The sequence below is a fragment of the Lissotriton helveticus genome, chromosome 3_1 (genome assembly GCF_964261635.1).
Source record: "Lissotriton helveticus chromosome 3_1, aLisHel1.1, whole genome shotgun sequence".
Classification (NCBI taxonomy): domain Eukaryota; kingdom Metazoa; phylum Chordata; class Amphibia; order Caudata; family Salamandridae; genus Lissotriton; species Lissotriton helveticus.
Genome location: NC_136061.1, coordinates 1,571,851,730 through 1,571,923,818, shown reverse-complemented (window position 1 = coordinate 1,571,923,818; position 72,089 = coordinate 1,571,851,730).

Genomic DNA, 72,089 nt, shown 5'->3' with positions numbered 1-72,089 from the left:
TAAATGTGAATGCCAAAATCCATCTGTTGCATACATACAAATACTCCTCACGTTAACTATGGGATTCTAGCCCTTCATGGAAGAGCGGAGTGGGGGAGCCTTGTAGTCACACACTGAAATCGGGCACAAAGAGATAAAGCAGTAATTAAGTCAGGGCCCCGGAGACAGCTTAGAGTCTCTAGCCGGAACTGCAAAAACAACTTACTTCCTCAAAGGTTAGCCCCACGCTGGATCACCTATCTCATTGTTTCACTCTCCTCCCTATGCTGCCACAACCACTGGCAGCCTGGATTTTTTAAGACGTACGCCAATAGTGGCGCTCATTGGTTGCAACCGCGGCATGGCTGATGGGAAATGCAGTTAAAGATACTATTGTCACAACTCAGATGATGGCACATACTTGAGTGTCATTCACTTGAGAGTGCAAACTTGTGAAGCAAACGCCCCCTTCATCTATATGTGGGTGGGGTGTGTCTTTTGTGTTTCCATTAGAAAAGTAATATCGCTTGAAAAAACTGGCACTGCGGTAGCGACAGGTGCACTCATTGGTTGCTCCTGTGGCATGGCTGAGAGAAAATGTAGTTAAAGATACTATTGCCACAACTCAAAGGATGACACAGTTATTCAAGTGTTGTTCACTTGAGAGTGCAAACCACAGCTTGTGAAGCTAGCATACCCCACATTTCTACATGGGTGGGGACGAGTCTATTGTAATTCCATGAGAAAATAAATCTTGTTTTGAAAGCCCAAAACAGCGGCATTGGTGAGGATCACTGGGAGCCCCTGTGGCGCGCATGATGGGAACTGTGGTTTCATACTACTGCCACATCTCAATGGGGGACATGTGTATTCGAGTGCCAGTCACTGGAAAGTAGCCAAAACAAAAGCTGAGATGTAAACCAACACCATATCTCTATGTGAGTGAGGCCAGGCCAGATACACATCCAGGGAAAATGTGTGTCTCAGTGAAAACTGATCACTGAAAAGATAAAGGCTGTACACCCAATAATTATTTCTTAACGACCCATGGTTGGCAAACCTACCCCACAGATAGTTCTTGCTAATGTATCAGTATCCTTGTACGGTTTATTAACATATGATGTAGCCCTGCGGATGTCTACGGATTTGGTCAATAACATTCAATAAATTAAGGTGCATACATGTGTTAGTTGAAGGGTACAACAAACCAGGGTGGTATCCGAGAATGATCCTGTTCCAGTGGTGTGGATAAGTACAATCCCTAATTTACCTAAAACCTCATTGTCAGCCAGGGGATTTTGATCATTAAGAGTGTGTATATGGGTTTTTAAACAGTAGACCCAACGTTGTTCTTTTTCCAACAGCACTTGTCCTGTATTACTGCAGGGGCTGAGAACAACGGCCTCCAATATGACCCAAGTAAGGTCCTTGTCAGGGTGCTTTTGATCTAAATAGGGTTTGATCCTACAGGTGACACTCTTCCTACACTGGATTGAGCTTCGATGTACACTGATTCCATATCTGATTTTTTGGGTTGTCATTCCAATGTATCTTTTGCTACACGGTCACATGATCATGCACACCATGTTCTCGGTATTGCAATTGGTATGTTGTTTTATGATCCAGGGGCAGTCTGTGCTGATGTTAATTTCTTTTAAATGTTTACTAAAAGTACACGCCGAACAGTTGCCACGTGGAAGTGTCTCACAACCAGAAGTAAACCTCATAAAGTGCCGGAAGCCTTAGTGGTGCTGTTATCACGTGTGGTTCGGATGTGTATCAACTTATCTCTCAGACTCATACTCCGCATGAAAGGGAATAGCAGAAGCGGCCTGAGTTCCCCTCTGTTTCCCAATAAAAAGGATACCTCACTTGTGTGGGTGGGCCTAGTACCTCTAGCAGCGAAAGACCAAGAATGTGTAGAGATTGCCCTTTTGGGCCCGCTTTGGTTTCCCCTCAGTTTTTCATTTTATAAATTTTTAGGCTGACTCTGTTTTGGGCACCCACACAAGTGAGAGGTCATTTTTATCAGGAGACCAAGGGGAATGCTCGGTGGTAGGAAATTTGTGCCTGCCCAGTGAACCTACACAGAAATGTGAGAAAAATGTTACTTTTAGCTAAATTTGAGGTCTGCAGGGGATTCTGGGTAAGAAAACATTGGGGGATCAACCCGAGCTACACCTCCCTGGGCTCCCACACATATCTAGTTTTCAGAAATGTCTGGGGTTGGACCAAAATGCAGGTGCCACCCTTGCAAAAAATGGGCGTTTTGTGATAGATAATGTGTCCACAATACATTTGGGCCCTTCCCTGTCACATGCACTTGGCCTATCCACACAACTGCGGCAGCATATTTGTCCGGAGACTTAGAGACATGCTGGGTGGATGGAAGCTTCCCTAGATGAGCACTGAACCCAGGATCAAAAATGCAGGCGCACCCTTTGGAAACACAGGTAAGTTTGTGATAGATAGGGGGCACCTATACTTTTCGTCCTGGGCTCAGAAGCCATCTAGGAAAAATGGTACCTCAGTTTTTCATTTTATAGTTTCTAGGCTAACTCTGCTTTGGGCACCCAAACAAGTGAGAAGTCATTTTTATTGGGAGACCGAGAATAATGCTGGGTGGTAGGAAAGGTGACTTTTTAGCTAAATATGAGGTTTGCAGGGGATTATGGGTAAGAACACTATGGGGATCCATACAAGCCACACCCCTCTGGGGTCCCCAGCATATGTAGTTTTCAGAAATGTCTGGGTTTGGTAGGTTTCCCTAGATGTCTGCCTTGCCAGGGACCAAAAACGTGGGTGCCCCCCTAGCAAACACAGGTCGTTTTGTGATAGATCATTTTGATGTGTTCACATTACAATTTGGGCACTTCTCGGTAACAGGCACTTGGCCCACCCACCAAGTGTGGTAGAATCTTTATCTGGAGACTTTGGGGGATGCCGGGTGGGTGGAGGATTGTGGCTCCCTAAAGATTCTAGAACTTTCAGTCCCAGAAATGTGAAGAAAAAGTGTTTTTGTGCGAATTGTTGTTGGTATTTGTATTTTTGTCCCCCTGTTCCTGTCTGCCTGGTTTTCCCTGGTTGCCCCCATCTCATCCCTCCCCGCTCCCCGCTTCCCGCCAACGCCGATAACCCCGCCCCTTTTTTCATTCTGTACCCTCCCCGCTCCCGCCTCCCAGCTGCTCCGCCCTCCCTCGCACTTCGCCATATATGGCGACCGTGCGAACGCGCAGCGGGCGCGCCGATTGTGCGCCGAAGGCGCGCCAAAGGTAAGCCCATCTGCGCCCGTCCGCGCCTGGACCGCGCCCAGCGCCGGAACCCCTGGCCCTCGCAGACCCCAGCCCACCCGCCGGACGTACGACGCCGCCACCCTCAAAGCACTCAACGCCGGCCGAACCCCTGGATGCTACCGAGCCACCCCGAGACGCACCCACGGACCCTTCAGCTGCCACTCCTGCAAGTTCACCTGCATCCCGACCTGCACCACTCCAGCAGTGCCCAAGACCTCGACGAGCAACAACAGCAGCCACCTGAAGTGCATCCTGCTCAACACCCGCTCCGTCCACAGACACGCCGTCGAGCTCTGGAACCTGCTCGACACCACAGACCCAGACGTCGCCTTCCTCACGGAAACCTGGATGAACGCCTCCTCAGCGCCCGACATCGCCATAGCCATCCCGGACGGCTGCAAGATCATCCGGAGAGACCGCGTCAACCAGACAGGAGGAGGCATCGCCATCATTCACAGGAACACCATCCGCATCACCACCAACACCGACTACACCATCGCACCCGCCGAACACCTGCACTTGCAGATCCACGTCAACCCCAAGACCACCCTCAGAGGCACCCTCATCTACAGACCCCCGGGACCACGCACACAATTCAGCGAGGACATCGCCGACTTCATCAGCCCGCTCGCCCTCCCCTCAGCCGACTACATCCTCCTCGGGGACCTCAACTTCCACCTGGAGAACAACGACGACCGCAGCACCACCACCCTGCTGAAAAACCTCACAAACCTGGGACTCAAGCAGATGGTGACCACCCCCACCCACCTCGCCTGACACACACTCGACGCCGTCTTCTCATCCAGCAAAGACATCGCCTTCAGTCACGCCACAAGACTCCACTGGACGGACCACAGCTGCGTCCACTTCACCTTCAGAAGAACGACGACCCACCACCACCAGCAACAGGTTGCCCGAAGAAGCTGGAACAAGATCACAGCCGACCAGCTCGCCGCTTCCCTGAGTCAGCACCCTCCCGCCAGCTCAGCGAACCCCAGCCAGGCCGCCGACAACCTCACGAAGTGGATCAGCAACTGCGCGGACGAACTCGCCCCTTTGAGGACCCCGCCCAGCAGACCCGGCAGCAAGAAAACCCCATGGTTCACCGACGAACTCAAGAGCTCCAAGAAGAACTGCCGAGCCCTCGAGAAAGTCTGGAGAAGGGAACCAACACCGGACAACATGACCACCCTCAAGCTTGCCACCCGGAAGCACCACCAACTGATCCGCGCCACCAAGAGAACTGCATTCAAGGACCGGCTGGACAACAACGCGCACAACTGCAAGGAACTCTTCAACATCGTGAAAGAGCTCTCCAACCCCAATGCCGGAAACAACGACATCACCCCATCGCAAGACCTCTGCAACTCCCTCGCCTCCTACTTCCACAACAAGATCACGGACATACACAACAGCTTCAGCATTCAACCATCGCACACAACGACCGCAGCAACGCCACCCACCACCACCCTCCGCGCCTGGACGCCAATCAGCACCGATGACACCATCCGCACGATGAACTCCATCCACTCCGGATCTCCGACCGACCCCTGCCCTCACCATGTCTTCAACAAGGCCGACGCTGTCATCGCACCCCACCTGCGGGACATCATCAACACCTCCTTCGACACCGCCACCTTCCCGGAGGGCTGGAAGCACGCCGAACTCAGCGCTCTTCTAAAGAAACCAACAGCGGACCCCACCGAACTCAAGAATTACCGCCCCATCTCGCTCCTCCCGTTTCCAGCCAAAGTCATCGAGAAGACCGTCAACAAACAGCTGGCCGCCTTCCTCGAGACGAATGGATCCCTCGACCCCTCACAGTCTGGCTTCCGAGCCAACCACAGCACCGAGACCGCCCTCATCGCTGCCACCGATGACATCCGAGCCCTGATGGACAACGGAGAAACAGCGGCCCTCATCCTCCTAGACCTCTCCGCGGCATTCGACACTGTCTGCCACCGCACCCTAGTGCAGCGCCTCAGCAACGTCGGAATTCAGGAGAAGGCACTGGAATGGATCGTCTCCTTCCTCGACGGAAGAACACAGAGAGTCCGCCTACCACTGTACAAGTCAGAGGCCACCGAAGTCATCTGCGGCGTCCCTCAAGGATCCTCGCTGAGCCCCACCCTCTTCAACGTCTACATGAGCCCCCTCGCACCCATCGCACGCCAACACAACCTGAACATCATCTCCTACGCCGATGACACCCAGCTGATCCTCTCCCTGACCAACGACCCCGCCGCGGCCAGAGCCAACCTTCACGAAGGGATGAAAGATGTAGCCGAGTGGATGACGACCAGCCGCCTGAAACTGAACTCAGACAAGACGGAAGTCCTCATCCTGGGCTCCTCGCCCTCCGCCTGGGACGACTCCTGGTGGCCCCCCGCCCTGGGCACCGCACCCACAACGACAGACCACGCACGCAACCTGGGCTTCATCCTGGACTCCTCCCTCTCCATGACCAGACAAGTCAACGTCGTCTCCTCGTCATGCTTCAACATCCTGCGCATGCTATGGAAGATCTTCCGGTGGATCCCCACCGAGACCAGGAAGACGGTCACCCAGGCCCTCGTCACCAGCCGACTGGACTACGGCAACGCCCTCTACGCCGGAACCACCGCCAAGCTCCAGAAGAGACTCCAGCGGATCCAGAACGCCTCAGCCAGACTCATCCTCGACATCCCCCGACGCAGCCACATCTCCGGACATCTGAGAGACCTGCACTGGCTCCCCGTCAACAAGAGAATCACCTTCCGTCTCCTCACCCACGCACACAAAGCCCTGCACGATCAAGGCCCGAGCTACCTCAACAACCGCATCAACTTCTCCGCTCCCAAACGCCACCTCCGATCAGCCAGTCACGCCCTCGCCGCCGTCCCCCGCATCCGAAGAACGACAACAGGAGGAAGGTCCTTCTCCTACCTGGCCGCCAAGACCTGGAACTCCCTCCCGACCGACCTGCGCCTGACCCAAGACCACCTCTCCTTCAGGAAGAAGCTCAAGACCTGGCTGTTCGAGCAGTAGCAGCACCCCCCCCCCCCAAGCGCCTTGAGACCCTCCGGGTGAGTAGTGCGCTCTATAAATGTCCGTGATTGATTGATTGATTGATTGATTGATTGTGTCAAACGTTGAGGTTTTCAAGAGATACTAGGTACAAAAACATGGTGAGAGCCATGCAAGTCAGCCCACCCTGGATAGGCCTAGGTGCCTGGTATTAAAACATGTACAGGTTGGCTAGGGTTCCTTGAATGCCAACTAAGCTAGGGTCCACAATCTACCCTGAGTGGGAAAAAGGGTCTCTTTTTGGTGGAAAAATGTGCTGTGTCCATGTTGCGTTTTGGGCCGTTTCCTGCCGCTGGCACTGGTTCTACCCACACAAGTGTGGTACCGTTTTTATCACGAGACCAGGGTAGATGCTGGGTGAAGTACATTTGTGGCTCCTCACAGATTCCAGAACTTTTCATCACAGAAATGTGAGGAAAATGTGTTTTTTTAGCCAAAGTTTGAGATTTGCAAGGGATTCTGGATAATAAAACATGGTGAGAGTAATGCAAGCCAACCCACCTTGGATAGCCCCAGGCATCTAATTTTCAAAAATGCAAAGGTTAGCTAGGTTTCCCTTGGTGCGGGCTGAGCTAGGGTCCAAACTCTAGAGTCCCCTACATTGAAAAAAAGGGTTAGTTTTTGGTTGAAAAATGCACTGAGTCCATGTTATGTTTTGGGTAATTTCCTGTCGCGGACACTAGGTCCACCCCCACAAGTGAGGTACCATTTTTATTGGGAGACTTGGGGGAATGCTGGGTAAAAGGAAATGAGTAACTCCCAACAGATTTCAGAATTTCCATCACAGAAATGTGAGGAAAATGTGTTTTTAGTCAAAAGTTTGAGTTTTACAAAGGATTCTGGGTAATAAAAATATGAAGGAAACCATGCATGTCAGAAGAGCCTGGATAGTCCCAGGTGTCTAGTTAAAAGAAATGTTGGCTAGGTTTTCTTAGGCTCTGGCCAAGCAAGGTTCCAAAACCTAGAGCTAACTGCATTGTAAAACATGGGTCAGTTTCGGTAAACATTATGATGTGTCCATGTTGCGTTTAGGGCCCTATTCTGTCGCGGGCACTAGGCCTACCTACACAAGTGAGGTACCAATTCTATTGGGAGGGTTGTTGGAGCACAGAATAGTAGAACATTTGTTATCACAAGTTGAATATCACTACATTTGTGCGTAAATCAGTGTGTAAGAAAGATGACATTTTGAAAAATACCCTCCAAATTATAGGATCGAACGGATACCTACAATTTCAGAAATGTAGAAATACCCACTGCTTCTAAAGTCTATATCTTGTGCCCATTTCAGAAATACTTACGTTTTCTTGATACCCATTTTTCACTGTGCCTATTTAACTATAAAAATTGGTCTATAATCGGTATTCAAACAAAAACCATTGTACGGTGCAGCTCAGTTGATTGCTCTTGCTTGGTACCGTGGGTCCCTGGAGAACCTACAAACCCTTCATGATTCCACAACCGGAAGGGGCTTGCGGACGTAATATTATATTGTTTTTGCCAATCGGCCAGTGCGACAAAAAGTTACAGGAGAAGACCTTGTCACAATTGCCCCTTTTTTCCTACTCATGTTCACTATTTCTTTATTTTAACAATATTCTCCCTAAAAAGACATCGAGGGATCTACACATATGACCCCTTGCTGAATTCAGAATTGTGTCTGCTTTTCAGAAATCTGTCGTTTTTTGGGATTGCCAATAGGGTTCACACTGATTTCCACCACAAACTGGAAGTAGGTTGAGAGTGTAAAAATTAGGGAAAATAGGCTACGTCTTAGAAAAATGCAAAAACTGTGGTAGACAATTAGATTTTTTTTTATTCAGCACTGCATGTTCATGAAAGCTGGGAAGATGGTGACTTTATTGCATACACTGTTTGTGGATGCCATTTTTAGACACTTTTACCTGGACACTTTCCCCTATTTTTTATTTAAATACTCAACATTTTACTATATTTTACCAATTTTACTCAGTCCGCTCCATGGGAATTCACAAAGCATGGGCTCCTTTAGAATATCCAGAATGTTGTTTAAAAAGGACACAACTTTGGCATGGATATTTTATCTACAAAAAAGGTTTTGGATCCCTAAGTGCAAACTACCCCAAATAGCCAAAAAAGGGCTCAGTACTGAGGTGAAAAGACCCAGCAGCCAAGGGGGTTAAGATTTTACAAAATTTATGTTAGAATTTGTTTTAACAATTTCCATTGTTTTATGTTTTTGGTATATATGTGTTTTGAATGAATGAGTTGTTAGTGTTTCAATTTAAAGCCGTGAAATTATATTTACACAAATAATTTTTTTATCACAACGGAAGTCATTATTTTTCTTTAAAAATGTTATGCTATGCTAGGGAGAGGTTTCGAAATACTGTTTATTTGTGATTATTGTTTATTAAGAAATATGAAAATAATGTCCATTTCTGATATATTTGTTTATATTTATTTACATTTATTTAAATATTTTTATTTAATAGATTGTTTTAATTATTCATATGCACATATGACATGCTTTTAATGTTTATTTATTTTATCTATGTGTGTTGTTCTTGGACTCCACAGTTCATGCGTTTTTTCCAGTGTTTCTTAGACTGGAGCTTGCATAGGAAATCCTCTGCACCCCACAAAATGTATGCAGTTTCTCGAATGGCTGGTAGATTGGAGTTAGAATTGTAAGGGGCATATTTACAAAGAAATGACACAGTCAATACTGGAAGCAGTTTAGCAAACGCAGGGATGCGTCATATTCACAAGAATACGGCGCACCCCTGTCCTTTCCCTTGCACCAGAGCTAAAAAAGCTGCCTAGTGCATGCAGACAACCTTGCGCCCTAGTGCAAGTGTGCCTGCAGTGCAGGGATGATTGTTTATCTGCAAGAAGGGACACCTTACTGCACATAAACAATCATCAAAGGCAATTTGCTCCTTCTATGTGTGCTGCAGAATGCAGCACACATAGAAAGAGCAATAAACGAGATCTAAAAGTATTTCCCCACATTGCGCCACTCTAACTCCTGCTTTTCAGTGGCATCACAAATCCTTGTAAATCTGGGGCAGCGTCAAAAAGCAAAGGGTGTTGCTGTGGAACTGCCCACATCAACACCCATTGCATGCCGTTTTCACACAGATACCAGCGTGAAAGGCTACGGTATTTACAAAGCAGCGTTAAGCCACGCAAAGTTGCTTAGCTCCGCTTTGTAAATATGGAGCAGGGCTTTGCACCAGCGAAGTGTCAGAAAAAGTGAATCTCCGGTGGTGCAATGCCCCTGTGGATGTGCCCGAACATTTGAAATCACAGTGCATGCACTTTTTTGCAGGGTTGTAAGACTGCAGTTAGAATAGTAAATCTGACACCTAGTTTTTACATTTTCCACATTGTTTGTCAGACTGATGGTAGAAAATAAATCTGACCCCTCTCCATGCAGCCTCCAAATAATAGTAATGATATGGGAATAAGACTAAATAGATAAGGGATTAATGGCAGGGGAATAAGACTATGAGTGCAAGGACTTATGGTTTTGTGGGATTTGGAAAAAGGTAATGTAATTTACAAATAAGATTAACAAGCGTCTTTGCCTCTACGCCTGTATCTATCATACAGCAGAGGCAAAGAGAATCCCTAATTTATATGGGGACACACCCTCATGCAAAAGAGGGAAAGCCTTCTTGAGGTGCGCCAGCGCTATCTGTATTATAGAAGGGCCGCATAAGTGTCTGCGGACCCCTTCTGCAATACCAAAGGGCCTTGGGGGTTCACAAAGTGGGCGCAAATGCCTTTTGTGCCTAGGGCACATTCTACAATACAACCCCAGGCTCAGTGAGTTGAGCATATAGAAAATTATAAATAAATTACACAAAACTATGTGAAATACAAATTCATCATTTAGCACTATATTTTGGAGGGAAATATGTTCTTGCATCAGTTTTTAACCCAAGGACGCATTTCAAGCTAAAAAAAAATTAGAAAAACGCTAGTGCCAGGGACAAGAGCCACTTGTACTCTCATCATTAGCATTGTTTATGGGCTACAATTTTGCTACTACAGTGCAATTACGTGACTGGTAGCATCATTTCTGGAATTCTGTGTAACAAGTGTAACTTGAAACTCACAAAATATATGAATTAGTGCAGCATAATTAACATTTTGCCCCAGCATAGTCACGAGTATGACTTCCTGTAGGTCTGACAGACTTTCCTTCTTCCACTGGTGTGTGAACTGAGAATCATTAATTGGGTGATAGCAACATCTGCTAAAGTAGGTGCAGTATGAAGATCTACATAAAAACCAAGGTATTATTGTAGCCAGGGAGTCTTCAATGCATGTGGTGCATGGTGCTTCCCTTTCCCTGTGGTGCTTCCAGTGGCCCGGTGCGATGTACTCTGTCTCTAATCTCTATATAGAAGAGCACAGAGATATTACTTAACAACAGTTTGCATAATGTAAGTGAATGGGCATCCACTGAACTTTTTCTTGGGGGGGGGCCAACTTTTAACATTAACCATCCACGACAAGATGTGTGCCAGGTGAGCCACAATAAACACTGGGGCAAAGGAGGAGTCATGGGGTGCAGGAAGCAGCCTGCATATGTTCCCTTACACCATAGGTTTGTTGTGCCACAACCATCTCTTTCTTTGGTGGCCTTTGGTAGATATCACACCTTCTAGCAGTTGGCAAGAAAAAGCAGAGCTGGAGGCAGGAGTGGCTCCTGGTCAAAGGTGAAAAATGGCAGGCATGCAAAGGGTTGAGAAACCTGATGCAAAAGCTTACTGGAAGGATCAAGCTGCTATTGTCTGATTAGTAATTTCTAATCACCACTATTCAATACACCACATTATTCATACACACATCGAGGCAGTTAAGGCACTATAACTGAATTATAAAAGAAATATGTAGAATCTACACTTGGTGCTAACGTGCACAAACAAATGACAATCAAAATACATGACAAATGTATTTATTTTGGAAATGTATTAACTTAAATATATTAAAATAAATAAAATCAAATATATTAACTTAAATAAAATAACAAATAATCTCACCTAAATTGGAAAATAAAACATGTAAACCTAACCTGGATAACTGCAAACATCTACACTTTTGCTGAAATGTAACAGTCACATTTTTCAATGAGTAGTTTTATACAGTTTTTGTTCACTGGTTAGTGATCTCGAAAAAGAAACTGTAAATGTCTGTAGTCTAGTGCACATTTACCAATTACTTTTTCAATCAGCTTTTATTTATTTTAATCAATTTTTGTTCCATGTATGCTCATCATGTACAAACCCGAAATAAACGTTCATCTACCATTGTCAACCTTAGCCAGGTTTTGCCCTTCTCATTGTGCTGAAAGATCTTTCCACTGTGTAAGTGGTCACTGGTAATGTGGGAGCAATGAGAATTGCTTGATGGACTGATGGAAATAAATTTGTGTGGTTTAACGAACCCAGAAATCCATTGTCATACTGCTCATCCTTCATTGACCAGATCTGATTCCATATGGCTGCAATCCGCTTCCAGGTTTTCTATGTTGTAAATTTCTCTGATGTTTGCAATATGGCATTTGTATTGCTCGAGTGCTATTTTTGCCTTGTGTTTGGGTAAAGTGAGAACAAACTCAATGTTTCTTGTTTTCATTGCCAAACCGTCTTTCTAGTGATGCGATGATAGAGTCCAATTATGGCACATAGATAGACTGGCGATAGTATTCTTTCACAGAAGAGAAACCAAAATTAGAACAAAATACTTCTACACTGTCTGGGAACACAAAGTTCGATGTTCAGATTTTTTGCCATCGTTGGAGTGTTCGTAAAAATGGCCTTCAATTGCTCTTCTGCTTTTTGTCTGTGATCACGGAACACAGTCATAAGGTCTTGCACATGATTACACACCTTGAGGATACCAAGTTGAGCCTGGTTTACAGATTCCAATCTTGATGAGTAATCTGAAATGATGGACAAGCAAAAGAGAAAGCTCACTGTGCGGGAGGAACACTGCAATTGATATGCGTCCTGATGTGTTTTCCCTGATGCTGTTGTGACCAGTAAGCTTAATTGCTTAAAAATCTCTTCAAAGTGTGTGTTAAAAATGTAAATGCTCTTGTATTTTACTGTCCATCTTGTTTCACTTAGAAATGGCACATTGGGAATAGGAGATCTTCTTTTTGGACTCTCATGGAAAAAGTACTTGATGATGGCTTTCACTGTGCCAAAAGAATTCAGTATATCAGGAACCAAATTCAAGTAATTAAAGTCATTAACAACCAAATTAAGTTTACGTGCAACACAGTGAGCAAAAGCAGCTTCAGGATATTTTCTCTTTAATATGGCTTGAAAGCCACCTTCCTTTCCTGCCTTTGTAGTGCATCCATCATATCCTTGGACATGGAGTTTTTCTAAATTTAATCCAAATTTAGAACATGTTTCCATAATCATATTTGCAATTGAGAAAGCATCCATTTACTTTAAGCTTGCAAATCTAAGGAATCCTTCTCTGAGGACAGCTACGGTACTACTTGTGTCAACAAAACATACTGCAAATGACATCTGTTCTTTTCCGGATATGTCAGCACTTTCATCATCAATGATTGAAAATCCTTTTGACATATTGACTAAGAATACTAGGTCTTCTCTTAATGTTTCTTCACATAATGTAATAAATTCATGTTTAATTCGAACTGATGTATAACGTGCATAAAAGGGTGCATTTTCCAGATGGGTCTTTAGGATCACAACTCCTGCTTCAATGAGAAATTGGTACAGACTTTGCACATTTGTGGTTGTACTTTTTCCCTCACATAAAGCAATGTAATGTGGGCTACAAAATAAGATAGTGGACAAAATTAGAAATAACTTTTACCGATTATCTTCAACATGCCTTTTCACAGTCCTGTCTATTTAGCAAACAATATTTGCTTGTGTGCACTTTCATGGAAGTCTTTATATTTAGTGAAAGGCATAGTTATGAATGCTCCTTGTGTCCCACAATGAACTGGCTGTGTAAAAATTGTGCAAAACTTACAAATCACACCTTTCAGTTGTGGAGAGTAGCTAAGCCATGGTGAATATTGATTAATCCACACATAAGAGAAACAGCGTGTGCCACCTGAATCCTTCTTGAAGTCATACTTTTCTGGTGGAGTATACATATTTATTAGCAGATTCTATTTGACATCATCTGTTAGTTTTTTGATGAATTGAAATACAATCCAATATCATTTACAGGATCATCAACATCACAGCTAGATTCTATTTGAGCTGAAACTGGATCTGCAGAACTGCTTGTGCTTGGGTCTTCTGCCTCTGGTTCACTGTGTCTAGAATCTTTTCTTGTGTCCTTAATATCAGATTCTAAATCATCTAATTTTCGTTTTGAAAAAGATTTGCGGTTGTCCATTTCTTAAAAGAAATGGGGATCATTAAATACTTGGCTCATCACCAGACTGGCTGTATTGAATAAACTAAGCTGTAGATGAGCTTGCAGGGAGTTGAAATTTCGCTTTAAATTTCCCTTCAAAGGAGAACCAAGCTTTCCTTGCAAAAAATGCATAGTTATATTGGTAAGATGAGATTTGTAAACGTTAAATAACTCACCTACAATGCACTGTTTATTTAATACACACAGCCCTGTATGCAGTAATATATATATACACTAGTGTATACATATCTATATCTGTGGGTTTATAGCTGCTGTTGCAAGTGTTTTGTATGCAATCTGGGGCTGTTGGTGCAATGTGCAATGTAGTGCTGCTGTGGTAACTGCTGTCTGGTGCTGTTGCAAGTGAAATCTGGTACTACACTAGTGTGTGTATATAGATAGATAGATATATAGATAGATAGATAGATAGATAGATAGATAGATAGATAGATAGATAGATAGATAGATAGATAGATAGATAGATAGATAGATAGATGTGTATATATATGTATATATATATTACCTACTGGCGGTCACCAGTAGGTAGTTATAGTTAGGACCTATTTTCAATAGGAAATCCGTAACATTCTATTTGGATTAACTTTGGCGCCGGTTGACGAATCTTCGCTAAATTTGCAAAACTCGTGGGGTGCTCCGGTCCGCTTCAATCCTGAATGTTTGGGGGTGATTCGTCAAGCGGGGGCCGAGAAAAAAGGGTGTTCCCAAAATGTGTTTTTTCCATGCAATTTCCCATATGACCTTTAGCCACAGCTACAGCCTGAACTGCTGAACGGAATTACGCCAAATTTGGCAGAAATGTAGTCATTAGTTTAGACTTGTGCCTTTTTCTTAAATGGTGTCAATCTGTCTCCGGGATCCTGCTGTTTGCTATGGGAGGGCAGGAGCCGAGTCTCGGGGTGCCCATCCCTAGGATACTGTTGTTTGCTATGGGAGGGCGGGAGCCGAGGCTCCCGCGATCTGATTGCGAAGTTGGTTTGGATTTTGAAAGAGAGAGCAGGGAAATCTGTTCTTTCTTTCAAAATGTAAACCAGATGGGTTTTCCACAAGGCGGAGCTCCATGTTAGTAGCTCCCCATGTTGAAAAGTAATGCCGGCTCCGAAACACGTAGAAGTTGTGCACCAAAGGCGCTGGAGTCGGGCACCCTACAGATCATGAGTCGTGCATTCAGCGTGCGCCCACCAGGGGGCCGCACTGAGCGCCGCGCTGGGTGCGCGACTTTAAATTTTACCGTAAAAAAATAGCCCCTATCAGTAATTTCTAATATCCCCGGAGACCCCATCCCCCGGGTCTTTTAAAAAATGTTGCGGACCGTGGGGGGAGCCACAATGCCCCCACGGTCCTGCCGGCTCCCCGCGTCCTTCGGGAGCTGGCATTGCTTTTCCACATGGGGAGCTGCTAACTTGCATGTGGAAAAGCAATCTGGTTTGGATTTTGAAAGAGAGAACAGATTTCACTGCGCTCTGTTTCAAAATCCAAACCAAGTTTGCTATGGGAGGGCGGGAGCCACGAGACTCCCGCCCTCTCATAGCAAACAGCAGTGTCCCGGGGGTTGGCACCCCAGGATACTACAGTAGCCGGCCCTGGGGAGTGAAGGTCCCCAGGGCTCTCGAGGGCTCCAGGTGGGGGGCCACGCAGCCCCCCTCCCATAATACACAAAGCCCTGGGGGGGGGTGGTTCCCAGAGCTTGGGGGGGTCGTTGAGGACCCCCGCTACTAATTTTGCAGGGGGGGGTCTTAGAGCGCCCCCTAACCATTTATTTTATAGCCCCGGGGGGTGGCTCGCACTCTTGCATAGCAAACAGCAATGTTGAGAAAATCTTCCGGTAAGATAACAAAGGATTTTAAAGTCAATTTTCGGCGTTTTTGTTGTACTTTGCTGCCGTTTAAGCGGCGACAATTTTAACGCCATCCTTGTAAATATGCCCCTAAGTTTTGAAAAGCCGACAATCACGTCTCCCATTTAAATAGGCATGAAGTATTTATTGAAGTGCATTGTGAATCGTGAATCAAAACTGTCCAATTGTGATCGATAAAGAATTGAAAGAGCTGTGTACTTCTTTTGCTCATAATGTGCAAAGGGGCAGATTTACAAGTTCATTGCGTTACTATTGCATCAATTTTAGGATGGGAAAAGTGACGCAAAAGTGGCACAAGGGGGCTGTAAATCTGGTACACAGTGTTATGTCTTACTTTGCTTTCCTTTCTGTCATGTAGAGGATCCTCGGTAAATATAAAGGTTTCTGTACAGCCAGAACCTTTTAATCGTACCCCCAAACTGCTTACTGCCTGTTACCATAGTAACAGTTCATGGAACACTTAAGTGAGCACAGACAGAGGTTAGAAGTTCACCACACTATGGGCCCTATTAGGTGGAGGGACCGTCCGCTGGGGCAGCGGCGGTCCCTCCGTGTAAATTAGGATGTGACCGCCACCCTGGCGTCACATCCTCTATTTTTAACATTGCGGCGGGTGCTGCTTGAAGCAGCACCCGCCGGAAGGTTAAAAATGAATGCAGTGCATTTGCATGCACAAAGCGGCAGGCACCGCGCGGTGCCTGCCGCTTCGTGCACGCAAAGGCAGGGGGGTACCATAGGTACCCCCCATGTGCACCCCCCACCCCCCCTGCACCCCTGGGGGCCCGCAGCGGGCCCCCAATGAAAAGACCGTATGCCTTTCCACGGCGGACATGCCGCCGTGGAAAGGCATAGGACCGCCGGCATCCTGATATGCCTGGCGGTGTCTGATAGACACCGCCAGCCATGTTAGAGCTTTTCTGCCGCGGTCGGAAGGCGACCGCGGCGGAAAAGCTGCGGACGTAAAAAATATCCCCCAGCCATCCTAATCTGGCAGGGGGGGTCTTTTCCCAGTCCGCAGCGGATAATCCGCACCCTCCGGGCCGGCGGTGGCTTCCGCTGGCCCGGAAGATGCGGATTATCCGCTATCATAATCGGCCCCTATGTTGCTAATCGAAACAGTTACTGTGCTGGAGTTTTAAAAGTTTTCCATATGAATCGTTATTTGTAGCTACAGACTCTGGTAAAGAGCTGGTAAAGAGTTAGCCTCAGTATTATACTTCTACTTATAAATATAATTTCTATTTTTAAATGTTTTTTAAGTGTATTATTATCACACTAAATAATAGTGAAATATTGTCAGAAAAAAAGACGTACATAATTTTTTTAATTAATTTTTATTGAAACAACAATAAAGAACTGCAAACATAACTTAAAGATAACAATATAATAAATAATTAGAAACATAACTTTAACAAAACAATATAATAAACAAAATGTGATATGGACTCCAATAGAAGTAGGGTAGGTAATCTGCAAAACAAAAATGAAAATAAGTGTTCAAAATTAGATCGGTATGACTAAAAGTGGTCAAACATTACAAGTTAAGGTAATACTTGCCAATATTTTTTGATTTGCTCGTCTGCAGTGTGCCTGATAGATTCCTCTGCTCTTATAGGCCCGCGTTCAAGAGGTGTCTGTACGGAAGTGCCTACCGCGTCAGATTTACAGTATGGACCAACATGTCTTTAAAATGATTCAGAGATGAGGTAAAATTAGGTGAGAGATCAAGTCATTATACAGGACAATATTCTTTGGGGCTTAGTTACAAATCCCTTGCGCCACTTTTGCGTTACTTTTCCCATGTCAAAAGTGACGCAAGGGACTTGTATATAAGCCCCTTTATTTCTAACGCAATTATTCGGAGGCATTGTGTATCTAGGCCGCTCTGCTTTCCTTGTGTAAACACTGTGACCAACAGAGTTCACAGCTTGAACTCAGCTTTGGTTGTAGAGGGCAGAGTGGACAGCAGCGTCCATAACTTTAAAAAAGAAAGAGAAACGATATGAGAAAGAGTGAGAGAGGGAAAGAGAGAAAAACAACATTAAAACTGTGAGAGAGAGAAAGTTCTAGATGGAGCAGTTAATACTGGAGAAAATCTTCGTAGCTCACCTTTTGTTACAGTTGTGTGTCCAAGCACGTGGTGGTTCATAGTGCACCCTCTAGTTTAGTGATCTGAAAGATAATATATAGAGTTAGTAATAGCATAGTACATACAACTGCCCAAGTATATTTTTGGTTTATTTCTTTGTACACTCAGGATAATGTATTTCATCAACTTCCACTGTAAGGTGGTCTCTGTGCGCTGTTTTCTTCTAAAATAGTATATCCATGCACTCCCATTGCAAAGCGGTGAGTTCTCAATACTGCGTACCTAGACTGTTGCACCCCATTGACTCGCAGAGTCTGGAGGTGAGTGCTTTTTCTTGCAAACTCAGAGGCAGTTTTACAAGCTCCTTGCGTCACTTTTCCCATGTTAAAAGTGACACAAAAGTGGCGCAAGGGGCTTGTAAATCTGCCCCTCAGACTGTTGTAACCTAACTATTCTCACTGCCCGGAGGTAATTGTACATTCCTACGCAGTTAAGCTGCTGCACACTACCCACTCTCTCCGCCCACAGATGACTTGTCGTTGCTTCGGAAACAAGCTTCTTTACTCACCTTGTGCCATTGGCGTGATTCAAAAAGGGTGCACCACGTGTCAAAGCAGCCTTCTCAGACGTTGTTACGATGGCCACGCAACATCGCAGAATGCACAAACATAGAGCTTTGGAGGTGTTTGGAGTAGGGGGGACGCCAATTTGTGAAACACAACCTGTAAGATAAAAAGGAAGTTAACATTGTGTGTCATTTCTTTATCAAAGGAGAGAGGAAGTGAGAGAGTGACTGAATAGAATATTTGCAGCTCACCTTTCTGTCACCGGTGTGTTTTTCACCACGTGCCAGGACATAATGCACCCTGAAGCTCTACATCTAAAAGATAGTAAAAGAAAGATGTAATGATTTGTATTTGTTACTATCTTAATGTGGAGTAGAATTACATCGTCTTTTCAGACACCTTCCCTCCCGCATTTAAAAACAACTATGTGTACAGTTCCAACTTGTTTAATAGGCTTCGATTTTTGAAAAATTACTATAGTACTAATGTTTTTATGCGGATGTGAAAGCAAGTGGTGGGAAGTGATACACGTCGTTTCAATTATCACGAGCGTCGGACATTTGACCGATTATAAAAACGTTCCTGCTAATGGAAAAAAATATATAAATGCAATAAGATACGGTATATACGACTGCGTACACCTAAATCACTGCGTCGCCTTTTTGTATCCAGTCTGGTGCACCCCATCGGCTCCCTCCGATGTGCACCCAGGCCTCATTGCTCACCTTTTCGTGGACAGGACACCTTCTACATCATGCAGTCCCGCTCTGCTACCAAGAAGTCTCACATATGGTGCTGAGTCTTGATATGGTTATGGGAAAGGACATACTCGTGCTTCCATCATCATCGAGGTTTCTCACCCGCTCAGTCCTTGCAGTACCACTAACTCAGTGACCAAAGGGGCCATGCAGGTAGTGGTGGACCATTATACTCCGTGGTTCAGGCCTACATGAGGCATCGAACCACTAGGACAGGCCATCACAGCGCTTGCAATGGGAACAGCTCTAAAATGGCGTAGAGCATGTGCACCCCATCTTTTATATTGGAAGGGTCACGTGTGTAGTGATGCATGTGCTGGATGGGTGTGGTGTGGGTGTATACCAGGCATGAGGGTGTGTGTGTGTGCCATTCTGACAACTAGACCTGGAACTACGGAATCAGTACTATGGAAATCTGGGCAAAGTTGCGTTTTTGGTTTTTCCTGGAAGCGTAAGTGGAGTGGGCTGGACTGACATATGCCAGAGCTGCTCGAAGCTCTGAACCATGACTTCAGACTTTGGAGCTATGGGCGTGGTTCCGTCATTAGATATATGAGAAATCAAGTGATTCGGGTGTCCGTTTTGTAGTGCTGACGACACCCGGATCTTAAACGCAAATGTATCATTATATCTGTACATTTTCACAACATGGCCAACATGGAAGGTACGGGGTATCACTGACTCTATATTCATCCATAGTTGCACACATAAAAGATGGTGGACATGACACAATTCTGTGATTATGAATGATTGTTGTACATTCAGTAGTGTTGTAGCTGTAGTAATGCAGGGCTGTGAAAGGTTTAAGTTGTAGTTTTTGGTACATGAAGGGAAGCTAAGATATATGCGTATGTGGTCATTCAGGTACACTGTCGAACTTGGTGCTGGAAATCAGTGTTCGAGGCTCGGAGTTGCGTCCACATCCTGTTATTGTAGAGTAATGACGTAATCTACGCATGCCTGAAAATGTACTGTAAATACGGTGCTCATGTAAATTGCTGATATAGTTTTGGGTTGATTTTGCGCTATATAAATATGCTAAAAAAACAACAAAAAAGAAGAAATAACCCACACTTACTGTCAAAGGTAAGATGGTTGCATTCGCTATTTATAGCACAATATAATGCGGTAGGGCGCAGGAGCAGCATTTTACAAACATAATAAATACACAGACACAGATAGATAGTTGAAGTGGGTATGGGCATGTGTGCTCAACTCCATTTTATTATGTTGCTGTTGGTAACAAGTAGAATAGTAATCATGATATCATACACAGATAGGAGCACTATATGTGAAATAATACACAGAAGGTTCTATCGTAAAGGGTTCATGAGTTGTGGTACACTGAAAGAGGGGTGGTTTGTGTAGAGCCTGCGATGATGCAGGGTTCAGACAGAACGCTCTGATAAGAATGTCTTTTGGCAACTGAATTTTGCCTTAATAAGGCCAGGTGGCGATTATTTATGGTGTACTGAGTTAGTGGTACGTGTGGTGCTCAGCGTGTGCTCATCCTACGATGATGCGTGGTTTGAGTGATCTCTACTCAAAATATTGAGTGTTGCATACTGGTCTGCATGAATTTTGAGGTAAAAAAACGACCATCAATAGTCATCAATTGCTCTGCAAACTAGGTCTACTGATTGCTCCCCATAACAAATTAAAAGATTGCATTTCACGCAGTGCGTTCTAACTTTCTCAAAATGCGGACATATGTCTGGTTGCGATGTTGAAGGTGATATCCCAGAGGTACTTGGTATTGCCGGTGGTCCAGGTACATTTTGGCGCTGTGTTCTACTTTCTTTGGAAACATTGTTCACAGGATGTAGGGATTAAAGGTGCTTGTGCATACTAGCAGTGCCACAGGAGTATTTTTTGTCTGTGCCTTAAATAAATCAAGGCTAAAATCCCTACTGTCTGTAGTGTAGATAAAAAGCTGAATTAAAGTTGTGAATCCTACTGTCCGCGGTGTACATCATCGCTACTATTCAGCACAGTTATATATAAATGCTTTTTTCTCTTATTTTAACAAAATCTGAATACATACAGTATAATTGACTCTGCATTAAATTAATCAAGGCTGAATTTTCTACTGTCTATAGTGTAGATGAGAAGCTGAATTGAAGTTGTAAACCCTGTTGTCCACAGTGTAGATCTTAGGGTGGACACTGCATTATCTGTAATCATGATTGAAGTGGAAAATAGAACATATATGCAGCGTAAATTTTATAATTCAACTAAATCTATAAGTAATATAAAATAAGTTTTTGAAGTAAGCATACTAAAGGGATATTGTGTAAGGTTTGATAGGTGTTATATTTAGTTTGGTTTGCACTGAGTTAGTGGAATCTGAAACAACAAGGTTCTGTGGAGCCTGCGATGATGTGCCATCCGGGCAGGCCGTACTGATACTAATGTTTTTTGTCTTGTAAATTCTACCTCAGTAAGACAACGTGATAATGGTTTTTGGTGCACTGAGTTACTAGTACCTTTGGCACTTAGCGTGTACGTATCCTGCGATGATGCGTGGTCGGGGGTACAGTAATAGGACTAATGTGTTTTGTCGATTGAATTTTGCACGAATTCCATTTAAAAGGGACAGTATGTCTCACTGTGACATAAAACTGTTCACTCTATTTTGAAGATGATTTATGGTGAACTGAGTTAGTAGTATCTATGGCGCTGAGCTTGTACGTATCCTGCGATAATGCGTAGTTCAGGGAGGCTGCACTGGGAGCAATGTTTTTTGCCTAGTCAATTCTGCTTTAATAAGGCTACGGGGAGATGATTTGTGGTGCAGTGAGTTAGTGCTACCGAAAGAACTCAGCGTGTGCGTACCCTGCGATGATTTGTGGTACGGGGGGTCGCAGTGGTGTAATATCTCTATTACTGGAACGTGTCATGTACAATTGTCTTTCTACCTGCATGGTGAGCCCTCACAATGTAGATTGACAGTAGTTATCACTGACATCAAGAAATTCTTTTTGTCGTATCTTTTAACAAAATCTGAGGACATAAAGTACAATTAACTCTACCTTAAAAAAAACAAGGCTAAATTTTATGCTCTTCGTAGTATAGATTCAAAGCTGAATTCAAAATGTGAACCCTGCTGTCCGCATTGTAGATGGAAGGCAGTAGTCAGCAGAAATATTGAGGAAGGATTTTTGTCACTTACTTTAACAAAATGAGAACACATACAGCACGATTGTCTCTGCATTAAGTAAATCAAGGTTGAATACCCTACTGTCCGTAGTATACATGCAAAGTTGACTTCAAGTTGTGAACCCTGTTGTCGGCAGTGTACATCGAAAGCAGTAGTTGACACAGATATCGAGGAATGCTTTTTTGTCACATACTTTAACAAAATCTGAGGACACAGTACAATTGTCTTTGCCTTAAAGAAATCAAGACTGAATTTAATGGTGTCTGTAGTGCTGATGCGCCACTGGTATCAAGTGGTAAATTCTGTTGATCGCAGTGCACATTTGAAAACAGTACTCAGTACACTCATTGAGGAATGTTTTTTGAGGCATCCTTTAACAAAATTGTCTCTGTCTTACATAAATCAAAGATAACTTGAGTGCTGTCCGTAGTGTAGATGGAAAGCTGAATTCAAGTTGTGAACCCTGCTGTTCGCAATGTAGATCTTAGGTTGCACTGCATTATCTGTAATGGACTCCATACATTGACTGTTGCATACGGGACTCATGAACTGGTATCAAGTGGTGAACTCTGTTGCTCATAGTGTACATTTGTAGGCAGTACTCAGTACAGTCATTGAGGAATGTTTTTTGTCGCATCATTTATCAAAATTGTCTCTGCCTTATAAAAATCAAGGCTAACTTGATTGCCGTCCGTAGTGTAGATGGAAAGTTGAATTTAAGTTGTGAACCGTGCTGTGCGCAGTGTGGATCGAAGGCAGTCGTTGACACAGACATCGAGGAATGCTGTTTGTCACTTTTTTAAACAAAATCTGAAGACATATAGTACAATTGTCTCTGCATTAAATAAATCAAGGCTGAATTTCCTACTGTTCATACTTTAACAAAATACGAGGACATAGTACAATTGTCTCTGCCTTAAATAAATCGAGACTGAATGCAATGTTGTCTGTAGTGCTTCTGCACCACTTGTATCAAGTTGTAAACTCAACTGACCGCACTATAGATCGAAAGCTGTAGTGTTTTATTCTCCTAATTTCCTCTCTTGCGAAATTTACCGGATGTTTTGTCTGAAGATGTCTCCTCATACTTGTTGTTCCACAAGAGTATTTTTTTGCACTTTTACCCCTGGACAGCACCGCCTTGAAGATTTTGCAAATGACTTTGGTGGCATTAACCTTCTTCTGCATCAGAGGAAAAGAAAAAAACTTCCAGACAATTGATGTATACTTCTCTAGAGGGGGAGGTTTAGGCACAAATTCTTCATTTCCAGAGTGTTCTGAATCAGAAGATGCTTCAATAGTAGCCATTTCTCCAACTGTGCTGAAAAACGGGAGACAACCATTTCAACGCATGCATTACGTCGCATGCGTTGACATCGCATGCATTTACAACGCATGCGACGTTACGACGCGTGCATTGTCTACGCATGCCATTACGTCGCATGCGCTTTCAGAACGTATGCATTCCCAACGCATGGGATGGACGTGCGCCGAGACGGGTTACGGGGGCGTCGAGACGGGCTCCGGGGGACACCTACGACAGGGAGACAATGCTGGAACAACGACAAAGAGACAAGTAAGGAGGCTGCTCGTATTGGTCTTAGGGCTAGTTTCAGTATCGATACTGTTTTGGGCTTGGGGATTAGGGCTTAGGGCTATTAGTCAAATAGTTGCTGTTTTTGGGTTTCGTTAGGGCTACTAGGAGTATAAGTGCTGTTTTGGGGTTGCGTGAGGGCTACTAGGGCTACTAGGAGAATAGGTGCTGTTTTGGGTTTGCGTTAGGGCTACTAGGAGAATAGGCGCTGTTTTGGGGTTGCGTTAGGGCTACTAGGAGAATAGGTGCTATTTTGGGGTTGCTTTAGGGCTACTAGGAGAATAGGTGCTGTTTTGGGGTGGCGTTAGGGCTTAGGGCTTCTTGTAGTATAGGTGCTGTTTTGGGGTGCATTAGGGCTTAGGGCTAGTTGCAGTATAGGTAATGTTTTGGCCTTTGGGGATTAGGGTTTAGGGCTGAGGTCATAGTGTAGGCTTGCTTTACTGTTTAGGGCTTAGGGTTTAGGGAAGTGTTAGCGTGCCATATTGTAGGGTACTGTTTTCTGTTTAAAGGGTTAGGGTTTAGGGTCGGGTGAAGGGAATTGCGCATACGAGTAAAAATTGCAATGTAAAAGCATGCGGGGTGTCTGTATGCGATGTAAATGTTGTGAGCATACATTGCTATACAAATGCGAAGTAATGGCATGCGTTGTGGTTACTCGCGATCTAAGAGGACATGGGATGTAACAATTGCGATGTTATGGCACACAATGTAAGTTTGCGATGTACCATCATACATCCCTGAGAAGCAGGTGTGCAAAATTGAAAAAGAGCAGATCTTGCCAGTAGATGTCTTCTCCTCAGGAAGGTCTAACAAGAGTGATTGAAATGGGTGGGGTACTTCAATACTTACAATTGGAAGTGTAATGAACCAATCAAATCTCTTTTTTTCTGGTCACACGGTGTCTGCGCACAGTACGCACACGCAGCTGGCACCCACCCCGTCTCCCGCATATGACGCGTAATACGTACATCTTGCGTATGCGCCACAAGTCACTTACCAGTCGCATAGCATCCGCGTTCGGAAAGTTGTAGTCGTAGCACACTGTACGCGGATCCTACGCAATAATCCTAAAATGAGGGACACGTTCCGCAGAGTGAACGAGAAGGGTGCGCATTGGGTGCGCGGCTTTCAAACAAAAAAGAAAAATATAAGTATATTAAAAAATATATAACGTAATAAAAAAAAATATATATATATATATTTTTTTTTTAAATGTGTAGAATAATTTAAAAATAAATATATCTAAAAATAAGTAGATTAAAAAAATGTAGTTAAAGAATATAAAAAAAATAGAACAAGAAATATATTTTAAAATTATCATTTCAAAAACCTTTGAAATTCACTGAAAAAAACATAGGTTTGAAGCTTGTTATTGTTAGGGATTATCATTTAAAAAACCATAGAAATACACTGAAAAAACCATAGGTTTCAGGGGTGTTATAGTTGGCTGGACATTTCCCTCATACAAAACCATTGATGTCATCGGTGATGTCACTGACCATGTCATGAAAGATGTAATATGTGACTCATCACCAGTGGATTGCTGGCGTGAGAGTTACAGTTAGTACAACTAACTATAACGGAGGAATTTAAATGGTTTTGTATGAGTGTGTTGTGAATCTATCTAGGACCCTAATTAGATATCCCCGATTCATGCCCTTATGTGGTTATAACAAAACATATCCTTATAAAAGCATAAGAATCATGTCCATATTTAGTCATAGCCAATGCAGTCCAAATACGGCAAGGCTACTCCCATAGACTCCTAGAAAGTACAACACATTCTTTAAACAAACCAAGCCTCCAGCAGCCCAGGAATTCCCCCTGCTTTGTTTTGATTTGCACAAGAACTCCTGGAGTCCAGAAAGAACTGTTAGTTCTTAGTGACGTCTTATGTCCAACCTTACGTCAAACTCCGCACCTTTCAGGTATAAATATACCAACATTGCCTAAAGCAAACACACGGTGATTTGGAGCAGAGCGGCTATCTACTTGCCCGACGCCCAGCTGATGCGACTGCTGAAGGAAGCCGACCCTCCCATTTGACGCACTGAGAGAGACGCTGTCTTTTCTCCTGCAGAGAAATTCCAGCTCCGGTGTTTCCAGTCACCCGTGCGGGTTGCTGGGAGATCGAGTCCTGAGAGAGAGATACAAGACCTCCTTCATTCTAGAACCAAGGTACGGAGCTGATTAAAACCTTAAGAGAATTCTTGATTCAGATTCTTGGTAAAAACCAACTTAACTTAAACTGCGACTTACTTACTCCTTCCCACGTATTAGGCTTAGGTCAGGTACAGCGGGGTAGGCGTATCTTAGAAGCACCAGTTGAGTACGTTAGTCAATGTTTTTATGTATGTATATATTTTATCCGTTTTAAAGTATCATATGGCTAAGAAACCATATCAATGCTTTTACAGTATTATTTCATAATACTCCTTTTCCTGTACGCACTTTACTTCATGATAAGTATTGCAATTGTGTCAACTCATTTCTCTTGCATGAGAAAGAGGACTGCTCAATAAATAACAACTTTTATTGAAAAACGCCCGTCTCTCTATTTCTCTGCACTCTGGTGAAATTAAGCTTGCACGATTGACTGAGTGAAATAGCTGTCTATTGTTTTCACACGACTCTAGAGATATACAGCCTGATTCATGTACATGCCGTTTTGCGTGTCCCTAATAGCGAATCATAGCGACTCGCTATTGAGGACACGCAAAACGGCATTCATGTAGGAATTGCTAATAAAATAGCGATTCCTACATGTTCTTTATTTGCGAGTAGCAATTTGCTACTCGCAAATACTCCCCATTCATTCCTATAGGCCAAGAGGCCCATAGGAATGAATGGGGAGTATCCCTTATTTGCGAGTAGCAATTTGCTACTCGCAAATAAGATAGCGATTTTAAGGGTGCCAGGGGTGTCCAAAGGACGCCCTGTAGCACCCCTAAAATGCACTTTTGAACAGGTGTTGCGCACACACATGTCCAAAGGACATGTGTGTGTGCAACATGCAACTTAGAAAAATGCTTTTAAAAGCATTTTTCTGAGTTTTTGCTATTTACCGACAGGTCTGACCTCTCGGTAAATAGCGGCCCCAAAAGTGCAAAATCGCAATTTCCTGATGTGTCATGAATAGCATTTGAGGAATCTCTATTAGAGATTCCTTAAATGCCATTCCTCGCAAATATGCGAATTCTTAAATAGCGATTTTTGCATTTGGGATTGTGAATACCAAATGCAAAAATCGCACTCGCAAAGGGCCAGATTCTCAGAATCTGGCCCTTTTGCGAGCGCTATTGCCTACATGAATCAGGCTGATACTCTTTATTCTGAGGGAGCAAAGTTGTCATGTTTATGCGGTTGTCAGAAACTAATCCCTTCTTGTCTAATCAGGAGAGTTAACTCCTTCCTGAACTTTCGAGAAAGTTTCTAGTGACCTCTGAGATAGCTGGAAACCTAATTAAGTCTAACATAGTCAGTAGAGACCTAGATGACCTCAGTCCTACGTCTAAACTGCTGTTTATGTTATTCCAATGCGCAGAGCCTATTGGGAATATAGGAACTACACTACAAGTGAAATGCCCAGCTAACTATAACACCCTTGAAACCTATGGTTTTTTCAGTGAATTTCTATGGTTTTTTAAATGACAATCCCTAACTATAACAAGCGTCAAACCTATGGTTTTTTCAGTGAATATATATATATATATATACACCCTAGTGTAGTACCAGATTTCACTTGCAACAGCACCAGACAGCACCAGACAGCACGCACAGCAGTTACCACACCAGCACTAGATTGAGCATTGCACCCATACAGATAGATAGATATATATATATATTACCTACTGGCGGTCGCCAGTAGGTAGTTATAGTTAGGACCTATTTTCCATTGGAAATTAGCAACATTCTATTCGCAATAACTTTGGCACCGGTTGATGAATCTTCGCGAAAGTTTCAAAACTCACGGCCCGCTCATGTCCACTCCTATCTTGAAAGTCTCGGGGTGATCCATCAAGCGGGGCCCGAGAAAAAAGTGGGGTCTCAAAACATGTTTTCCCCATCCAATTTCCTATAGGAAATTTTAGACACGGCTACAGCCCGAACTGCTGAACGAAATGTCACCAAATTTGGCAGAAACGTAGCTCTTGGTTCAGAAAGAACCCTTTTTGTTAAATGGTGTAAATACGTTCGGTAGTTGCTGAGAAAATCAAAGGTAAAAAACGTTATATATCTATGGCTGCCGATCACGAGCTGTATGCTAATTGGCTGTCAACACTCTAAACCTGGAAGCATTGGCAGCCAACTTGTGCCTTGGTAGAACCAAGGCACAAGAAATCAGTAAAAGAAATGCGCAAAACGTGAAAAGGGGCAGGGTAAAACACCCTGACCCCCTAGGTCTGCTTAGGGGGTCCCACAAGGACCAGGCGCTTTGTTAATAATTAGCCCCCGGGTGGGCCAAATCCTGGGGGCAATCTTTGTATAGTGATGGGGGGCCCAAAGGGGCCCCCCCGACCCGGAGACCGACAGCCCCCCGGGCTTTAAAGTAACATGTGCGGGGGAGGTCACAGCCCCTCAGCCCCGGGGACCGCCACCCCCCGGGGAATCTAAAATAAATGGTTGGGGGGGGTTCAAAGGCTTCCCAAACCCAGGGACCGCCACCCTGAGGCTTTATGACACTTGCGGGGGTCTCACAGCCCCCCCATCCCCGGGGACCGCCACCCCCCAGGGCTTCTAAAATACATGGGGGGCTCAAAGGCTTTAGGAAAATATTTGCGGGGGACCGCCACCCCCCAGGGCTTGTGTTTTGTTAAAAAAAACATGTGGGGGGGCTCGAGCCCCCCCACTCGCCCCGGCAACTGCCACCTCCCCAGGGCTCTAAATATTAAAAGTGGGGGCTCTGTTACGGACCCCCCAGTCCCGGGGACCACCACCTCCCCGGGTTTCGGTAATGGTGGGAGGGAGACCACGTGGTCCCCCTCCTGGGGACCACCACCCCCCGGAGCCGGCTCCTGCAGTGTGCCAGGGTGCCCACCCCGGTACACAGCAGTTTGCTATGGCCATGCCCCGGGGGATGGGGTCCCCGGGCCGATTATGGCCTCTGGAGGGGGGCCCCCTTCCAAAAAAAAAAAATAGGGGGCAGGCCCTGGGGGATGGGGTCCCCAAGGCCAATAATATTAGGGAAAGAAGGGGGCTACACAGCCCCTTCTTAAAAAAAAGACTGACATCGTGCCGGAGGCCACAGCCCCTACTTGCAGCACTATACTGGGGGTCCCTGGGGGCCAACTAGCCCACCATGAACCTCCAGTATACCCCAGGGAGCTGCGTTGCAGAGAGGTGTTCTGAGGCCACGCCCCTTTTTACACCTCTCTGCAATGCAGCTCTGTGGCGCATAACGGAGGTACCTGGTGGGCTAGTTGCACCCCAGGTGTCCTCAATTTCAAGAGGAGTTAATCCCCCAACTTAAAACATGCCACAGGGCGTGTTTGCACAGTGTTGAAGGGAGGGGGCGGGGCCTGAGTTGACATGTGTGCAAACACACCCTGTGGTGCGTTTTAAGTTGGGGAATTAATTCATCTTCAATCCTGAGGGTCCCTGGGGGCCAACTAGCCCACCAGGTACCTCCAGTGCGTTCAACAGAGCTGCATTGCAGAGTGTTGTAAAAAGGGGTGTGGCCTCTGAACACCTAGAGGTACATGGTGGGCTAGTTTGCCCCCAGGGACCCTCAGGATTGAAGAGGAATTAATTCCTCTACTTAAAATGCGCCACAGGGCGTGTTTGCAGACATGTCACCTCAGGCCCCACCCCTTCCTTCACCATTGTGCAAACGCACCCCCTGGCGAGTTGTACGTCGAGGAATTAATTCCCCTTGAATTCTGAGGGTCCCTGCGGGCCAACTAGCCCACCAGGTACCTCCAGTCTGCACCAGAGAGCTGCGTTGCAGAGAGGTGTAAAAGGGGGTGTGGCCTCAGAACATCTCTCTGCAATGATGGGAATTGTAATTTAATAAACATTATTTTTTTTATTTGTTATTGTTCATTTTCAAAAAAACAAGAATTCATTCATGAACACATTAAATTCACAAATTACAAAGTTATATAATGAAGTTAATTCAAGAAAATTTTGACATAAATATACAACATTAAAGTCTAAGGAAAGTCAGTTTATTTTAGCTACTATACCCCAGCACACTCATGCATAAACCACAACATACTCACTCCATGCCATACCACTCATTCAACCTAACATACATATTGTGAAATAAAAGTACAATTTAACAACACAGTGGGAATCTGACAGTGATAAAGAAAATGTTTTTGTAAATTATTTCATTTGTAGCATAGAGACATTTCATAAATTACAGTAATGTATAGAAATCACTGTATTATTTATTTGTTGCATGCGAACGTAACAGTTGTCTCTTTTCCTATATGTCTCACTGGGCGGATTCCTAAGGGAGAATGGTCGACGTACGTTTCGGTGAGACACACATTCTTTTCACCACCTTCAGCAGGACCAAAATATTAGATTGTACAGTAATAATAAAATATGGTGGCAGGGGTATGTTTCGGTGGGACACACATTCTTTTCACCACCTTCATCAGGACCAAAATATTAGATTGTACAGTAATATTAAAATATGGGAACAGGGGTATCTGAAAGAACGATTGTTCAATCCTAACTGTGGCACTTATCACCACTTTATAAGAGCCGCGAAATTCTCTTCTCATTACTCAAAATTGACAATAGAGATGCATACGGTACCAGTTGGTTCATTGGTATGCAGACTTCGGTCATTAAATCAAGGGACGTGGAACGCCAGGAGTTAATCCATCGTGCATAGTATAAAATCCTAGGCTTTGTGAAAATCCGAGTACTGATATTTTCCAAAGTATGTATCCATGTAGCGTGTGTAAAATCACGATGTGATGTCAGCAACGCTTGTAAGCACATGTCATAGTCTACAGTGAGGTGTGTACATTGTCAAGCGCAATGTTCCTTTTGCATGGCACAGTAAACTGTTTTTTGTCAAATACATTGTTATTACTATGATATTGACACTCATTTGTTCAAAAACATAATTTATTATTTATATTTTAAATTGTTCATCTCTCACTCAAAAATAGAAAGAATACTGCGTGAGGTGCACGCATATATGTTCTTGTAGGATTCCTTTTGAGAATTTGTGGCTAGAATTCACTACTCTACCCCTTTGGGTGGCATGATTTATGTGGCATCTAAATATCTCAGAAAAGAACAGGCTGCAAGTCAAGGCCAGACAATGCACCGACCATAAGTACAAAGTGCAAGTTTACACACTGCTTTTAGGTTTTCAAAACACATACATAAAAGGCATTATCATTTACAATGCCAATAGATCATAGTCTCCCAAATACGAAACCTATTGCATTGCAAATGCTTGTTGTGTGTGCTCTCTCTTGCCTTTGCCTTGTATTTTAATGCCTTTCCCTTCCTCTCCCCTGTTTTTCTGACTGCTTTCTCCTTCCTCTCCCCTAATTTTGTTAGTGCTTCCTCATGCTTTTCCCTTGTTTTTTAATGCTTTTCTCTTCCCCTCCCCCTGTTTTTCTGACTGCTGCTATTGCCCCATTTTTACTGCTTTCTTCTTCCTCACCCCATTTTTGTGAGTGCTTATCTTTTGCTTTTGCCTTGCTTTGTAATGCTTTTCCCTTTCTCTTCCCGTATTTCTGCCTGCTGCTTTCGTCCCGTTATTTACTGTTTTCTCCTTTTTCACCCCCATTTTTCTGAGTGCTTTCTCATGTTTTTGACTTGTTTTTACTGCTTTTCCCTTCCTCTTGACTCCCCTGTTTTTCTTAGTTCTTTCTCCTGCTTTTGCCTTGTTATTACTGCTTTTTCCTTAGTCTGCCCCATTGTTCTGACTGTTTTCTCCTGCGGTTGCTCAGTTTTTACTGCTTTTCCCTCCCCCTCCATTTTTCTGACTACTTTCTCCTGCTTTTGCCCCTTTTTTACCCTTTTCTTCCCATTTTTTTCTTTCCACTGTTTTTCTATAACTGAGCCTAACAAAAATTCCTCAAGCAGCAAACTATGATATACAGCTGCTGCCAGGAGGTTTTGATGCAGTAGGTTGGAAGAGGGCAAAAAGCGCTCAAGTGAAGTGAAACGTTGTCCAGGCCCTATCTATGCTGCAGCGCTGCACTCACGACACAGACGCTGCCTGCTTCTCTGAACTCTCCGTCTTTACTTTTTCTGTTTTCTGCGCAGCCGCAGTGCACACTTGCTGGGGGCTGGGCCCCGGGGCAGTTCGGACTATGTTTGGTCCAACTCACTTAGGCGAGGTGGGTATGCGGCTATCATTGGTATCGCTCAGCTACCAATGACAGTGCTGCCTGCAATGGCGCCGGATGCGGACCGCGGGAGGTGGGACTGTCATTGGTAGCTGAGCGCTATGCTACTCAGAGACGAGTCTCATTGGTAGCATAGCACTCGGCTACCAATGACAGTGAGGCTACGGCTATGGCGCCGCGTCCAGACTGTTTTTTCCCAACAATGGCACCTGCGCTGCCAATAAATAGAATCTAGTTACGGGCAGCGTGGGCACCATTTTTACGTTGCACTAGATTTGACTAGTGCAGTGTAACACTATAGTGGACCGGACGGCGGCCGTAGTGTTACTTACTGCACTGTCTCTCCACCACAGCCCTGGCCCGGTGTGATCTGGGGGGATCAAACGCTCCCCTTTACCCCTTCTGTGGACGCCCATGTATAAGTGTGGACCTTTTTAGGTATTTCTTTTACACACTGTTTTTTCCTGCCAGAAAATAGAGATGGTAGATTCAGTTTGAAACTCTTATGGGTATACTTACAAAGGGACACCTTCCTGCACATAAGCAATCATTTCCTGCAACGCAGGCACACTTGCACTATGGTGCAAGGGTGTCTGCATTGGTGCTAGGCAGCTAATTTTAGCACCAGTGCTAGGGAAAAACAGGGGTGTGCTGTATTGTTCTAAATACGGTGCATCCATGTTTTTTAGTTATGACAGAGCGTGCCGCTGCAAAATGTGCTGCAGGACCGCATTCCGTAATTTCTTTGTAAATATGCCCCTAAATCTAACTGCCCAGCACTTTGTTCGAATTTTAATCCTGATTTGCAGTTCACAAACAAAAATGATATAGTCTTTCACTTCTGTTTCCAAGCTACTGGTATTGTTTCACTTAAACACACAAGATGATGGACGGAATGTTGCACAATGGCAAAACATTCACCCCCAGTCAAAGATCTGGGTTTAATCCATCGTTATTTTGCTCACCAAGCCACCCCAGTTCAGACATGGGTATATGCAAATCAGCCTTGACCCTGTGCCTCATGGGAACAGTCCAGCCCGAACTGCCAAGCCATGTCTTTCCTGGACCGGAATCAAGCATCCTAGGACCGGTTTCTGGCTATTAGCCGTCTTCAGCCAAGATAGCTTGAGTCCAGTGGCCTAGTGAGCACGGGACCCACGTCTGGGCATACCCTTCCCACATAGGGTGAACAGAAAAACACACAAGATGATGGACGGAATGTTGCACAATGGCAAAACATTCACCCCCAGTCAAAGATCTGGGTTTAATCCATCGTTATTTTGCTCACCAAGCCACCCCAGTTCAGACATGGGTATATGCAAATCAGCCTTGACCCCGTGCTGAAGAGGCTGATAGCCAGAAACCGGTCCAGGAAAGACATGACTTGGCAGTTCGGTCTGGACTGTTCCCATGAGGCACAGGGTCAAGACTGATTTGCATATGGCCATGTCTGAACTGGGGTGGCTTGGTGAGCAAAATAACGATGGATTAAAACCAGATCTGTGACTGGGGGTGAATGTTTAGCCATTGTGCAACATTCCGTCCATCATCTTGTGTGTTTTATTGTTTCACTTAACCCAGCATGCCAGCTACACTCCCCAGAAAAACCGTCACAAGTAAACACATTCAACCAATGGCTATGAAATAGTTGAGCACAGAGGATGGAGGATGTGTACTGGACTCTAACCACTGCGTCATAAGTTGTCATGGTCCACTTAATTACATAGAGGTGATAAATGCACGTATCAGCCCCATCGGAATTATGAGGTCCAGGGGAACACTGCATATCTGTTTGCTTTCACATGGAGACTTTTCACAGACTTAGTAATGTCCCAGTAATCTCTCATTTCTCAGTGAATTTTGCTAATCTCCTTTAACTCTGCCACTCCAAGAGTCACTCCTAACACGCTATATGTAACTCCATGGGTGAATTTAACTGGCCTGAATGGATTATTGGCGAACTAGGAGGCCGCCATGTCATTCCTGGCGCCCCACCTCAATAAGAAACGTTCAATCCTGGCAATCCTCTATTTGTCTCCTTGTTCTTCATTTCCTTCTTCTGCAAAAGTTGGTAATTATGAGAAACGGGATTTATGCAGCACTACATATCAAAATTGACGGTTACTTTTAATCCCTAGAGCTGGCGCGTGAAAGGTACAATGGCCCACTATGTCCCCCGCAGCCCTGCACCTCCTTGCAGGTTTCAGGCACTGACAGTCTCGCAGTGGCCCTGGCTTGCACTAATGGACCTGTCGTGATTTGACACAGTGGGTGCGGCGGGGCTGCCATGGCGCAGACTGTAAAATCCCATAATGGCTCTGCTGGTGAGGCGGTAATTGGGCCAGCTGCTCCGGAACCCGCGTGGATGTGTCGACGTCTGCATCATGGCTCGAGGCCCGTCATCATCTCCAACACAGCTCGCTCTTTGTTCTGGGAGAGTTTCCACCTACTGCCGCCCTCCGGGGGGAGCTCATGGTTTCACGGGTTTACAGTAACATTTCACAACTGGAGGCCGTGGAAAGAGGACTCCAGGAGCGCATGAGTGCAGAGGTGTGAGCGACAAAGGACTAAAGCTTATAATGTCAGTGTATGAGTGAATTCATTAACTCTTAACTAGACACTGAGAAAAGACTACAGACGTTCCACATAATGAGTGGACTAGGAACGGAAGCGGGTGCGACAAAGAGCTGGGAGAGAAAAGGAATGAATGACATTACCAGTGAATGAGTGAATTAATGAACTCTTAACTAGAGACTGAGAAAAGACTACTGATACCCCAATATGAGTGGACTAGGAACGTAAGCGGGAACGACAAAGAACTAATGAGTGAGAAAAAGGAATGAATGACATTACCTGTGAATGAGTGAATTAATGAACTCTTAACTAGAGACTGGGAAAAGACTACAGATACCCCCATAATGAGTGGACTGGGGCAAAAGCCTGAGTGACAGAGAACTATGGTTTAGTAAAGGGATGAATTCATGCCTGGAGGCCAGGGAAAGAGCACTACATGATGAGTGAATGGAAGCAGAAGTGGGAGCTGCAGTGAGCTGATGAATGAATGAATTTATCAATGTATACATGAATGAATGAATTCGAACCTGTGGAATAAAGAAAATTATCAACGAGTCCCCATGATGATTTGTTTGGTGCCAGACTGTGAGTGACAATGAACTAACGGATGAGTGGATTAATTAATTAATTTATCAAGATGTTATGGAAATAATTAAATGTAGGATGGTTAAATACAACAACATGATTTGTGACTGAGGGCAGAAGTTGGAACAACAATGTACTAACAAGTGAGTGAAGGAATGCACCTATCACCTATGAGCGAACTACTTATTAATGAGCATATGCATAAACTTGTTAGTGCATGAGTGAATTTATGAATTCATAACAAAGGTCAGAAATGTGAGGGAAATTAACTTATGAGTGGATGAATGAATAAGTTATTGAAAGAGAGCATCAGTGTTTGAGTGTATTGTATCAAAGTAGGAGTGAGTATATAGGTGTACTCTAGAATATGTGAATGACTAAGTGAACTGGTGAGAGAACCCAATAATTGTTGAATTATAATTTGGATTAATGGATTAAATAATTAATGACTACAGAAATAAATTAATGAAGTTACGAGCAGCTTGGCGAAAGCTTGAATTATTGAATGGGTCAATACATTCGAATAATTGACGAGGCCAATAAATGAGCAATTTACTGAGTTGATCTATTACTGAGCGATCAATACAAGAGTGAGCCAATGAGCACATTCATGAATGTGGAAACATTGATCGCATTAGCACATTATTAAATTAGTGAGTGTTAATAAGGGCATTTGCTATTAAGCATCGATGAGTGAACGAGTGAGTGAGGGTATCATTTAATGAATTAGTGAATAAACATTGAGATAAATTAGTTCATCAATTAATTAGTGAATCAATTAATTGTGATCCTCAAATCATAAATAAATCAACAAATAAATCAACGAATAGTTAAAACAATGAGGCAATTAATGAGCAAGGGTACTAAAATACAAATTAAAAAAAATAGAAAAATTGATGTTAAAGTTAAGTTTGATGAATCCTCACCATGTTTTATATATTAATGTGAGATCGAATTCATTTATTTATTTTGAACTTTGTGCCTTCTCATGGTTTCTTCAAAACACTGGAATAAGTGTATTTGGTTTTGGCTCAAACTAAGTCCTCTAATTGTAGGGCATGGGCCCTACTCAATTCATAAAAGGAATGAGGGTGTCTTTAGTGACTAAAAAGGCATGGGAAATCATTTTGAATGGGTCAGTAAAAAGTCCTATTCATAGCAATATTATGCCAATGAATACATTTGTTAATTGCTTCCTGAATTCGGAATGTATATGAATGGATGAATGAATGAAGGTATTTAAGAACAAGCGGGTGAGTTTGTCGTGTATTTCTATAGGTTCTGATTCGATCCCCCTATTCCTGACCCTATTCTGGTTAAACTTACTAGCTAGTTAACTAACAGTCAGCCCATGAGGCAAGAAATCCCCCATGATGCAGATACCATTATCTGACGCAGTCACACTACGGCACAGGAACGTGTTATCTGATTAGGTCATAACGCTTGAGATCTAATTAGACAAGCGACATTCCTCCAGCCCCTGATAAGGCATACGACGTTCTCATAACAAATCAAACCTATGACAACCTGGATAATCCGTGCGGCCATTGTTTTGATTTCACAGAGAACTTTAGTAAAGAATGTGCTAACGAGCAAGTCGTATGACATCTTTATTGACGTACCTATGTCCATCCTTACGTCAATCTCGGCACCTTTAAGGTATAAATATTGCCGACCTTGCCCTATGCAAAGACACGCGTGGTGACAAGACGGAGCAGCCATACTTGCCGAAGCCGAGAGCAGAAGCAGACCCCGCAGGCAGCAGCCCCGCCTTCCTGACGCGCTGAGAGACGCGCTGCTATCTCAAGCCGAGAGACCCAGCACCGGCGCTTCTGGGCAGCCCTCGCAGGCAGCCTGGAATATCGAGAGCAGAGAAAGAGATACCATTCCTCATTCATCCTAAATTCCAGGTACAGAACTGAATAACCCCTCCTAGAGAATTCTTTAGTTATTCACTTGGCAAAAACAAACTTAAACTAAACTGTAACTTTCTATTCCCGCCCACGCATTAGACTTAGGTCAGGTACACGGGGTAGGCGTATTTAGAAACACCAGTTGAGTACGTTTAGTCAAATGTATATGTGTATGTAAATATATTTTAATCATTTTAAACATCATATGGCTCAGAAACCATATCAATGTTTTTACAGTATTATTTTATACTATTGCTTCTAATGTATGCACTTTACTTAACTATAAGTATTGCAATAATATCGATCCATTTCTCTTGTACGAGAAAAGAGACTGATCAATAAATAACATCTTTTATTGAACACGCCCGTCTCTTCCTTTTCTCTACATTCTGATGAGACTAAGAATGCACGTACTGACTGAGTAAAATAATTGCCTTGTGCTCACACGACTCTCGAGATTGACTCTTGATTAGGGGAGAGCAAAGTTGTCATGTTCTATGGTTGTCAGAAACTAAATCCCTTCTTGTCTAATCAGGGGAGTTAATCCTTCCTTGAACATTCGAGAAAGTTTCTAGCGAACTCTGAGCTTAGCTGGCAAACCCAAAAATTAAGTCTAGTATCGACAGTAGTAGACCTAGTTAACGTCTGGCCTAGGCCTTTACTGCTGTAGGCACTATTCCAATGCGCAGAGCCTATTGGGAAAATAGGAGCTACACTACATGGCGCCCAACGCGTTTGGAAAGGGCGATAAAACTAACGTAAGACATTTAGAGTAACTCAGTCGTGCTTTCTCACTCAGACCCCTTTTCCCAAATACTCCAAAGACGTCTGGAGTGGGTGAAAGGTTATTATATCCTCCAAAACCTCGCAGGAGGGAACTCCTATGTATGGTTCTTGGTCTAGTCAACGTTGAAGGATAAAACAGTTCCAAAATATTGTGCATCTAATCTCTGTTTCCATAAAGAAACCTGATCTGCAAACAAAAATAATACCATCCTGTCAGTAAAATGGGAGACAGCGATGGAGAAAGAGAGGCAATTAGATTAGCTACTGAAATAGCAGATGCTGATGCTACCATGCAAGCAGCAGACGCGGATATAATACTTATTCCGGTCATTAAAAGGAGATCTATAACCTTAAAACTTATAGAAAATGGACTGACACCTAGAGGTGGCACAGTCATATTCATAATTGAGGCACACGAATATCGGCAGACAGAGGTATACTATACATGGATACATTTTCCAGCAGCAAATGCTGTAACAAAGTACTTCCACTATTACAAAGTAGAGGAACCTCCTGAAACGTACACTCCTTTCGAGGAGGTGGAAGTACCACTCAAATTCCAAGAGCATTTGCTCTTATTTGATGGCGCCCTAATACATAACAATCACATTACAAGGCTCGGTCCTTTAGGAAGACCAGGAGCAACGTGGCCGGTCCTAGCCGGATACACACCACATCCAGACATCGAAAGAATGCCTGCAGCAGAGCTATTAATACAGCTAAAACAACTACTAAAAATTCATAGACAATTAGTTCAGTATGTAATGCGGACTTCAACAATTCAGCCAGCAATTAAAATTCCACAGCTGACCCCTCACCAGGGGAACACAAATAAAATCACACCACAGAACATCCAATCCTGCCTAGGTAAAGTTCCAGCTAAACGGGAACAAATACCATTCTGGTTGGCACAGAAAATTACCCAAATAGAGGCGGTGTTTCCTGACACCACCCCATTAGAAAAACACAGGATTCTGACTATATGTCTCCCAATGGGAATCGCACCACACATTGAGGACTGTGACACTTGGGGTACAGTCTTTGCTTCCATCTATACAAAAACGCACGGTGTTCCATCCATTTCGGTGATACCAGATGTGCTAAAACAAATTCAAGATGAATACGGTCCAGAACCTGCTTTAACTCTCGGTATGAAATTACTGAAAGACTTCAAGCAGGTCTCGGCTATATTACTAGCCAACATAAAGGGTGAAGCAGCAAACGTGGCGATCCGCCAGAGGTTAAAAGAGACAGATATAGCAGACCAACCAGCTGAAATTGCCAGAATCATAGAAAAATCCTATGAAGAACTAGGCAGAGATAGTCTAGGTGGAATACCAGTAAAACCGCAACTGACTACAAGTCCAGAAAAAATATTTTTTAATAATAATTCACCAAAAAAGAACTGGGATGGAAATAAACAATCCAATCCTAAAGAAAAGAAATTCCAGTCCAGAGGAAGGTCTCCTAGGCGAAGAGAGAAATCTCCGAACCCGAGACAAAGGTCACCTCAGAGTGAACCCTCTGGGAATAGATATAACCTTAGAAATAGGGATAATATTAAAAAACCTGATAGATATCAAGACATTGATACACGTCCCTCTCAATCTTTTCAGAATTCCTCGCAGAAATCGGAAAGAAGAGGACGATCAGAAGAGCACGCCAAGTCCAAAGACAAGGAACCTGCTCAACTGAAAAAGAAATCACAATTTCCAAAAAAGAAGGTAGCCAGTATCAAGGTAGTTAACAATGCCGAGAATACTGAGGACACAACTGAAAAACGGAGAATGGGCTCAGACAATGCTAGACAGCGCAGCAGAGGTGAGCATAGCTCGCAAAGTCCTTATGAATCATCTGGAGACAGTGGACACGAATGAATACCTTCAAGTGGAAACTGCAGATACCAGAGTTAGCAAGCCCCACAAAATATACGAGATAACATTACGTATAGAGGGAGATAAGACTAGGAAAATAAGGGGACTATTTTGGGATAACCTATCCAAGGGCTATGACATCCTTTTGGCTGAAAAAGACTGGCCACCAGAGTTTGTCAGGGAGTGCCCTCATGGCGAAGAAGTAATTATGCCTGCCTTCTCGAATCAAATACCGATTCATAAAAAATATACACTTGCTAGAAAGTGGGCAGTGGCCTTAGCACCTGCTTTATATAAAAATCATGTAGGATGGGATGAGGATTCTCCTCCTCACAAAGTCCAGTTAAAATCACAACCTACTGCACAAAGGCAGTACCCAATTAAGCAAGAAGCTAAAAAACAAGTAAATGAAATACTAGATCAGCTAGAATACCAAGGGGTGATTGAAACTTGCACCTCACAAATGAACAATCCTTTATTTCCGGTCTCCAAACCAGACAATTCGTACCGTCTAGTTTTGGATTACCGACACCTTAACACATGTTGCAAAACTTTTGCAGTGCAAAACTCACACAGTGCTGCACTAATGAATAACATAGTGCGCAAAAAATACAAAACAACCTTGGACATCTCCAACGGATTCTTTTGTCAAAACATAGCACCAGAGAGCAGATATTTAACTGCATTCTCAGTAAATGGCACTCAAAAACAATTCTGTCGGTTAGCCCAGGGGTACAAGAACAGCCCGGGGGTATTCTCAGCGAGAGTAACAGAATTACTACAACTATATGATGATGAAGCATTATCTTATGTCGATGACATTTACTTAACAGATGATGACTTGGAAACTCACTTGAAAAGAGTGAACACCATAATACTTGGTTTCGCTGCAGAGGGTTACAAATTCAACTTCAAAAAGTCCAGAATTGCCCATCTGAAAATCCAGTACGGAGGATATGAATTATCAAGTATTGCCTGGTTAACAGTCTTTTAAGAACTAGAAGAATTAAAAAATCTAAAATATGAAAAAACGTATCCTCTGCCAATCGACATTCTGCCTCTACGACATTACGCCTGTGTAATCTATACAGACGGACATGCTCAACCCTCCGTTTGGGGAGAACATGCATACAATCCCACATGTGAGATTACAAAAGAAGTGTGGCACGGAGGTAAACTAAGACCTCTATTAACAAAATCACACTCAGTAGAAACTAATTCAGAACTACAAACTGAAATATTAGCTTTGAAAATGGCGCTAGATAATGCGGATCGCGAATTCCCGACGCTTATAGTGTCAGATTCATATTTCTGCGTCAAAGCATATAACAAGGATTTGCAGACCTGGATTCAGAACGATTACAAAGATGACACGGATGCACCAATAAAGCAGAGACTGCTCTGGGAACAGGTAGCTCTTTTGAAAAAAGAACTACCAAAGACTCACGTGACACACTCACTGAGTCACCAGCGTGATGGCGTTCACGTTGTAGGGAATTCATTGGCTGAAACAGCCGCAGCGGCAGCCAGTAAACCGGCTCCCGTAGATCGAAAAAAGCGTACATTAAAATACATTGACGGCGAAACATTGCTGGCAGTAAAAACGTCATCAAAAGGCGACTGCTCGGCGTTACCGATCAACTATCCACTCAATTACACATACATCATAGATGCAAACTCCATTCCTTTTGCTCGAATCCCTGGAGTGGGGGATAGAGTGATTCCAAACATGGACAGGAGAAACTTGTTAATCGCAGACGCACACATGGGCGAGGGTCTCAGACACCTTAAATTAAAGGATTCTCTGGAAGAATTACAATCACGGTACTGGTGGCCAGGCATGAGCCTGCACTACACCATGTTTGTAAAAAACTGCCCAAACTGCAACAGAGATCGCAGTGGGGAGAGAAGCAGTTTAATACCTCGTCGTATCAAGGCAGATAACATCACCACTAAAAAGAATGGCTTGCGATTAACATATACAGGCTAGTTCCCACTTATAATGTAGATCCACAACACTCGGCTGACGTCCGGACTGTTATAAAAGATTTGCGAGTCTAAATGGCATATACGCTAAGAGCATGCTACGTTCGACCAATTTTTTTTCCTTTTCTCAGGCAATCCAGCCTGGGGGGGGAAAGAATGGCCAAATGAGCACAGCCCAGCGGGAATCTTCTCACTTCCTTCCTGAGGGTATGGGATGGTGTAAAGAAAAAACCAAGACAGAAAGCAATCTATAATAGAAAGGATATTAGGTTCGGGAGCTGGGTGGGTCAAACATCTAATAAGTGTCCAACGTAGTCTTAATAACTTGCCAAGAAATTCTCTGAAGGGATTCAGTCCGTACGAATTATTATTCGGAACTAGGATGTTGATCTCTGACCTTGATAGTCAGACTTCAGTGGTAACAGAAAAAAGCTTTGATGTCAAAGACCGTTTGGCTATTTTGCAGGACTTAAACAAAACAAGAAAAGACCTGAGCAACATACAGTTGAAAGAACAGCCAACGACCACTGAAGAATCACCACCTGTCCCAGCAAGACCTGTCTGGATTCCAAAAGTCGGGGATCTAGTCAGGGAGAAGATCGCGGTAAAGAAGGAATTTGGGCCTTCTTACAGAAAAGCAGTTCCTGTATTGTCTGTCAACGGGACAAGATCAGTTGTACTACCGCCACTTGCTGGAAAAAAGGAGAACCGAGTTGTATCCATCGACCTGGTAAAACCACAACATGTGGCCGATAACAAACAGTAGGCCAAGTGGACTCCCAATAAGTAGCAGAACACCAAGGTTTGCTACCAGTACAGAGGTCCTATCAAAGAGGCTCATCACATTCGAAACGCCTACGGAAGAACAACAAGGACTATGCAACAATGCAATAGAACTTAGACCTCTGAAAACCCAAATAAAGACATTTAGCAGAGACACACCAATCTATACAGAAGTACCAAGTGAAAATGCGAGAAACAAAAATCCTGAACCAATTGGAACAATTGACAGAACTGCATCCGGTTACTTCATCAACTTCGATGATTCCTCTGACGGCTTCAGCGAACAAAAGACACAGCCATCATCAAAATCCTTTAAAGACAAAGCTAAGGAACTTTTGAAACAACTGAAAGAAACATATCTAGTTTCTCCATGGATTGAATTTTGGGTGGGTTTTGGTGCATTTATCCTCATACTTTGGCTCATCATGGTATTTACCTTGGGACGCTTCATTGAGGGAAAATATGCTAAAATGGACACAGCAAGTCAGAACATCAACTTGGTCCTCAAACCACACACATCTTCACACGTCGAGAAAAGAGAACTTTCTTCAGAACTTTCTTCAGCCAACTTCACAGCAATTCCAATATCTGGTGGGGTAGCCTGGGACAACACTGACTATGAAATTTATGGTCCGGTCGAGATCCTGAAATATCCACACCAAATCAAGATCTCCTTGAGTGACTTTGCAAAACCAAACTCATTTGCTGATGATTGGGACTTTGAAAGTATAAACAATATGATGTCTGACTTAGTAATGTCTGCTAAATTTACAAAACATGATTATTTGCAGGGTTCTACAAATTATGACAGCATGTACTGCTATAACCATTATGGTAACCATAACCGTGTATGGCAAATATTCATATTTTTCAGGTTTTAACATAACTAATGCTGAAACATTTTATTACAAATTGTCAAACAAGACAGGGATGAAAACCATGATAACCAACACAAAATTGATATATTCAGATTCTTTCTTTGAAAAAATGAATACTTTTGGATTTGATTATTGGGACAAACATGTTGATTTGAAAAGTGTTTGGGGCACAAAAGAATGGCAAGTACAGGGTTTAGAAGCTTTGTTTAGAGCCTGCATGATCCCAGAACAAATGATATTTTTAAATGACACCGTTCAACAAACCACCTGTCTTGGCTTAGCCAAAATCAAAGATTTAAATAACCTGTCTATTCCAAAGCCAACAATGTTTAGCAATAACTCTGAAACAGATGAAGAAATAGACATAAACCATATACTTAACCAAAACAGAACACATCCTGATTGGAAACAATGGTTGATCTGGCCCACAGATACAAATAACTGTCAAGATAGATTCCTGAATAAAACACAGGGTTTCAAAATGACCAGGCCAGACCCTAGATATCCCCAAAGACATCACCCAGGGATAATAACAACCTACAGTGTGGGCAAATTATGCCTTCAATGGCTACAAACTTCCACACTGCCTGAAATTAAGCAACACCTAACTTTACTTACTGATGGTGCTGACTTGCGTGATTTCATAATGGGACCACGCAAACAGCGTCAAAAGCGTTTCATAGCAGCCTCTGTATATGCAGCATACAATGAGGCCTGGAAGGTTACTCAAATTGAAACAGCAGAAAGAATACGGGAAATTGACCGTATTAATTTGGAAAAATCACTTTCTGTAGTGGACAATGGGTTAATGACTCTGTCCTCCAGAATTTTTTCATTGGACAGCATTGTGTCTTCAGCAATCGATATATTATCGCAAGACTTACTGTTATTACAACATGGTCAGTCACAATTGCGTTCTATTGTACAGCTTGGCTGGACGTTACAAAATCTGCGTTCAGGCTATGTGCCTTGGCGTTTAATCAACACAACGTCACTATTCCAAATCTTTAACCTTACTGATAGACAAATCGGTATGGCTCAGAAGGGTGCTGATTATACAATCTTGAGCATTGAAAAACTAGAAAGATTACCGTTGACAATGTCAGAACGACCTGTCAGTGAATGGATAATCCACGGAATCATAAATATTCCAATCTCAACCTTCAGGTTTCAATACTGCCAAAAATATATACAGGCTGGCATGTACGAGAAATTGGGAAAGGGGTACCTTAAAACAACATGGAACCTGCCCTATTCACATGCATGTGTCAGTAACAAAGGACAGAAAGTGTTTCTTAGTGGCAACAATTGTGCTATGTCACTAAGCGGCACGCTTCTGTGTAACGGTATTAGTTTGCACGGAGCCTGTGAAGGGAATTCATACAACCTTTCATGTCACCAGCAAGGCGCACCTGCAACTGAAATAGAACCATTCTTTCAAAGACTCTATAATGGGAGTTACATTCTTATTGTAGACCGCAGATGCTGTAGTCTTATGCCCGGGACTCCTTATCTCGTCACTACGACGGCGAAGGTCAAGTGCTGTGGACGTTCTTTGTTTCCCAGCTCCTTTCCAGACAGGGAGGCAAGGGCATGGCCCAGTTTGAAAATTACTTCTATTCGAATAGACACTTTAAGCAGAATGAAAACAGTGCTTCTTCAGACGCCTACAAGGCTCACGTCATCTAAAGAAACGTATGATCTACAAGTCGCAAGGACGACTGCAGAGATACATACATTATTATCAACTAATTCCCCCGTACATTTCGCGGAAATCCTGAGCGAAATCTTAAATATTTCTGATACCACAGGGGTCTCAAAGGTATTTAAGACAGTATTTTCGATGGCATTAACACCATTCAAAGCCATACTGGGTATTTTTCCAGACTTCGTCCATTCGATTTTTGGCGGACTTCCCCTGATCCTAGGACTAATTGCAGGAATCCTATTCCTAGTCCTTATTTTTCGTTATGGCAACCCATGTCACAGATCAAACTCTCGCGACAATGGAAGATACGATCCTAGCCATTGGATACCGGGACCGGATATCAAAAATCCTGGGACTATCCCGGCTTAGAGACCTAAACATGACTTGGTTTCTATCATTTCGACCAATGTGGCAAAGGTGTGTTTTACCTGTACTAAGGTGTCTGCTATGCGGAGAAGAATGCGTGTTAGACACCTGTCTGACGCTACAATCGGATGCGCCGGTGGATGCAGATACACTGTTGGTTCCTACCAAGGTTCACGCACTGTGCTGCCCTCAAAGGCTGCCAATTCTGATGACGGCATTCCTGGAATCTTCACCACTGCGATTGAAGAGTAGTGAAGTTCAAGATGAAAGCAGCATCGAACAGGTACGACCTTCTGTCAGCAATACAAATCAGAATGTCAATGGAGACAATCATGCGCATGAATGCATGGTTACCCCTATTTCCGACTTAGAGGAACTTTCCCATGAAGCTGTTGACAGTTTTTTCGAAAGCCTGAATGATATGATGTTCTCTCCGGAACAGAAATAGTGACTTTTGAGTAAACTCGCACACGGCGTTCCCTGAATTCGGCCTTCAACTTTAAAAATAAAGTCACATGAACAATTACAATCCAGTTCACGGACAGCAACTTTTTTCAGCAAGCCCCTAAAATATTTTTCTATATATTTTTTCCCGGGACACTGATTTTCTGCTTAAAGTAAGAGACTATTCCTAGAGAACTAAGATTTCTATTTTAGATACTTTATAGACTTTATAGACTTTAGCTGCCCGCTGGTATGTTCGCAATAGATTTTATGTGATGAAATGGTTTCGACTTTTTTTCTGTATAGCCATATTAAGAGCCATTTCATGTGTATTTCTCATATACCAACAATCAATAATGCATAACAATGCGTGTTCACTTTTGCATCTAATTCATAGCTTAAGTGCATACAATATATATGACTGCAATTTTTCAGTATATTTGAAAATTTCGAAATGCATTTATGTATTTTGGGGTGATAAGGTATACACTATACTCTATAGTATGTTGTACTATGTTATACTATGCATAGATTAGTAGATATGACCATAGTTAGCGTGGAGTGGGTGTCGTGTATTTCTATAGGTTCTGATTCGATCCCCCTATTCCTGACCCTATTCTGGTTAAACTTACTAGCTAGTTAACTAACAGTCAGCCCATGAGGCAAGAAATCCCCCATGATGCAGATACCGTTATCTGACGCAGTCACACTACGGCACAGGAACGTGTTATCTGATTAGGTCATAACGCTTGAGATCTAATTAGACAAGCGACATTCCTCCAGCCCCTGATAAGGCATACGACGTTCTCATAACAAATCAAACCTATGACAACCTGGATAATCCGTGCGGCCATTGTTTTGATTTCACAGAGAACTTTAGTAAAGAATGTGCTAACGAGCAAGTCGTATGACATCTTTATTGACGTACCTATGTCCATCCTTACGTCAATCTCGGCACCTTTAAGGTATAAATATTGCCGACCTTGCCCTATGCAAAGACACGCGTGGTGACAAGACGGAGCAGCCATACTTGCCGAAGCCGAGAGCAGAAGCAGACCCCGCAGGCAGCAGCCCCGCCTTCCTGACGCGCTGAGAGACGCGCTGCTATCTCAAGCCGAGAGACCCAGCACCGGCGCTTCTGGGCAGCCCTCGCAGGCAGCCTGGAATATCGAGAGCAGAGAAAGAGATACCATTCCTCATTCATCCTAAATTCCAGGTACAGAACTGAATAACCCCTCCTAGAGAATTCTTTAGTTATTCACTTGGCAAAAACAAACTTAAACTAAACTGTAACTTTCTATTCCCGCCCACGCATTAGACTTAGGTCAGGTACACGGGGTAGGCGTATTTAGAAACACCAGTTGAGTACGTTTAGTCAAATGTATATGTGTATGTAAATATATTTTAATCATTTTAAACATCATATGGCTCAGAAACCATATCAATGTTTTTACAGTATTATTTTATACTATTGCTTCTAATGTATGCACTTTACTTAACTATAAGTATTGCAATAATATCGATCCATTTCTCTTGTACGAGAAAAGAGACTGATCAATAAATAACATCTTTTATTGAACACGCCCGTCTCTTCCTTTTCTCTACATTCTGATGAGACTAAGAATGCACGTACTGACTGAGTAAAATAATTGCCTTGTGCTCACACGACTCTCGAGATTGACTCTTGATTAGGGGAGAGCAAAGTTGTCATGTTCTATGGTTGTCAGAAACTAAATCCCTTCTTGTCTAATCAGGGGAGTTAATCCTTCCTTGAACATTCGAGAAAGTTTCTAGCGAACTCTGAGCTTAGCTGGCAAACCCAAAAATTAAGTCTAGTATCGACAGTAGTAGACCTAGTTAACGTCTGGCCTAGGCCTTTACTGCTGTAGGCACTATTCCAATGCGCAGAGCCTATTGGGAAAATAGGAGCTACACTACACTACACACTACAAAGACACAGCCATCATCAAAATCCTTTAAAGACAAAGCTAAGGAACTTTTGAAACAACTGAAAGAAACATATCTGGTTTCTCCATGGATTGAATTTTGGGTGGGTTTTGGTGCATTTATCCTCATACTTTGGCTCATCATGGTATTTACTTTGGGACGCTTCATTGAGGGAAAATATGCTAAAATGGACACAGCAAGTCAGAACATCAACTTGATCCTCAAACCACACACATCTTCACACGTCGAGAAAAGAGAACTTTCTCCAGAACTTTCTTCAGCCAACTTCACAGCCAATCCGATACCTGGTGGGGTAGCCTGGGACAACACTGACTATGAAATTTATGGTCCGGTCGAGATCCTGAAATATCCACACCAAATCAAGATCTCTTTGAGTGACTTTGCAAAACCAAACTCATTTGCTGATGATTGGGACTTCGAGAGTATTAACAACATGATGTCTGACTTAGTAATGTCTGCTAAATTTACAAAACATGATTATTTGCAAGGTTCTACAAATTATGATAGTATGTATTGCTATAACCATTATGGTAACCATTTTTTGCATAAATCTGCACAACCTAGAAATGTTTTAAATTATAATCAATGGGAACATTGTGCTACGCCTCCAAAAGGAAGCTCTAGAACCGTTTACGACAAATATTCATATTTTTCAGGTTTTAACATAAGTAATGCTGAAACATTCTATTTTAAATTGTCAAACAAGACAGGGATGAAAACCATGATAACCAACACAAAATTGATATATTCAGATTCATTCTTTGAAAAAATGAATACTTTTGGATTTGATTATTGGGACAAAAATGTTGATTTGAAAAGTGTTTGGGGTACAAAAGAATGGCAAGTACAGGGTTTAGAAGCTTTGTTTAGAGCCTGCATGATCCCAGAACAAATGATATTTTTAAATGACACTGTTCAACAAACCACCTGTCTTGGCTTAGCCAAAATCAAAGATTTAAATAACCCGTCTATTCCAAAGCCAACAATGTTTAGCAATAACTCTGAAACAGATGAAGAAATAGACATAAACCATATACTTAACCAAAACAGAACACATCCTGATTGGAAACAATGGTTGATCTGGCCCACAGATACAAATAACTGTCAAGATAGATTCCTGAATAAAACACAGGGTTTCAAAATGACCAGGCCAGACCCTAGATATCCCCAAAGACATCACCCAGGGATAATAACAACCTACAGTGTGGGCAAGTTATGCCTTCAATGGCTACAAACTTCCACACTGCCTGAAATTAAGCAACACCTAACTTTACTTACTGATGGTGCTGACTTGCGTGATTTCATAATGGGACCACGCAAACAGCGTCAAAAGCGTTTCATAGCAGCCTCTGTATATGCAGCATACAATGAGGCCTGGAAGGTTACTCAAATTGAAACAGCAGAAAGAATACGGGAAATTGACCGTATTAATTTGGAAAAATCACTTTCTGTAGTGGACAATGGGTTAATGACTCTGTCCTCCAGAATTTTTTCATTGGACAGCATTGTGTCTTCAGCAATCGATATATTATCGCAAGACTTACTGTTATTACAACATGGTCAGTCACAATTGCGTTCTATTGTACAGCTTGGCTGGACGTTACAAAATCTGCGTTCAGGCTATGTGCCTTGGCGTTTAATCAACACAACGTCACTATTCCAAATCTTTAACCTTACTGATAGACAAATCGGTATGGCTCAGAAGGGTGCTGATTATACAATCTTGAGCATTGAAAAACTAGAAAGATTACCGTTGACAATGTCAGAACGACCTGTCAGTGAATGGATAATCCACGGAATCATAAATATTCCAATCTCAACCTTCAGGTTTCAATACTGCCAAAAATATATACAGGCTGGCATGTACGAGAAATTGGGAAAGGGGTACCTTAAAACAACATGGAACCTGCCCTATTCACATGCATGTGTCAGTAACAAAGGACAGAAAGTGTTTCTTAGTGGCAACAATTGTGCTATGTCACTAAGCGGCACGCTTCTGTGTAACGGTATTAGTTTGCACGGAGCCTGTGAAGGGAATTCATACAACCTTTCATGTCACCAGCAAGGCGCACCTGCAACTGAAATAGAACCATTCTTTCAAAGACTCTATAATGGGAGTTACATTCTTATTGTAGACCGCAGATGCTGTAGTCTTATGCCCGGGACTCCTTATCTCGTCACTACGACGGCGAAGGTCAAGTGCTGTGGACGTTCTTTGTTTCCCAGCTCCTTTCCAGACAGGGAGGCAAGGGCATGGCCCAGTTTGAAAATTACTTCTATTCGAATAGACACTTTAAGCAGAATGAAAACAGTGCTTCTTCAGACGCCTACAAGGCTCACGTCATCTAAAGAAACGTATGATCTACAAGTCGCAAGGACGACTGCAGAGATACATACATTATTATCAACTAATTCCCCCGTACATTTCGCGGAAATCCTGAGCGAAATCTTAAATATTTCTGATACCACAGGGGTCTCAAAGGTATTTAAGACAGTATTTTCGATGGCATTAACACCATTCAAAGCCATACTGGGTATTTTTCCAGACTTCGTCCATTCGATTTTTGGCGGACTTCCCCTGATCCTAGGACTAATTGCAGGAATCCTATTCCTAGTCCTTATTTTTCGTTATGGCAACCCATGTCACAGATCAAACTCTCGCGACAATGGAAGATACGATCCTAGCCATTGGATACCGGGACCGGATATCAAAAATCCTGGGACTATCCCGGCTTAGAGACCTAAACATGACTTGGTTTCTATCATTTCGACCAATGTGGCAAAGGTGTGTTTTACCTGTACTAAGGTGTCTGCTATGCGGAGAAGAATGCGTGTTAGACACCTGTCTGACGCTACAATCGGATGCGCCGGTGGATGCAGATACACTGTTGGTTCCTACCAAGGTTCACGCACTGTGCTGCCCTCAAAGGCTGCCAATTCTGATGACGGCATTCCTGGAATCTTCACCACTGCGATTGAAGAGTAGTGAAGTTCAAGATGAAAGCAGCATCGAACAGGTACGACCTTCTGTCAGCAATACAAATCAGAATGTCAATGGAGACAATCATGCGCATGAATGCATGGTTACCCCTATTTCCGACTTAGAGGAACTTTCCCATGAAGCTGTTGACAGTTTTTTCGAAAGCCTGAATGATATGATGTTCTCTCCGGAACAGAAATAGAGACTTTTGAGTAAACTCGCACACGGCGTTCCCTGAATTCGGCCTTCAACTTTAAAAATAAAGTCACATGAACAATTACAATCCAGTTCACGGACAGCAACTTTTTTCAGCAAGCCCCTAAAATATTTTTCTATATATTTTTTCCCGGGACACTGATTTTCTGCTTAAAGTAAGAGACTATTCCTAGAGAACTAAGATTTCTATTTTAGATACTTTATAGACTTTATAGACTTTAGCTGCCCGCTGGTATGTTCGCAATAGATTTTATGTGATGAAATGGTTTCGACTTTTTTTCTGTATAGCCATATTAAGAGCCATTTCATGTGTATTTCTCATATACCAACAATCAATAATGCATAACAATGCGTGTTCACTTTTGCATCTAATTCATAGCTTAAGTGCATACAATATATATGACTGCAATTTTTCAGTATATTTGAAAATTTCGAAATGCATTTATGTATTTTGGGGTGATAAGGTATACACTATACTCTATAGTATGTTGTACTATGTTATACTATGCATAGATTAGTAGATATGGCCATAGTTAGCGTGGAGTGGGTGTCGTGTATTTCTATAGGTTCTGATTCGATCCCCCTATTCCTGACCCTATTCTGGTTAAACTTACTAGCTAGTTAACTAACAGTCAGCCCATGAGGCAAGAAATCCCCCATGATGCAGATACCGTTATCTGACGCAGTCACACTACGGCACAGGAACGTGTTATCTGATTAGGTCATAACGCTTGAGATCTAATTAGACAAGCGACATTCCTCCAGCCCCTGATAAGGCATACGACGTTCTCATAACAAATCAAACCTATGACAACCTGGATAATCCGTGCGGCCATTGTTTTGATTTCACAGAGAACTTTAGTAAAGAATGTGCTAACGAGCAAGTCGTATGACATCTTTATTGACGTACCTATGTCCATCCTTACGTCAATCTCGGCACCTTTAAGGTATAAATATTGCCGACCTTGCCCTATGCAAACACACGCGTGGTGACAAGACGGAGCAGCCATACTTGCCGAAGCCGAGAGCAGAAGCAGACCCCGCAGGCAGCAGCCCCGCCTTCCTGACGCGCTGAGAGACGCGCTGCTATCTCAAGCCGAGAGACCCAGCACCGGCGCTTCTGGGCAGCCCTCGCAGGCAGCCTGGAATATCGAGAGCAGAGAAAGAGATACCATTCCTCATTCATCCTAAATTCCAGGTACAGAACTGAATAACCCCTCCTAGAGGATTCTTTAGTTATTCACTTGGCAAAAACAAACTTAAACTAAACTGTAACTTTCTATTCCCGCCCACGCATTAGACTTAGGTCAGGTACACGGGGTAGGCGTATTTAGAAACACCAGTTGAGTACGTTTAGTCAAATGTATATGTGTATGTAAATATATTTTAATCATTTTAAACATCATATGGCTCAGAAACCATATCAATGTTTTTACAGTATTATTTTATACTATTGCTTCTAATGTATGCACTTTACTTAACTATAAGTATTGCAATAATATCGATCCATTTCTCTTGTACGAGAAAAGAGACTGATCAATAAATAACATCTTTTATTGAACACGCCCGTCTCTTCCTTTTCTCTACATTCTGATGAGACTAAGAATGCACGTACTGACTGAGTAAAATAATTGCCTTGTGCTCACACGACTCTCGAGATTGACTCTTGATTAGGGGAGAGCAAAGTTGTCATGTTCTATGGTTGTCAGAAACTAAATCCCTTCTTGTCTAATCAGGGGAGTTAATCCTTCCTTGAACATTCGAGAAAGTTTCTAGCGAACTCTGAGCTTAGCTGGCAAACCCAAAAATTAAGTCTAGTATCGACAGTAGTAGACCTAGTTAACGTCTGGCCTAGGCCTTTACTGCTGTAGGCACTATTCCAATGCGCAGAGCCTATTGGGAAAATAGGAGCTACACTACAAGAAATGTAGTGTAGCTCCTATTCCAATGCGCAGAGCCTATTGGGAAAATAGGAGCTACACTACAAGAAATGTAGTGTAGCTCCTATTTTCCCAATAGGCTCTGCGCATTGGAATAGTGCCTACAGCAGTAAAGGCCTAGGCCAGACGTTAACTAGGTCTACTACTGTCGATACTAGACTTAATTTTTGGGTTTGCCAGCTAAGCTCAGAGTTCGCTAGAAACTTTCTCGAATGTTCAAGGAAGGATTAACTCCCCTGATTAGACAAGAAGGGATTTAGTTTCTGACAACCATAGAACATGACAACTTTGCTCTCCCCTAATCAAGAGTCAATCTCGAGAGTCGTGTGAGCACAAGGCAATTATTTTACTCAGTCAGTACGTGCATTCTTAGTCTCATCAGAATGTAGAGAAAAGGAAGAGACGGGCGTGTTCAATAAAAGATGTTATTTATTGATCAGTCTCTTTTCTCGTACAAGAGAAATGGATCGATATTATTGCAATACTTATAGTTAAGTAAAGTGCATACATTAGAAGCAATAGTATAAAATAATACTGTAAAAACATTGATATGGTTTCTGAGCCATATGATGTTTAAAATGATTAAAATATATTTACATACACATATACATTTGACTAAACGTACTCAACTGGTGTTTCTAAATACGCCTACCCCGTGTACCTGACCTAAGTCTAATGCGTGGGCGGGAATAGAAAGTTACAGTTTAGTTTAAGTTTGTTTTTGCCAAGTGAATAACTAAAGAATTCTCTAGGAGGGGTTATTCAGTTCTGTACCTGGAATTTAGGATGAATGAGGAATGGTATCTCTTTCTCTGCTCTCGATATTCCAGGCTGCCTGCGAGGGCTGCCCAGAAGCGCCGGTGCTGGGTCTCTCGGCTTGAGATAGCAGCGCGTCTCTCAGCGCGTCAGGAAGGCGGGGCTGCTGCCTGCGGGGTCTGCTTCTGCTCTCGGCTTCGGCAAGTATGGCTGCTCCGTCTTGTCACCACGCGTGTGTTTGCATAGGGCAAGGCCGGCAATATTTATACCTTAAAGGTGCCGAGATTGACGTAAGGATGGACATAGGTACGTCAATAAAGATGTCATACGACTTGCTCGTTAGCACATTCTTTACTAAAGTTCTCTGTGAAATCAAAACAATGGCCGCACGGATTATCCAGGTTGTCATAGGTTTGATTTGTTATGAGAACGTCGTATGCCTTATCAGGGGCTGGAGGAATGTCGCTTGTCTAATTAGATCTCAAGCGTTATGACCTAATCAGATAACACGTTCCTGTGCCATAGTGTGACTGCGTCAGATAACGGTATCTGCATCATGGGGGATTTCTTGCCTCATGGGCTGACTGTTAGTTAACTAGCTAGTAAGTTTAACCAGAATAGGGTCAGGAATAGGGGGATCGAATCAGAACCTATAGAAATACACGACACCCACTCCACGCTAACTATGGCCATATCTACTAATCTATGCATAGTATAACATAGTACAACATACTATAGAGTATAGTGTATACCTTATCACCCCAAAATACATAAATGCATTTCGAAATTTTCAAATATACTGAAAAATTGCAGTCATATATATTGTATGCACTTAAGCTATGAATTAGATGCAAAAGTGAACACGCATTGTTATGCATTATTGATTGTTGGTATATGAGAAATACACATGAAATGGCTCTTAATATGGCTATACAGAAAAAAAGTCGAAACCATTTCATCACATAAAATCTATTGCGAACATACCAGCGGGCAGCTAAAGTCTATAAAGTCTATAAAGTATCTAAAATAGAAATCTTAGTTCTCTAGGAATAGTCTCTTACTTTAAGCAGAAAATCAGTGTCCCGGGAAAAAATATATAGAAAAATATTTTAGGGGCTTGCTGAAAAAAGTTGCTGTCCGTGAACTGGATTGTAATTGTTCATGTGACTTTATTTTTAAAGTTGAAGGCCGAATTCAGGGAACGCCGTGTGCGAGTTTACTCAAAAGTCTCTATTTCTGTTCCGGAGAGAACATCATATCATTCAGGCTTTCGAAAAAACTGTCAACAGCTTCATGGGAAAGTTCCTCTAAGTCGGAAATAGGGGTAACCATGCATTCATGCGCATGATTGTCTCCATTGACATTCTGATTTGTATTGCTGACAGAAGGTCGTACCTGTTCGATGCTGCTTTCATCTTGAACTTCACTACTCTTCAATCGCAGTGGTGAAGATTCCAGGAATGCCGTCATCAGAATTGGCAGCCTTTGAGGGCAGCACAGTGCGTGAACCTTGGTAGGAACCAACAGTGTATCTGCATCCACCGGCGCATCCGATTGTAGCGTCAGACAGGTGTCTAACACGCATTCTTCTCCGCATAGCAGACACCTTAGTACAGGTAAAACACACCTTTGCCACATTGGTCGAAATGATAGAAACCAAGTCATGTTTAGGTCTCTAAGCCGGGATAGTCCCAGGATTTTTGATATCCGGTCCCGGTATCCAATGGCTAGGATCGTATCTTCCATTGTCGCGAGAGTTTGATCTGTGACATGCTTTTGTGAGTGTCTTGGTGAGCGGTGACGTAATAAGTAAATTGAACGAGACACTTGTATGTGTACTAAATTAGCGTGGAGGTATTTTTCCAAACACATGAATGAATGGGCAACTGTATGTTTATGACCATGTCAAAAGTTGACACTTGCGTTATCATACGGCTACTTCCAACAGTGTTGTATCAGAAGGGGAAATGGTGAGGGCAGAATATGTTGGAGGTGAAGCTAATTCTAAATACTTTCGTATATAACGTATTTATCAACAAATGTATTAGAAACCTAATGAAAGTGGATTGACTGAGATAATATGCGAAAAAAAAGTCACATGCAAGTGTGTATATGTATGCATACGGATGCAGGTGCCTCTGACTGCAGGTACTCCCAAGGCTGCAGGATGGAGCGCTCCAGGGGGTCACTTTGCCCATTCCACAAGGGGACTCTAGCACATGTATCATAGATTTGCAGTACCTCACAGCTGGCACACACTCACAGTATCTGCTTTTACCATCATGCCAATGCACGTGCTGCAGTAATATGGAGCTCAGGCAAAGGTATTCTCAGATCTGCATTAGACTGAACCTCAAGCAATTGACAGAACTCTTATTTAGCGTGCATATACCCTGCAAGACGAGGATTGCATTCAATATTCCCGAAGGAGTCTTGAGCTCTGTAGAGAAATTCACTTAGCACCCATTATGAAATCGGTCAAGAGAGCTGTCTGTGCCGGGGTTTTGGAGGGGGGGAGGGGCAACTTCATATAGCAGGCCAGTGCACATTGGTGCCAGATTATGGTGGCCCATGGTGTCCAGGCCCCTGCATTTATTTATATGTATGATACTTATAAAATCTGGCCCGAAGTCAACAGAAGAGATCAAGAGGACAGAAAGCAGTTCTTTCACCTGCAGTCCCCAAACAAGAAACCAAGCACCGCCTGCTGTCTTCATAGACCTTGGAAAGGTGTTAGACGGATAAGCATATCTAAAGGCTGCTATTGACTCGCCTATAAATTGCAATTGAAAATTGTCTTTCACTTATCACAGTGCACGCGCTTTCAATTGAAACACATTTTAGTAAGATGATCAGGTTCTGTATGTTAACTTACTTTTAAAAGTTATTTTCTCCTAATTAGTTGTTTTTGTACAGGACGCACAGTCAGTAGGCTAATTTAGATTAGTAATAAACACAGGTTTTCTCCAGCCAATACAACCATACCAAGTGTCATGTGTATATTGTAATTGCATTTGCATTTATATAGCGGTTACTACCCCTGACGAGGCCTTGAAGTGCTTTTCGACAAGTAGCCTGCTACTCCGGAACCCAAAAAGGAGTAGTGCTGAGTTAGTGTAGGGAAATATGACATTTATTTGAGCGATGAACATGTGAGTCTGTTATTTGGTTTGAAAAGGATATTCGAGGGATCAAAGAGGGAGGGGTTTGTATTTATGTAGCCCTTGGTACCCCTGATGAAGCATCAAGGCGCATTTCGAGGAGTAGCACGCTACTCCGTAAACCAATGTGTATGTATACGTTAATTTCAGGTTTTTGTATATTAAAAAAAATCTCCTTTCAACATTTGTCCCATACCCCCTCTCTGACTTATCCCAAACCTTTCTGTCAACTATGAACTCCCAAATAACCTTCTTAACCTTTCCCCTCCTTTTTTAGCCATGTCACGCAACTGCCACATGACCATTACTTACAAGAATAACTTACTTACCGCTTCCCCTCTCAAAATCATTCCCATCATTCTATCACTACTCTAACGATGTATAATTTATGAAAAAACAAGTTCAGGGGCCCAACATTTTTCTCAAGATATCGAAGAAGGTGCTACAGAATGTCATGATTGTAGAATAGCAAGACTTGCTAGTCTTGATTCCACCTCATAACTCTTTCTTCCACCACCCTACACTCTATTTCTCTAGTTTATTGTTGCAAGTTCTTTTTTATCCCTTCATTCTCGCTCTCTGTTTCACTTTCTCTTCCCTTTTCCCGTCAATCTCTCTCATGCTCTAGGGTTAAGTCTGATGAGGAAAAGTAACTCTTGGTTCCTAAAAGTGAGTGCCTTTGCCCACCACCCTGTGAAACCACGGCACGAGCGAAGGACACATTTTTGTATATCCTTTTTTTCTTAATTATATGTAGCCTTTCTGCTTACTTCAATGAGGCAAGTTCCACCAGCTTGGAACACTATGGCCATCTTTCCCTTCTTCCTCTGCCCCGCCTTTTCTCTGCTACTCCGAATCAGCGTCTCTGTTCCTCCCGAGGTCGCATTCTGTTTGAAGTGCAGCACCTTGTAGCCTTTAATCGCAGGTTCTGCTTTGATGGCCGCTGATGGCCGCTGTCATTGCTGGCTAATAACCCCTTTTTGACACAGCCTCAGCAGTTATGTGGCTAAAGTTGGCGGAACAGCTGTTTGGGGAATTTTTTCTCCTTTGAAATAGGAAAGCTGACTCAATGGCTCCGCCTGGTAATGGAAAGCAAATGGAGGCAGGTCAGAAGAAATTAGACTCTAAATCAGAATGAAAACCAGGTGAGCATTAGCCCCTTCTTTCACCTCTCCCCAAGAGCGGGAGGGCAGCCATCTTTTTCTTTAAGTTGTTTCTCTAGCTTGGAAATGTATCCTACTCTTTAGAAATAGCTAGTAAATAAGAAGTCCTTTGAGAAAAGATCTGCATATGTGTAAAAAAGGCCACAAACTCACACAATGTCATTACCCTGATTAAAATTGTCACTGATCAATACATAATAGGTGCATTTGTGGCATATGTATTTCAGACATATTGCTATTGTGGTAAAGAAAGTCTGCTGGTGAAACCAATGGGCTATGCAATTTATTTGACTGAATAATAAGCCACCTTGCATTTAAAAGAAAAAGGGAATTTATAGCCTAAGTCCCCTTGGGGTGTACTGTCTTGAATTCAGGTAGTCCGGAAGCGAAGATGGCACCAAAGTCAATTCATTAAAATGCCAGGGATAGCAGAAGTGACATCACATGCTATTTAACCTTTACTTTCACTCACACGTATGCAAGCTTACACATACACACACATTCACATATGCACACACTCTCCACTTACACACACTCTCATCCGCAACCACAGACACAACATATATTTTAAAGCATTTTGTACTTACTTCAGCTGCCAGGGAGGTCATATTCCAGCTAATTGTAATCCATTCTTTATGACAGTTAAAGTGAATAATAAAATATTAGTCAGCATTACTGGAATTAAAAATCGACAGAAAGCAAGGAAAGTGGAGATACAACCGAGCTGCCTCTGTATTCTTGGCACTGTTTTCACTCTTTTGAGGCCAGGGGTCACAAAGACACTATCAGGGATCACTAGGGGCAAGGGGGGGGGGGGTCACAGCTGCAACCTCTGGAGACTTGGGAATAAACTCCTTGTCTCTCTTTCCTCTCTCCCATTTATTTCCTACCTTATTTTATGTATAATATCTCTCACACGCTCAATATATATATATATATATATTTATTCTCATAAAAAAATGTCAGAAGCATTACTCTGATGTGCTTGTTTGACAGAAAATGCCTATATCAATAAGAGGTTGACAAATCCCACCTGAAAATTAAAAATATCAGAGGGATTTGGACTGTTTGTTTGCTCTGCTAATCTTTCTGGGATTTTGCCGTGAAGGAGGAGAGCAGCGCTTGGGGAAAACCTTGCTGGTATCGGGACGGGACTGCGAGGCCCACCAGGCTGTGCGCAGGAACACCTTGCACACCTGCCGCCTCTTCCCGTGACTCCTCCCATCTGACAGCGTCCTTCAAAACGCCTCGCGGCCCCCGCTTCGCGGGAGCCGCTCGCAGAGGGATTTGGACTGTTTGTTTGCTCTGCTAATCTTTCTGGAATTTTGCAGTGAAGGAGGAGAGCAGCGCTTGGGGAAAACCTTGCTGGTATCGGGACGGGACTGCGAGGCCCACCAGGCTGTGCGCAGGAACACCTTGCACACCTGCCGCCTCTTCCCGTGACTCCTCCCTTTTCACTGACTTCCGGTATATGAGCTGGTGCAGTAACGCGTGAGCGGGACGCGTGTGCGGGACAATATCCCGGGACAAAGCCCGGACTAAGGGCGGACCCTCTGAGACCCTCAGAGACTCGAGGAGACCGGACTGGGCCCCGACCTTTGGTTTTTTAATTTGTTTTACTTGTCATCGAAGAAGACATTAGATAGGCTTGATTGGATAATTTTCGGTTCGTTGTTTTGTATTCTGTGATATTGCCAGTTCTGAGCTGATTATGTCCGATAAACAGGGGGGTTTGTTAAACAAAACCCTCGACAATTATTTTATAAAATCCATCACTGACACTCCCAAGGAAGTTGTACTGGCGGAGCGACGAGCTGAACGCCGTCGTTCCGTGGAAAGCATGAAGCACAGGGTAGTGTCACCACTACCTTTACCATTACTGCTACCTGTTACTCCTATTAATGAGATTACCCAGAATGCTAATGACATTGTACATATATCGGACAGTCAGCCCTTGGAAGCGAGTGACACTACGCCCATATCAATTACTTCCCCCAAGTTGGATACGATTGACCTTCCATCAATAACCCATATGAGTACTCCTAGTTTATTGAAGGTAGTTACCCCTATGCTAGCTAAAACAACACGAAATAGGGCAAAAAAATCCACGCCACCACCTAGAATATATGGCCCACCCCCAAACAAAAAACGGCGGAAAAGGGGGGATTCACAACAACCCAAATTGAGCCACTCCGACTTTGGGAAAAAAACGAAGACTATTGTTAGAAACACCACCAACCCAGTAGTAGCTACTGAAAGAACTAACAGTACATCACCATTTTCATCTAACATGTCTACAGATAAAAATGTTAGTTTGGATACTAGCATGTCTGTTAATGTGCCTCAAGTCAACCTAGGTCCTGTTACATTAGACACTCTAGAGAGCCTAATTAAAACTTACTCGTCATCAATTTTTGAGAGGCTGATTGAAGTGGAACTTAGATTGGGTAAAATTGAGCAGGCATTGGGAAGTAAGGAAGCTGTTAACATCGCAGCTCCAAGCAATGTTACGCAAAACATTTCAACGCCACCTCAATCCATCTTAACTGTCCCACTCCCTGTCCCAATTCCTGCTCTAACTATGAACCCTTCCACTTCAAAGGATATGGGGAACAAAACGACCATACAACCTAACCCACCACCTAAACAGCTACAAAAAAAACTAGAGCAGTCATCGGCTATCTCAGCCGAAAAATCTTCTACTAGCATGGCAAACACATTCCTAGAGAGACCAACAAGGGTTGCGGGGGGCTCTAAGTACACGTGGGGGAGACCCAAACGGACTCCACTACCTGAACTCCCGCCAGAGGCAGTGCCATTTGTGGTAGTCCTAACAGGGGTCCCTGTGCTGGAATCGAATAAGCAGGAGGGCTATGCCCAATTGAAGAATAAGATTATGCATTGGCTAAGTCTATTCAGGCCAATTGCAAATCATATTAGTGGCGAGATTGTTCACGTTCGCCGTCTTCAATGGCTGGGGGGTAGACCCAAAGACATCGAGGGTGACGTGGTGGTAGTGAATTTTAGGGATCCCAATGCTGTCCAATTTATATTAAGTTGGCCGCCAGGTATCACTAACAACTGTATAATCCCGAGACCACTGACGTATTTCTATCCAAGGTCAGTGGTGTTTCCATCACAGCACCAACCACCTCAGCATATAGCAACACAAATCCACCCAACCAGCTATCCTCCGATTACGCAGAGTGTTGGGAACACTCACTATGCTTCATACCCGCCAACCATACAGAATGTTAGGAACCCACAATATTTGCCCTATCCAGTCCCAGTCCCCGATCCCCATGCATGGAACTATGTGCCAGCTAGATCTTACAACGCTTATAATAGAAGAATGGATCATCTAAAACCATTCACACCACTAGAGACCACAAATAGATTTGATATATTTAGTGGCCTAGATGACTGTGATTGATGTTTTATGACATGGGGGGGTGAGGGTATTGGAATAAGAATTTCCAGTGGGGTGGACGTTGTTAACGTAACTGATGTGTTGGTGAATCCTGGGTTCTTATCTTTGGCTGAACCAGTTACTGGGGATAGATCTATCTTGGGTGAGAGTTGTATACAACCAAATGTTACGGTTTTACCTCAGGAAAGTTTGATTAATATGATAACACCTGAAGAGGTATCCTTGGTAGTACAACCTGAAGCTCTCCCTTGCTGCAGGGAGGTACAAAAGGTAGTCCCCGAAATGACAGCAGTAACAAGGGAGCCAGTAAAATTGATTTCCTGGAACATAGCCGGAGTCGCGAAAAATTTGAGGGATCCAGAATGGGCTAGCTACATTGAATCCTTTGACTTCTGCATGTTACAGGAAACCTGGGTAGTTGACACACCACACAGATTAGGGTACAAGACTTATGGAATTGGTGCGATTCCATCTAGAAATGGAAGGCCCTCGGGTGGATTACTAACTTGGGTGAAAGTACATCTAAGGACGCGTATCGAGGTGGTGGATACAAACTCCCTGTATATACTAGCATTAAAAATTACTGTATGCGAAGGGAAAAACCTATTTTTAATAAACATCTACAATAGGCCATCATCCTCATCAAGGGAATCTTTAACTTTATCTAACCTAGATTGCTTTCTAAGCAAATTGGATGGCAGGGAGGATTTCATTATCCTGGCTGGAGATTTAAATTGTAACTATGAGCCAGTTATGGGTCTTAGTGATGTTTTCGAAGAGGAAGACCAGGCTAACAAAATCCCCGCCATGGACAATATCAAATCAGTCAAATGTTCAACCTTGGCTCTCCAAATGAATAAAATTTGTACAGAGCATTGTTTTAGGGCCTGTAATGGACGGTTATCGTCTGATAGCTTGAAGAAACCTACCTTTTGTAGGAGGAACTGTAAAAGTAATATAGATTTCGTGATTGCTTCCATACCAACTTGGTTGTATCTTCTTGACTTTGAGGTAAAGGAGAGGCTAGAAAGCGACCACTTTCCTTTAGAGCTCAAAATGGAAGCCTCATTGTTAGAAGACACAGGTTCTTCTCCCTCAGTAGAAGAAAGCAACGATGACAATACTGAGATCCATATTAGTAATAATAGACGATCACTTAAATGGCCATTCATATTGGACCATGGCGATATCCTTGCAGAAATATACACACTTTTCGTAGGTTCCTTTGGACCGTATTTAGATCCAACATTGGATGAGGAAAGCAAAATTCATTTTAGTATATTACATCAAAAAAAATTTGATTCTGTAAAACTTTTAGTTACCAAAATGCCTAAGAAAAACCAGCAAAATACACAGAATTTGTCTCATAGCAAACCCTGGTATGGTAGAGCTTGCAGAGAGTCCAAAAGGGCACTTTTATTAGCGATTAAATCTAAGTTACCCTTAGATATCAAAACAGCTAGGAACAATTATAAGACTGTACAAAAGGCTTCAAAAATAGCTTGGGAGGAAGGAAAATGGGCTGACATGCTGCTGGCCGCCAAAACACGTGATGACGCAGCATTCTGGAGGCTGGTAGCTAATGGAAATCATGTAGGGAGAGTGGTTAAGGACGTCTATTTGGATGAACAAACTTGGATTAACCATTTTTCTAAACTTTATAAAAAATATGACGATTCCCACATAGACACGAATGTCCCAAGCTATGAACTTCCAACAGAGTATCTGGACTTTACTTTAGGGGAAACTGAGCTGGCAATAAGCCAAATAAAATCTGGCAAAGCCCCAGGTCTAGACAAGATTCCGGGCGACTTATATAAGCACGATTTAAAAGTATGGGTACCATACATTAACTATCTGTGCAATAAGTTAACGCGTACCCTAGACTTTCCAGAAAGTTGGAAGGAAGCCGAAATTGTTTTAATTTTTAAAAAAGGAGACAGGATGGGTCCCTCCAACTATCGGCCAATCAGTTTAATGGATATACTCCAGAAAATTTATGCACGACACATTTTATTCCGTGTCAGTGATTGGCTGGAGGAAAAGGCAATTCTAACCAGATACCAAGCTGGATTTAGATCCAAAGTTAGCACAATAGACCAGATCCTTAGACTCTCCTGCCTTTACTGGAACTATGTAAAAATCAAAAGGGGTCATTTATATGTTGCCTTTGTTGATTTAAGGGCAGCATTTGATTTAGTGCCTCGCAATTTCCTATGGAAAACGCTGAGTGTAGTAGGGTTGCCTAACAACTTATTAGTTCAGATTAAAGAGCTACATGAAGGAAACTTCGCGAGAATTCGATGGGGCCCAAATGGCGAACTAACCCCCAAAATTCCAATTGAGCGTGGTGTCCGCCAAGGGTGCGTACTGGCCCCTTCGTTGTTTTCCATTTTCGTGAACGACATTCCTTCACATTTAGAGGGATGTAAAAACGATTCCCCAAAACTGAACGGTGAAAAGGTAACATCCCTATTATTTGCTGACGACACTATCTTGATTTCCCAAACTAAAAGAGGTCTCCAGGCACTATTGAACTCCTTCAGTGAATACTGTAGTAAGAAGGGACTGGAGATAAATGGGAAAAAGACCAAATGTATGGCCCTAAATTCAACCAAATCTGATAAAGGCTGTTTAACCTTAAAAGGAGTAAAACTAGAATCGGTCCCCCATTTTTCCTATTTAGGGGTGACATTAGACTGCAATTTCTCTTGGAAAGCCCAGATGGAAAAAAGTAAGCTGACATTTCTTCAGAATGTAAAACCTATCCTTAGGGAACAAAGCCTGAGCACTAGCAAACCGTGTCTCCGGCGATTGAACTTTTTAAATTCAAAGTACAACCAGCCGTACTATACGGTGCAGAAATTTGGGGCCCTGGGTCTAAGGACAATTTTAGTGTCCTGGACAATAATTTTATGAGAAGTTTGGTAAGGGTACCGAGAGGTACTCCCTTAGTACCCCTCCAACTTGATCTAAACATTAAAAGAACTGATCACCAAATCATAATACGCCCACTGTTGTTGTGGGTTAGATTATGGCGGGTACCTGAATTACAAGACTACAGGGACGGGCTAAAAGAAATTATGGAGCTTGACAATTTAAAAGTCATTCCGTGGTTTAAACATGTTAAAACTTGGTTTATTAAAATAGGTCTGAGACATTTTTGGGAGAACCCGGACCAACTACCATCCAACCCGAAACTAATTTTAAAAAGGGCCTTCAGGTCTTTTATTGTCAATAAGACCATAAGTGCTTCAACTGGTGGGACCTTAGTAACCAAATTCCTCACCATTAAGGATGTACCATTATTTGAGACTTTCATGGATGAAATAGAGCCCCCTCTTGCCAAGACTTTATTTTTAAACTTTAGATACGGAAATCTCTTAATAAAGACAATTTTGGCACGTTGGGCTAGGGGCTCAAATACTCCATCCATAGTGATAGATGAATTTTGTTCTTTGTGCGATTGCCATCAGATAGAAAATGAGCAACATATCCTCTTTTTTTGCCCTGTGTACGCACAGGCCAGGAAAAGATGGATCAAACCAATATGCCTATTGCTAGGCGTGAGATCATGCACACAGGCTCTGAGAATTCTTTCATCTAACACATCTCAATCAATAATATTTAGTGTTAGTAGATTTTTACACTCTATCTTTTTCCAAAGGAAAAAACTGGGACACCAATTGTAATTGGGATCCATTCTAGAGATAGAATTGGTCTACCTTCTAGCAATCAGTGGGGGATCCATCACAGAATTTTATTGTTGTCTGTGTACTGATTGTCTTCAATAGTATTGAATTGTTCTAGCTAATGGATCTAAAGTTTTATGCTGTAAAGTTCCACGCAGTTTTGTTTCTATTTTTCTTGATATTTTTAAATGTAATGTTTATGCATTGTCTCTTTTATGGCAACCAAGCCGAAATAAAGAATTTTGAATGAATGAAAAATATCATTTTTGACAATTTGGATTCATCAGGTCAGATTCATCCTGGCAACCATGCGTCAGTCAGACACGTTGCAGCATAATATAAAACCAGATTAAAGCAAGCAGTGCCCACAAAACAAATGAGAAAAGAATGAAAAAATATGCTGCCTCCTGTGCTTGCAATAAATAAAAAACTTTTAATGAAAAAATGAATGAATGAAAAAAGTAGAGCAAAAATGTATAGAATTTAAAATTATGTGCTCCAGTGGTTCAAACAGTGAAGTGCTGGTCCGTTGACGTTACTAATTAAACGTAAACATTTTTATGCTTGCTAGGCATTTTTGTATTAAACATGTGTAAGATTTCTGTGAACTTTCCTGAGTGCCTGTTTTGATTTCACTCAGGGGTGTCAATGCAAAGCCTGGTCACATGAATTAAATGTTTTTCATGAAGGGCCTGACAGTATTGAACTCATAGCCTTCAACAGGTAAAATGGCCTGTTTAGCTAGTTTATTACCCAAAAAGAACATGGTACACTTCCACCACCACTCACTGTACATGGCTAGATACCCAGATGGTAGTTTTGTGACCAGCCAAGGGTATGGTTTTGGATCCTCTCCAGAACCGCAGAGCCAAGCTCAGGGCCTCAATGCCATTTGCCAGCATAGGACAATATTGCACATCCAGGATTTCAAGTCTGTGTTGAGGCCAAAATTAAGTCAGGATACCAGATTCACTTGCAGTTGAGTCACTCAGTGCAGGTGTACACTTTACCATGCAGAGATAGATATATTTATTTGCACAATTAATTAAAATCATTGCAATTCATACAAAACTAGAAGATTAAAATTATTGCAATACATACAAAACTAGAAGATAAAAAGAAGCTTGCAGTGCACAGTTTAAGAGAAAAAAAACGCAAGTTCATGTCTGACTCAGTGAAGTATCATGGGGGGTATATGCCGGTAGCATTAGATTAATCTTAGTCATGAATTTCACAAAGCGGGCGGCCATTTGTGCTGAGTCCCCCTTCATGCATTCCTCTAGTGCTTCATGGCAGGAACGCACATTGAGAATTCTCCAGATGGGACGCAGCCAGAAAGTGCGAAGGGGGAGTAAAGTTCTGCAGATACAAAGAACATGGATTAAGTTTTCTTCCCCATTGTTGCAATAACGACACTGAGAGGAGATGCCTGCTTTGTACTTCCTTCCATAGTTGTACCCCACCAGAGGAATTAGCCCAAAACGTAGTCTCATTAACTGATGTTTCACTAAAGGGCTCATGGAAGATGACATGTAGTGTGGAAGGGTTTTTAGGTCATAGAGTTTTGACGCCCAGCAGCCATGGGATAGCTTTTTCACGGATATTGCATCGTGTTCCATTGATAATATTTTAGCTTGTTTGGGCAGGGCTTTGGTGAGAATCCCTATGGGTAGCGAGCTTAACCACAGATCATGGGCTTCTAAAGCGTCCAAGCAGAATATTAAAAATGTATTCCAAGAAGTGGTGGGATTATTTAACAATGACCAAATGCAACTCTTTAGTGTGGAGGCTTGGGCTCTATTTGTTTTTGCACAATAGGAAATTAATCTTGCTTTCATGATCCAGTTTTGAGAAAACAAGCGGAACTCCATGAGGATTTGAGCATGTGAGGTCGAATTGGGTAGGTGAAACACTCTACGAAAACAAACTGATTGCATTCTGTCCAACCAAGTAAACATTTTATCTTTAAAAGTAGTAGCGCCGAAGGCTATTGTTGTTAATAATTTAGCATCTATCACTTTGATTAGTGGAGTAAGGCAGCTGCGGTCGGAAGTAGGAGTAACTGCAGGGCGGTGATGTGGAGAGGGGGATGGGCAGTGTGGGGGGTAGTAATCTATGGATTATGGACCTTTACAGGTAAGTAAATATATAAATAAATAAAAGAAATTTTGTTGCGCGCACTGCATCCCCAAATGCGATGCAGTGCGCGCAACAAAATTTGTTTTATTTATTTAAATAACGTCACCGCCCTGCAGTTACCCCTACTACCGACCGCGGCTGGAGTAAGGTCAAGAGAGTGAAGAACATTCTTAGTTCGTAGGAAGGCCCAATCCAGGCTACGAGCCACACTTTGCATTGCTGCAATTTGTGGACCAGAACTTCCTCTGTGGTCTATCCAGAGTCCAAGATATTTATAAGTTGTGACTACCTCGATGGATCTCCCAGAGATGTACCAGGGACGCTGTCTCGCACGGCTCTCGAGACTATCATCACCTTAGTTTTGGAGACATTGATCTTCAGTGCATTGATTTCACAATATGCTGACAAGGAAGAGAAAAGGCGTTGAAGGCCCACCTGTGTTTGATCAAGTAGGATCGTATCGTCTGCATATTGCATTGACTGGATTTTAACAGATGCGATTCTTGGAGGAAAAGCATGAGAGCGGGCCAGCCACTCCGGTAGATCTGCAAGATACAAATTAAAAAGTAGAGGAGCCAAAATGCATCCCTGCTTTAGGCCTTTGTTGGTCGTTATTTTATTGGTTGTAGACCAGGCAGCGGAGAATTTTATTCTGACCCAAATATCAGAATACAGCGCGATGAGGGCGTTCAATAAGGTCGGGGGAATCCCATATTTGAACAATTTCTCCCAGAGCTTGGTACGATCAACGCTGTCAAATGCCTTTTGGAAATCGATAAATCCCCAAAACAGCGATTTTCCTTTTGTTGCAAGTGTGACCTCGATCATATGGGCTAAGCAAATCAGATTGTCCTCAATGTGGCAGCCCTTTTGAAAGCCAGTTTGTGTGTAAGGTATTAATTTGTGCTCTTCCACCCAGCTGGTCAGTTCTTGTAGTAAGACGCTTGCATAGGCCTTTCCATCAACATCGAGGAGTGCAATCATCCGATAATTATCAAGATTAGATCGCGGACCTTTTTTGTGGATAGGGACGAGGAGAGAGCCACGCCACGAATCAGGAATGGAACCACCCATTCTACATGTCTCGAATAGAGGAGCCAGAAGCTCTGCCCACTTATAAGTCGAGACTTTATATACCTTAGTTGGGTGCCCATTTGGGCCAGGGGCCCCTCCTGGCCGCATTCGTTTTATAATCAGGACAACTTGACTTGGGGTAACCTTAATAGGTGGTGAGCTACCAGCAAGGGGATTAAGAGGTTTGGAGCAATAATAGACACACCAATTCTTTTTGACAAGCTCTACGTAGAGAGTTTTGATGTGGGCCTCCCATTCAGGGGGGGAGACATTCATTATGGTGGGTGATTGGCATTGTCTAGTAGCCTTGTTTACCCAATTCCAAAATCTCTTTTGATCTTTTGATTTAATGATTTCATGGGCAAGTGTCCAGGACTCTTCTTCTTTTATCTTTAAACCTTAATATCCTATACTCTTTACGGGTGGTCGAAATCTTCCTACGCAGGGACTCATAGTCCAGGCTAGTATATGTGCTTTTACGCAATAAGATATTTAGTTTATTTTTATTACTCTGTATGCTGAGCTTGAGGTCGCTGTGGTGAGGTACAGATGAGCAATAATTGTTTGAGTATTTAGCACTCTATAGATAGATTTTTTTTAAGGGCCTCCACTACCTGTACCCACTGTGGTGGCGTCAGCTGGTTGCTAGGCACTAGATTCAAATTTTTCAAAAAGTTGGGCACCTTATCTTCAATTGCCTCTTGTTGGTCCAGAGTCCAGTGTAGTTTTCTAATTGGCTCCAATGTTAAGTCTTTCCCAATTAGGTCGATTTTTGGCCGGAAACTATGCTTTGATGAAACCTTGCATGCTAAGATTGCATGATCACTTTCCAATGAGGGGGTTACCACAAATTCCTGAACTAGTTGGAAGTGGGCGGCCGAGATCAATATGTAGTCCAGGGTAGCCATTCTGAACGGAGATATATGGGTATAAGCAGCAGGCAAATCTGACTCCAATCTACCGTTTAGGATACGGAGCCCCAGTTGATTTAAACTTGTGGCCACCTTTGTCCCTTGACTATCCTTTCGCTGGAACTGGCATTGTATATCTGGAATGGCCCATATTTATTTATCCAATGAAGTTAGAAGGGAGGGATCCTGTGTTTTCCCCATTAAGTTGGCATTAAAGTCTCCCATTATTAGCCATATGTTATTCGGGAAATGTTCAAAAAGATCTCTCATAATGGGAGGAATTTTGTTCAGAGAAGTCTGTCGCCTGGTTTTAGAGGGGTGCAGATAGATAGAGCCAAGGATAATAGTATGTTGTTTGTTGGGTTTTTTCCCAACCCTTGTGGCTCAACATTAATGAAAATGAAGTCACCTTGCCCTTCGTGAATCATGGAGACCTTTAGAGCCAGATTATTCTTAAGAGCAATTAATACGCCTCCTGACGCATGCCCACCTACTTGAGATGCGATTGCACAAGATTCATAAACGGTGTAATTCTCCCAGCTGATACTTTGCACGGACCAGGTTTCTTGCAGAGCAACAATATCATAGTTTCTGGGAGGAGCTTGGCGGGCATCCGTGATGGCCGCGTGAGCACAGCGCTCCCCGGACCCCCGCCGCTCCCGGCATAATATCCTGCATGAATCCTGATTTTTCGCGAGGATTTGTATAGAGGACGTTGGGCTGATCTACCTGGACTTTTCAGAACTTTATTTTGACACCGGGTGCCTGAGTTATGGTGAATTGCACTTTTGGGCTCCGCCCTTGAGGTGCGCCCGGGACTGGGTGAGGTTCGGTGGCCGTCTTGGAGTTGAACAACAACGGCAGGGGGATTGGACTTGTGGGTCCCCTTCTTAAGTTTCGGTTTCGATTCTGCCTCTGATTGGGACATCGGTGAGAGGGTCGGGCCAGAGCTGGTTCCAGGACACGCGTCGGCTGTCGGGCCTTTGGCTGGACTATTCTTCTATTTGGCTGCCCCTCTCCTAGTGATACCCTTGTGGTGGTCCTTTGGTCCCGAGGCCTCCATTTCTGGTGCCCGGTCCGTTGACCCTGGTGAATCTCCTTGTGACGCATCTTTAAAATGGCGGGCAGAGGGGCCTGGGAGACGCGCAAGACGAAGACACCTCTGCGCGGGAGTCCGGTCCAATCTAATGTTATGGACCGTTATACCCATTCTAAGGGGTCCCCCGGAGCTGCCCTGCCCGGTCCCAGTGCGTCTGACCACGTCGTGGATGCGTCGACGGAGCCTTCCTTGCAGGACATCATGGGCGCCATTTCTGGCATGAAGGAGTCAATAGGCCAACAGTACGAAACCTTGGCCCACAAAATTGACACCGTGGCAATCGAGGTAAACCTAATTCGAGCCGATCTCTCCAAAACGAACGAAAAGGTGAAGTCGTTGGATATCAAATCATCCAGCCTCACGGCGGACGTCTCTGAGATACAGACGGAGATTGGCAATCTCCGTAGGGTGAACGATTTCATGACCCGGCGCTTGGAAGATTTTGAGAACAGGGCACGTCGCTGTAATGTTCGCGTGGTTGGTGTGCCGGAGACCCCAGAACCCCACTCGGTTGATCTCCTGGTTGAAGACCTGATCCAGAACCACCTTTCCCCATCTGGCCTTAGTAAATTTTTCGCAGTGGAGCGTGCACATCGTGTTCCGGGGGGCCAGGGTAAGCCGGGCGCCCCGCCGAGACCTATTGTTGCTAAGCTTTTCCACTATAGAGATCGGGACGCTATCCTGCAGGCGTCGCGGGTGAAGGGCCCGGTGGCCTTTGAGAATGCCACGGTGAACTTTTATCCGGACTTTTCCCAACAGGTCCAGAAGCAGCGGATGGGATTTCGTGGTGCCAAGAAGCGCCTTAGGGACATGGGGATGCGTTACGCTATGCTCTTTCCGACCAGGCTGCGGGTTGAGTATAATGACCGAACTTTCTTCTTTGATCGGCCGGACGCTGTGAATGACTGGCTGGACTCCTTGCCTAGCCGACCTCCGGAGACTGAGTCCGATGCCCACCCGGGCGGTGCAGAAGGTGGTGTGGAGAGCTGAACATATCGTTTATGCCTGGTGCCTTGTTTTGGATAACTCTTCCAGGAGTGTATGCCTATGTTCCTCTATTGCTTCTGTGATTTGATGTAGGTTTTTTTTTTCTCGTCATTGGTCTTGATCGGGGTGGCGGGTGGGACGGAGCCTTTCCTCCTCCGGGGTCTTTGTGTAGAATAGGGGTTCCTGGGCGACAGGCACACTGCAGGTTGGGGTGGCTTTTTAGCTTATTGCAGGGGTGCAGGGTGGGGGGTGTTTTCTTGTTGTTTGGGGGGTGGGTGGTTCGGGAGTTCGTTGTTTGTGTGTTCTGTTTTCAAGGCGACTCTATCCTGTATTTGAAGAAGTTTCTGTTGTCATGCTCATTGGTGGGGGGTTTTGGCTTTGTTGGGCGGGATGGGGGGTAGCGGGTTGAGATTTGTTTCGTGGAACGTTAACGGTCTGGGAGATCGTATCAAACGAAGTGTGGTGTTGAAATGTATACGACGTTTATCTCCTGATATTGTTTTCCTACAGGAGACTCATTTGGTAGGCAATGTTTGTCATGCAATGAACAGGTGGGGC